Source organism: Taudactylus pleione, unplaced genomic scaffold, assembly GCF_031769625.1.
Source record: "Taudactylus pleione unplaced genomic scaffold, aTauple2 ptg000722l, whole genome shotgun sequence".
In the NCBI taxonomy this organism is placed as follows: Eukaryota; Metazoa; Chordata; class Amphibia; order Anura; family Myobatrachidae; genus Taudactylus; species Taudactylus pleione.
The window spans coordinates 963,471-1,035,559 of record NW_028285124.1 but is presented as its reverse complement, the minus strand read 5'-3'; the positions used below and the strand labels follow the sequence as shown (position 1 = coordinate 1,035,559).

General features: G+C 41.2%; 3 protein-coding genes across 3 annotated transcripts in view; all 3 read right to left on the bottom strand.

The window, feature by feature from the left end:
• Positions 1 to 18,495: 18,495 nt before the first annotated feature.
• LOC148477367 (serine/threonine-protein kinase SBK1-like) lies at positions 18,496 to 57,784 on the bottom strand. The gene is made up of 6 exons (XM_088456848.1): positions 57,686 to 57,784; positions 46,646 to 46,814; positions 45,909 to 46,111; positions 45,580 to 45,797; positions 31,479 to 31,517; positions 18,496 to 18,811 (listed from the first exon to the last, which is right to left on the bottom strand). Exons 1-6 carry the CDS (start codon positions 57,782 to 57,784, stop codon positions 18,496 to 18,498), a joined length of 1,044 nt encoding a protein of 347 aa, XP_088312974.1.
• A 186-nt stretch (positions 57,785 to 57,970) lies between these two features.
• Positions 57,971 to 67,036, bottom strand: LOC148477366 (serine/threonine-protein kinase SBK1-like). The gene is made up of 4 exons (XM_088456847.1): positions 66,824 to 67,036; positions 59,460 to 59,628; positions 58,698 to 58,897; positions 57,971 to 58,588 (listed from the first exon to the last, which is right to left on the bottom strand). The coding sequence occupies exons 1-4, from the start codon at positions 67,034 to 67,036 to the stop codon at positions 57,971 to 57,973; spliced, it is 1,200 nt and encodes a 399-aa protein (XP_088312973.1).
• A 4,399-nt stretch (positions 67,037 to 71,435) lies between these two features.
• LOC148477365 (serine/threonine-protein kinase SBK1-like) overlaps positions 71,436 to 72,089 on the bottom strand; it is an 11,899-nt gene continuing 11,245 nt past the window's right edge. The window contains 2 exon segments of the mRNA XM_088456846.1: positions 71,436 to 71,912; positions 72,021 to 72,089. The exon segment at positions 72,021 to 72,089 is cut by the window's right edge and continues 134 nt beyond it. Coding sequence (XP_088312972.1) covers positions 71,436 to 71,912; positions 72,021 to 72,089 — 546 coding nt within the window.

Here is a 72,089-nt window from a genome sequence, read left to right as displayed (position 1 = left end):
GTAAATACAGATGTGCAAAAGTATGGGCTCATAGAACAAACAGTGTAAACCCAGAGGGGATTATGCAACAATCAAACACAACAATGTCCCCGTGATTGGTACTTATCTATCCCACGTGATCCTGTTTCTGGAAAATTTTCCTTAGAAAGAGAAAGTATGCTCCTTTTGTCATTCTTTTTGTTGATCTTGATTCCTCCCAGACTGGACCTCCTCTTTCTTGTGAGTTACTTTAACCCTGTATGGTCTGGGCTATGTCCCAGCCTCTCTGCTACAGCAGCTGCTACATTTGCCTGCGTCAAAGGCTGTTCATTCACCTAGCCCCAATTTATATCCCCAATACCACATCGCTTATCTACATCATGTCCAGAATGCGGACGCTGCTTCCATATTCACAGCAATCAATGATCAAAAACTGCAGAACATAAAGTCCAGCTACCTAATTAAAGCAGCCATTATTTGCACAATAGGGTGATGTATATACAATGTTATTGAACACAAGGATGTCATTCCATATATGGGTATATTCAATGCACTATTGGGTCAATGTTATCTAAATGATCAGAAAATAACAGCCTACTGTCAGATGAAACATCCTAAATGATTGGTTTTGTTTAATCCGTAAGGACTTATTGTACTGAGGGAAAAGATCCATCGCCCTTCAAACTGTAATAGGTAATTTGCCCTATCTCCCCCTCTGATTTGTTTCGGTACACAGTCCAGGATTTTATAGTGAATGGTCACCAATGAGTGTTTCAGTGCCTTAAAAGGAGGGGCGACCGGTTGGTCTTGATCCTTACCTTCCAGTGCCAGCCAGATGGCTGACCTATGAAGGGTTATTTGCTCCTTAAACTGTCTTGTGGTCTTGCCTATGTACAGCAGACCACAAGGACAGTGAAGGCAGTAAGCTACAAACTTACTTGTGCATGTTAAAACATGCTTGATGGATATTTATTTACCCGAATAGGGGTGTAGGATGTACTGCCCGCTCTCCATGTACCGGCATGTCATGCAGCCAGTACAGGTGTAACATCCTGGTTTATGGTGTAGAAAATTACTCAGACGAACTGCACCCATATAGGAGATATCATTATGGACCAACAGATCCTTCAGGTTTTTAGATCTGGTATAACTTGGCTTCAAAGCAGTACTGTGAAGAGGTTTTAGATCAGTATCTGAAGTGATTAAAGGCCAGATGTCTTTGGCTAAACACATATGGTGCGAGCTGGATGGGCTAATACCTTAACTTTAGTATCCAATAATTGATGTACGTCGTATCCTCTTTGTACGAATTGTTGTATCATATACCATCAATTTGTTTCCCCATACTCTCTGTTGTCGGAGATCATTTGCGCCCTCAAAAATTGGGAATATGGAAGGCTGTGGATAATAGCTGACGGATGTTGACTGTTCGCATGTAAGATAGTGTTAGTCCGTGGGTTTTTTGTATAGATCCATATTAAGTATCCCATTTTCCTGCGAAATTTCGACATCCAAATATTGGACCGTGTGCTTGCTGATAGAATATGTAAATTTGATGTGTTCATCCAAGAAGTTTGCAGTAATCATGGCTTCTTAGAACTCCTGTTGTGAGCCCTGCCATATCAAAAATAAATCCTCTATGTACCTTGTTAGGAAAACAATCTTATGGTCCATAGATGAAGTGAGTAGAAACAGGTCTTTTTCCACATCGAACATGAATATGTTCATGAATGAGGGGGCCACGCATGACCCCATGGCACAAACACACTGTTGAATAAACCATTTTTTGTCAAACAAAATAATTTCTTGTGAGCGTCAGCTGTAATAATTGCAAAAAAGAATGACAAATCCGGTCCTGTATACAGTGTGTTCCCAATCAGTAACCTGCAGATAGCCTCCAAACCCCTGGAATGGGGAATGTTGGTGTAGAGGCTACACACATCAAGAGTGCAGAGAAAACACTCATCAGGTATTGGTGAAATGGATGACAGCTTATTGATGAACATGGTTGTGTCCTTGAAGAAGGTACTGCTGTATAGGTTTTTGAAAGAAGAAATCTAAATTCTGCGAAACAGTGTAGTATAGAGAGTCTCTGATGCTGATGATAGGGCATCCAGGTGGATATATTGCGTGCTTGTGGATCTTCAGGGTTGAGTACAGAATGGGTGCCACCGGCCATTTTGGAACTAAACCTTTTGCTATAGAGTTGGTGATTAATTTTTTTTCAACTCCCTCCTCTAATATACTTTCTAACTCTCTTTTTTTGAAGATGTTAGTAGGATCCACTGCAAGTTCTTTATGTTACGACATCTCTAAGTTGAGAATAGATTTCTTCCTTGTAATATGAAAGGTTGAGTACCACCACCCTGCCCCCCTTGTCAGCAGGGCAGATTACAATGTCCTGATAGGACCGGAGGTCTTTCAGAGCCTGTTGTTTATCCCATGTAAGATTAGGTCTAGAAGGATTTTTCTGTTTTCCATAAGCCATCTGCATAACGCTGGGTTTGTTCTGATCGAAATGAATAGTACACACACGTGACCATTTCAGTGAGTACAAATGAACACACTTTATTTACAAGTAACAAACAAAGTATACTGTATACTCAACTTTTGTCTATGTATTCAGACGACACCGGTAATTCACCATCTTCAACATAAGATGTACTTCATCTTCTCCTCTCTGGGGAGCCCTCATTTCAATAATGCCCAGGTAGTTCAATTTACATTGCAGGCATCTTACTGCAGCCTCAGATCCATGCACCAGCTAAGAGCCTTTGTGTACATCTTGATTTATATAGCCTAGTATGGGGTGTTGGCATTCTGGATATTAAGCCCATATTATTAAAATACTAGGTACACACTGATTTGGTAGTATGGGGGAGAAGAAGAAAACTCTCTTGTTGGGGGCACTCGAATGTAAAGGTTATAATAAGAATAATATATAAAAAATAACTTTTATTAGATATATTTTAAAATACCAAAAACAAGTCTGAGCCTGTTACTTATTGGCATTACTGTTGGAATAACAGCTATAAATTATCACAAGCAGAACACGAACATACATAGAACATAAGACAACATATAATACAATACTTATCACAATTATGTGAAGCTAAGTGAAATATTACAAATAGGTCTATAATTCTCTGTCTCATACAATATTGAGACCTATATAAAACATATACTAGTTCAATGACCTCATAATGTCGTCATAGCACAATGGCTAATCAGAATTACGGCAGAAGCATACAAGGAAATCTTCTAGAAAAGAATGTGATAATAACCATACAATATTCAATATAGGTTACGTGACATATCACAGCACAATAACACTGAACAGTAATCAGAGAAATACAATGATAAGGGGGTCAGATGAAATAATAGCTGACCCTGCAAATATCAAAATGAATATAAGTAAATCACAGGTTGTAATGAGAGGCAGATCACACGTAGGTCGCCTGTGATGCCACCCAGGTACTTGTAGACAGTAAGGTTATAGGAAAAAGTAAAGCTACTCCTTTATGTGGAGTTTACAAAATAGCAGCTGCTGCATGCCATTGTATAACCATTGAATGGCATGTGAGCATACTATAAAGGTACTCCCAGGGTAGGGAATAAGTACAATGAGTATCTGCTGTTGGACTGCGTTAAAAAGAAGGTCCTGGTGTAAACATTGCAGGAACCTCTAATAGGCGCACCCCAATGAGAGTACTCATAGAGACAATAGTTATCGTAATGAAATAACACAGCATAGGTTTGCGATCTGTGCTGCTGCCAGTCATATACCAAAGGTAGTGGTGAGAATCCCAGATCGCATATGCAGTGATAGGAAGAAAGAGTATGAGTGTAGCTGCACTATGGCTAGTACAGGACAAGTGGAGCTCTGTTGCCCTAAAGGTATTGCAGGGTCACAAACTTGTCTCTGTTAAATAAAGCCACTCAGTGCGCTAAAGAAAGTGTAGTATGAAAAGTACCTGAGCGCTCACCTCCAGGGAGCCGGTGTGTAGTATAGAAAATCTGCCACTAGAAGAGCCTGTCAGTATGCTGCCATGACGAATCCCGCCTGTACACAGCCGGATTCGCGGGTCTGAGACGCGCGTTTCACTGTCGCTTCCTCAGTCAGATGCATGTGGACTGTGATACACAGGTGATCTTTAACCTGCGTTGTGACCAATGGGAGAGCAGCTGCTGTGTGTTGCAGATGCAATACCCTTGTCAATAGGTCTAAGTGTTAACTCCCTCTATTGGTCCACAGCAACAGGAGGGAATGAGTCATAGGAGGGGGGAGTGTTTGGGTTAGATGAAGCTCATAACGATCAGGCTAACAGGCTAAGGTGGAAAACCTGACTAGTAGCTGAAGTGTCTGTCTTGCAGCAAAAATAGTTATGCAAAAATGCTAATACCAAACATACAGATATATAAATAGTAGATATAAATAAGTGTGTATAAAGTGATTAGAATAAAGAAAATGTCACTTCCTCAGTCAGATGCATGTGGACTGTGATACACAGGTGATCTTTAACCTGCGTTATAACCAATGGGAGAGCAGCTGCTGCCAACCCACTGATTGGTACAACATAGCATTGACCAAACTTATCTCTCTTGCACATGCTTTATAAGCACTAAGATGAATTCGGAGAAAGAAATACAGTAATAAACTCTATTTTTAAACTCCATTGTGTGTAGAATATGGACATCACTAACAGTTACCCATAATGCATAGCTTCTCTACACTTCTTACAATGGAATGTGGCTAACTGCTGATAACACCATGTAAGCTATGAATGGCTCATTATACTTCTCTGACAGTAATGGCAGGTACAAGTTGGGACAATTTATGTAGTATTTGACCTCAAAAGGTTATATCTGACCAGTCTATGGATAGACTGCAACTGTATGAATACAATCTCTTTTCAACCCTCAAAGGGTTGTATCCATATGAGAGGATTATATATCTCAATCTTTATACCAATATACAACTGTATTTATATGAATGAGATATTCACTTTTAATTTAAAATAACACTGGTAACTTTAAAAAAAATAAATTTTGTTGTACATCATTTACAAAGGTATAGCGTTGGGTAATCAGATTAAGAAGTGATTTATATTCGAGGGTAGATACTTCTTATACCTGAAGGTGCTTCCCACACTTGGGCATTTTATCTTGAGCATGAGGAGACCTTAATACCAACCATAATCCTTATTATTGTAGCTCATTTCTGCTTTTCAGCTCTCATCCATGAACATTAAGACATCAGTGGCTTTACTTCTCTGATTATGGTCTATGGCTAAAAGATGACTAAACATCCTCCATACTTTAGTGGGCAGTCGGTTCCATGGTGAGGAAGGATCATCAAATGGTGGGAGTTTGCCATTCAGCAAATTTACTCTGCCTCTGGGTAGTGCCATCTGCCAGGGAAACATGTGAGAAAGCAGTAAAGGACTACATGAAGAGCCCACACATCAAGTGTGGAGTCTACAAACAAGCTATCTTTGTCCGCAAGTTGGCACATCTCCAGGGCCATGTAGGAGATACTACCAAACCTGGTAGCAAAGCTCACGGGCAAAAAAAAGTGCTCATTGGTCTTGAACACAATCCCACTGCTACTGATAATATTGGGATGAGAGGAGAAAGAACATACTAAACTCCATGAGGAATTTTAGGGAGGCTGTGTGTTGCTGGGAGAACAGGATTTTTATTATAATTAAATATTCTCTTTCCTGTGCTGTAATAGTACCTTGTTTTTCATGTCTGGACAACATATTGCTATAATTATTTTCAATTCTATCATTGGAGTTACCCCTTAACAAACGAATAAGTAGTTTTGTCATTCAATTGATTTAAAATCTCTTACTTGTATTTACAGGTATCCATTACTACATACATACCACCCTAGACATGCCCAACTACTTCTGAACTTCTAAGCTAAGCCGGGTGGGCCAGACCAGTAATGAGGAGGGAGACCACTCATGAATCTCTGGTTATGTAGTTATATCATAAACAGTACCTATACTTCACAATACAGGGCAAAAAGAAAACATCCAACTAAGAACAAGACTTCAACATTCCAAATGGTTCTACAACATCAATCCAAACAAACTGAACTGAATATCCTCTACCTATCCCAAACCTCAAAAACGAATGAGGACGTAATGAGAAATCTGGATTTTACAACTAAACCTCTTTACTCTATTTCCCATTAAATACTATCATCTTACATATACATTCTATGTATGAACACAATATACCCCCTTCTTTGTCACACATACATTTAGGAGAATAACATATCATCCTATTGATATTGCAGGATAATCAGTCATTAGCATACTCAATCGATGATTGTATTTGTACGTACGCTTCTGTAGATTATTCCCTATTCCATATCTTAATTTAATTTTATTCTCCATTTAGTACTATACATTGTACAAACAAATAAACATACTTTATATCTACTGCGCTGTATGTCAGTAATATCATTGAGGAAAAACGAAGCACTTTTTATCTGAGAAGGAACATATTACTACAGACCAACCCTAGTATCATTCCAAACTATATGATTATTCAGGGGGGAGCCAATTATGCATACAGATAAAAGACCACCATACTAACCACTGAACAACACAGCCCTGATGAAGCCCACACAGTTACAAGCGGGTGAAATGCTTTGTCCACGCCCCCCCTTCTACCTGCCACACGGACTCCAGAACAAGTCACTCCAATGGTGATCAGCATGCATGCTCACCACCAGAGCACCCACCATTGTGGCCAAACACTGACCATCTGAAGCGACATCCCAAGCACTAGCAGAGGACTGAAGGTGAAGCCAGATATCAGGAGGCTCACACACTATCACAGCCACATGGACGTGTGGTGGACATAACCAGGACAAACAAGCTTACAAGCAAGATGAGGTAGGAGGTGCGTGCACCCATCCATACCCATTGCTACCTTGTATACAATAACTTCAGCTGACGAGCTGTGACCTGAGGTACTACATATTTCCATCTCTGCATTTCATGCTAGGAATAACTGGACCACACTTTTTTTTATTTTTCATTTCAAACATGTAACCTATGCATGTTTTTACCTTTCAATTCACATCTTGATACCATTTGCCACAAATTCTGACCCAATATTGTATATGTCTATTTTAATCTACACTGGTACTTTTTTATTTTCATTTATTTATCTATTTTCTTTTATTTACATTTATTGTGTATTATCAATCTGTTTTTAACACTATTTCAACTGCATTTATATCAAACAATGAATTAAATAATTGTCTATACACAACTGCATATCGATTCATAACTAGACACAAGCTCTCTACACTGTTTATTCTTACCCTGGTGACAACGGGAAAAGTCACCTGCAGCATAATCCCCACTTAATCTTCCCTATATTCTACTCCCCAGTAGCGCACTACACTATCTATACTACAACCCCCTCTCCCTCATTAGCAGGTTTGATTGTAATATATATATTACTGAGGCCGGTAATAGGGGGATGGTTTGAAAAATGCAGGTGTCTCTTACTGTTTAAAAGCCATTAAGTAGGCATACATAAATTATCCATTGTGATCACATATTCAGGATTAGAGATCTCTGCATATCAGGAGAGCCGCTGTATCTGAGACAGGTCAGACCTGCTGCATGGCTGGTCAATGTGCATCAATGTTAACAATATTTATGCTGGTATGCGACATCAGAAGCCTATGAGAAGGCAGCGGTGGGTGACCCTATGCTAGAGTAAGCTTTGAAACTATTGGCATATTTTTGCATCTGCGGTCCATGTGACATCAAAGCTGCAATCACAACTCTGACTCAGGACCTGTGTTTTAAGGCAAAACGTTAAACTCAAAAAGAAGGAAGTTATTTTTGGAGCAAGATGTCCTCCAGTGTGTTAGTAGTTCTGTAGCGGGGTTATGTGTTGTGCCACAGTTGAGCTTTGGATGCTGTTTTGTCTAGAGAAACATTAAAACTTTTGTATAAAAGGCACCAATTCAAGGTAGGACAGGGACGTTATTAGGGAGATAGTTTTAGTGAAAATGATGAATCAGTATGAAAGAGTTCAACTGTTATTGTGCATTTTAATTTGGGGGCACAAGTAAAGTTGAATCTAAAGGAAATTACTTTACGGTCACACAGCAAGAAGGCCAAACTGGAAAAACTAGAAATTGAGCAGATATGAAAATAAACAAAAGAGCGATTGTCCAACTCTGTGGCTAGGACATAAAGTTCAATGGAAGAAAGTGAACACAGAGACCGCAGCCTGCCGCTGTTATAATCCCCTTGTTTAAGACTAGTTGGTCCAATGATAGAAAATATTTTTGCCATTCAGTGAAATAGTGAAGGTAGACTGCACAGCATTTGAGCAATCAAACACAGCAACACAAAGAGCGTGGAGAGAGAAGATGGATGTTGTGAATCTCACAGGAATAAGATATGGAAAAGGTGGATTATGAGGGGTACAGTATGTCTCAGACAGTGTATCACGTAGAAAGTAGGATGTCCATTATACCACCTAGTCTGTCTCTGTGTCCAGGAGGTATATTTATTAAAGTGCAAGTTTATAGAAGTAGAGATGTTGCCCATAGTAACCTATCAGATTATAGCTATTAACTTTTTTAGAAGTTGATAGATAAACACTTTAGGTAGAATCTTATTGCTATGGCAACACCTCCACTCCTATAAACCTGCACTTTAGTAACTTTACTCTTAGGAGTGTCTGAGGGAGAGCACTACATACACACAATTCCTACCTCTTGTTGCTCCTTCACGTAGCTGCAGCAATATCTTCATATCCTCTGTAGTATTTCTTTTTCATGATGTCTTCAGATAGAATATCTGTTTCCCACGGAAAGTGACCATATATCAAAATGTCCATTGTAGAACATCTTTCAGATGCATTTAGGCTCATAAATCTAGACAACATCCATCTCACTGTAACGGAGTACTTATTTCATTTGTCTGGGGCTCGTGAATCATCCTCCTTCACTTGCCACCAAGCAAAGTCCCTGTACATGTGATCAGTAGCCACTACTCCTTGCCAAGGGAAGTACCCAGTGAGGGCTGTGTCCACTAGGACACCAAATATCCACACATCAAGGGTGGAGTGTAGTAGCAACTGGTCCCCATGTTTTAGGCTGAAAAGCTTAAATGCAGTGTTTGGTATGAACCAGGATATAGAAGATGTATATGTGCCCTGTAGTCAGGTAAGTCCAAAGTCTGACCAATGTTTTACGTGATATTCAGTGTCCATCAGAAAAACATTTTTCCAGCTTGATGTACTAATGGACCATTCCTCAGATGATAAAGTCCAGAGCACCAGCAATCTGAACAGTGCAATGGTTCACCATCTTAGTTTCATGGTTTCAATAACAAAAGACATCAGTTTTTTCAGCTATAAATGACCATCAACAAAATAAAAATAACAACTTAATTATATTAAGATACTGTACATTGGGCAGTATTTGGAGTTATACATTTTATTGTCATATTCACTGGAAAACTCACATTGTATTTGCTAATGGACTAGACTAGAGTGTCCCATCTGGTGCCATCTCCTGGACAAACAGTCACTGTTGGTATGAAAGGTGATCTCATGTGTCGTGATGTGTGGGTGGCAGCTGTGGCTGAGAGGTGCTATATTCCAGGAGGAAGTTGTCCATTGGGATCTTCTCCATTTTCAGCATCTTAAAGGCCACAGTCTGACCTGTAATAGACAAAGACATCAGAACAGGGGGGGGGCATTTAGGTGGCATCGCTCCCTCAAACACTTGAAAGGTGCCAATGTGGAGCAGTGGCCGTAGATAGACAGGGGCTGTGCTTTATAGCAATAGGATGCATGGCCCCTGCACTACACAGGGGAGGAAGCTGTTTAGCCTAGTGCTGTAAAGCACAGCCCTTGACCATCTGTGGCTGCTGCTCCAGTCTCTGCCTCCGCTGCTCCAGTCTCTGCCTCCTGCTACTCTGGCACCTATGCTCCCAACGCCCAGCAACAGGTAAGTTGGAAGGGGGGTGACAATGCAAAAACTAAATGGCACCTCTAATCAGACACACATAACATTAGTATAAAGGTTTATTTTACCAAAGTTTACAAATATTAGAGAAATCCCTAATAGATTTCAGATTTACATGAATTAATGGTTTAAAACTAATTTTATCTATATCTCTAAACCTCTGTGTGGTCAGCAGTCAAAAATTTACAATAAAAAGTGCTCAGACTAAGCAGCACTCAGATACATAGAGACATAAAATTTGATGGCAGATAAGAACCACTTGGCCCATCTAGTCTGCTCTTTTTTACCTTTTGGTAACCTCAGCCCTATGTGATCCTAAGTTCTTTGTAAGGATATTCTTATACCTATCACATGCATGTTTAAATTGTTCTACTGTATTAGCCTCTACCACCTCTGATGGGAGGATATTCCACTTATCTACTACACTTTCTGTGAAGTATTTTTTCCTCAACTTAACATCCCTCCAGTTTCAGTGCATGTCCTCGTGTTTTAATACTTCTCTTCTTTTGAAGAATGTCTCCCTACTGCACCTTGTTAAAACCCATGATAATATTTGAAAGTTCTATCATGTCCCCCCTTTCCCTTCTCTGCTCCAGACTAAACATATTGAGCTCTTAGTCTTTCCTGTTAAGTTCTGTGGTGTAGACCTTGCACCATTTTAGTTGCCCTTCAATGTATAGTCTCTAATGTATTTATATCCTCCTGTAGATGTGGCCTCCAGAACTGAACACCATATTCTAGATGAGGCCGTACCAATGACCTAGACAGTGGTATTATCGCTTCTTTCTTTCTGCTACTGATTCATCTCCCTATACAACCAATCATCTGACTTACCTTGCTCATTGCTTTGTTACGTTTGCTTGCCTTTAAGTCACCTGAAATAGTGATTCCTAGATCCCTTTCATCCTCTGTAGTTTCAATTAGAGTACCTTCAATACTTTATTTAGCTTTTGGGTTTTTGATAACCAAGTGAATAATATTGCATTAAGCTGTAGTTGCCATGTTCTTGTCCATTCCTCTAATCTACCTACAACCTCCATCATTTGTCTTACCGCCCCATGTGTGTCTACCCTGTTGTATATTTTAGTAATCTGCAAAAAGGCATATTTCCCCTTTTAATACCATTTGCAATGTCACCAACAAAGATATAAAAAGTGCTGGCCCAAGTACAGAACCTTGGGTACACCACTTGTCACAATTCCCTCCTGAGACTGAACTCCATTTACTACAACTCTCTGTTTCCTACTGTGCAACCAAGTTCTTATCCATTTAACCATCTTAGTATCCAGTTCCACTTTTTCAAGTTTATTTATCAGTCTGTGATGTGGGACAGTGTCAAAAGCCTTATTAAAGTCTAGATAAGCTACATTTATGCCCCCTCCCCCTTGATCTATTACTTTAGTCACCCAGTCAAAAATATCAATAAGATTTGTTTGGCATGATCTCCCACCAAATAAACTCATGCTGTTTGGGATCCTGTAAATTGTTGCATTTGAGATGTTCCACAAGTCTTTCTTTTAATAGTGATTCCATTACTTTCCCTACTACTGATGTCCTTGCTTCCACATTTGTGCAGTGGGGATTACAAAAGCTCTTTTCTAGTCCTCTGGAATTACTCCAGTAGCTAGTGACTGGTTGAACAATTCTGTTAATGGTGTTACCAGCACCCCTTTAATCTCTTTTAGTATCCTTGGATGTATCCCATCTGGCCCCATTGATTTGTCCACTTTCAGTTTTGTCAGTTCAGACCTATTCCTCTGTAAGTATACTTGTATCTACCTCATGTATATCCCTGCAACTTAACTGTGGCCCCTTCCCTTCTCCTTCTGTAGTAAAATAAAAAAATATATTTTTTTTAGATAATCTGTTATGGCCTTGTCTCTCTCCACAAGACTCTCACTGTTCGTTTGCATTCTTATTATTCCACCATTTGATTTTATTTCATTTATATACTTAAAAAAAAGTTTTGGTTCCATTACTTACTGACTGGCCATTTTCTCTTCAGCCTGAGCCTTTGCACATCTGATTGCCTTCTTCCTAATGATAAAATACAGCTCTTTGTCTTCATTTTTCTGAGTCTGTTTATATTTCCTAAATGCCCCCTATTTTGCTTTTACACTAGCTGATACTACTTTTGTGAACCATACTGGCTTTCTTTTCCATGTGCCTTTCCTAACCCTTTTCTATACAAAGATCTGTTGGTTTCAGTATTGCACTTTTTAATTTTCACACCTCTCCCGCACTTCTTCCAAGTTCCTCCCATCTGCCAATGAATTGCTTACACATCTCCCCATCTCTACAAAATCAGCCTTCTGAAAATCTAACACCTTTATGTTTGTGTGGCATGAGTCAGACCCTGTCGTTATACAAACCATATTGCTTGATGGTCACTGGATCCTAGGTTCTCTCCAACACTTATATCTGATATCCTATGACCATTTGTGAGTATGATGTCTAGTATAGCGTCTTTGCAAGTGGGCTCTCACCAGTTGGTTGAGGGGTGCTCCCTGTGAGGCATTTAGGAAGTCCCCACTTCTAGTGGAACTTGCAAAAGAGCCCTCCCAATTTACATCTGGTAGAGTAGCTACCTCTCCTCCAATTACTCTCTTTTCTAAAAAAAAAATATATCCCGGTATAGCTATGTCCCAGTCATGTTTTTCATTGCACCATGACTCCTTAGTAGCTACAATATCCAGATCATCCCTAATCACTATTACTATTAGATTTTATCTCCTAAGCTCCCAGCATTTGTACACATAGTTCTAAGGGTTTTGGATGTGCCTCTCTTAGTTCCAGGCATGTTCAGACTGTACATTTGTAACATTATGGCTTTTTTTATTTTACTTGTTTTAGATGATGTTCAACTGTTTTTTTTTTTAACTGTTACATAAAGTACACTTTGTTTTTATAATGCATTTAGTACTTATAATACATAGCTGCCATTGTCATCCATGACTGCCTCTAGACTGATTCTAAACTTAAACTATGTCTGAGACATTCTACAGCTGAGCAGAAATGCCCCACTAATCAAAGAATAAGCCCTGGGTTTGAGTAAACGCAAGCAGTATCCTTGAATAAATTAGGCTTCACTGAACATCATTTCCCAGCCAGGTAATACCAATTACAATCAAGTCATTACATCACAATCTTTGCAAACATATAAATTACATGAGGCAGAAATGTAGGTAACAATTTGTAGCTTGCTAGATGGAAATGGATCACATACTATTAAAAAACAGCTGATCTGAGTGAGACTGAATTGCAAAGCAGAAGTGAGAATTAGCATCTTGAGAATGGATTACATACTTGCAGGGAAGAAAATAAATTAGAAGATGTTCAGTCAGATAGTTCTATTAGTTAAAATTTTAACAGCTTTTAATAAAATACATATAAACACATAGAATTTCATAAAAACAAGACATAAAAGAGATATACCAGATAAACAATAAAAAACAATTATATTAATATACAATGTTGCCAGAGTGTAAATGCTATACATAGAGAGGAATTTAAACCAATGTGTCTCGTAGAAGGTAGACAGTCAGAAACTGGTGGTCGAAATCCCGACCGCCAGCTACCCGACCTGTCAAATTCCGGCATGGGACTGATAGGCATTGAAATCCCGATGCCTATCATTATCCACCCACCGAAATCCTGATGCCAGTCATACCAAATAAATGAAAGCCATGCATTGGGACCTCTTAGCTTCGGTAGGCAGGGGCTATGTTTAGGTACTCCTGGGGGGACTTAGGGTTAGGAACACCCCTGGGAGAGTTAGGCTAGGGGAAGGGGGGGTTAGGATTAGGCACTCCCCTGGGAGTTAGGTTTAGGGTGAGGGGAGGGGGGGTGAGGTTTAGGCACCCCAAAGGGAAGGTTAGGGGGAAGGGGTAGAGAGAGAGCCTACTTACCTTCACTGTCAGGATCTTCACCTGTGTCAGGATTTCTACCGCCGGCCTGACATTCGGCAGTCATACATATCCATTCCCAGTGTTCTATACAGTAAGTACAATGTTGGATTGAAATTAAATTACAATAGAAAGGAAATAAAATGTTTGTCACTCTGATTCTTTGGTGTTTGGCAATGATTGCTCCTATCTGATAAAAGCTAAAATCTCTCAAACATAATACTTTATATCCATTCTAAATGAGTCAGTCTTGTCCAGACTGTGTGTGTATCGAAACATTTCAGGTATACATGCACCTCTTGACATAAAAAACTGCATTGTATGAGTATACACCATGGTCCTAAATATTGGAGTACAGCACAATCCATGTAATTACATGTCACTGTGAGAGAATAGTTGGCCTGGCTAAAAACTTTGTACTGTTATGGTTACCCATAGGACGTGAACTGATTTGAAGCCACTCTGAATATTGCACTTGTATAATCAGCAAAGATGCAAAAGCAGGACAATTATACATATAATGATCTAAGTTAATTAAGACAGGGATCTACTACCATTGGGTAGAGGATCAGTTAGATTCTAACTTCTACAATTCAAGCAATTAAAACATGGATATGTTACACTTTAGCTAACATAAAATGCAATAACAGTATCAGTATCTCTAGGTAATAAAAAAACAAAAACAAATTAAGTCCTAGATTAAAGCCTCTTTTCCTACTTTGGTGCATAATTAATACTAAAGGGAATAATGGCAGAAGAAGGGAGGGGAAGGAAAGAGGGAAAACCAGTGGGGGTATAGGGAGATAAAACCCAACCTGGTATCAATAACAGTATATGGTCAACCTCATAAATCAATCTCAATATAATTGTTGAGAACCTCCAGACAGAGACCTCATCTTATGGATATAGAAGTTTTCCCTTATGCAGAGCTTGCTAAATCTATCTCCACATCTTGCTATGGGTTTGTTACTGGTAGTCCTATAGGGCTGTAATTCTCTGACATGCCTGGGGATACTATGTGTGCCTAATCCCATTTAAGATGTTTCTTCTATGTTCAAGGAACCTGATTTTAAGGCTCCTTCTGGTTCTCCTTATATATTACAGTCAGCATCTGCATTCCAGTAATAAATGATGGAAGTACTTTTGCAATTGATAAAGGATTTTATAGGGAAAATCTCTCCGGTCTTATATGGTTTAAATATATGAATAAATGAGCAAGTAATGCAGCTCCCTGAGTTACATCTATAACACCCTTCTGATCTCTGTACTAACCATTGATTGATCATAGTATTTTGAAGATTGCAGCTTTCCTCTTATTCACCAAGAAGCTAGTTGCTAATCTTTGTTGTTGATTTTTAGATTTTTTAAAAATCACGGTTTCTGCAATACAACATTTAAGCAGGTGATCAAGTAAAAGAATTGGAAAGTTCCCCTCAACTATGTGTTTGATTATGTTTGTTGCAGTGTTATATTTAGTGATATAGTGTGATTGATCTCATGGGAAATTAGAAACTACACTTTTCCTATTCCTATAATTAAAAGATCTTCTCTATTTAAGATCCTAGTCTCCCCCAAAGCCGCCTTTAGAAGGGAATCAAGTCATTTTGTCATGTTAAATACATTTATCAGCTCGCCAGCCTATCATTCAAACTGTTCCCTCTGAGAACAGTTTCTCCATAATCATTGCAGCTGCCCAAATGGTTTGTTCTTAATCCAAGATTTGAAATACGAACTTTTGTAATATAAAAAGTTTTAGTTCTCTACCTTTCCTATAACTGAGTTGTTATACATTCCCTGTTAACAGACAGAGCAATATCAAGTAAGTAGGCAGAAAGTTGACCAATACAGGTTGTAAACTTTACATTAAAATGATTGGATTTGATATAGGTGGTGAATCCCATAAAGGGCCGCACATCCCCATGGAAGATAAAGAATAAGTCATCTATGTAATGGCTGTAGAGGATGATCTCTGCACTGAGATTGCGACCACAAATGTGCGCATCCTTGGAAGCAATCATAGATATTTGCAAATCTTGGTGCAAATTTTATCCCCATGGCTGTCCCCGAGTATCTCTAGAAAATATCAGTGATTGAAAAGGAAATGGTTATGTGACCAGATGAACTTGATAGATTCAAGTAGAAATATATAGAGCCAATCTGAGATCTTTGCATAATTTGACAAACATTCTTTAGTCACTCATACTCCTTTCTCATGGGGTATATTGCAGTACAATGCCTGCACATCACAACTTCCACAGAAATATGTATCTTTCCATTTAATTTTACTAATCATATTTAGAAAGTACATTGTATCTTATGTGTGATCTAAGAGATGCTGTGTATGGTTGCAGGAATAAGTCAACAAAATGTGCAAAGGTCACCATGAGGGATCCTATCCTGGAGATAATCAGATGTCCCAAGGGTGCGTAAACCATTTAATTAATTTTAAGGAATTGTATGACCAATACACACAACTCATTTTTGTATTAAATGTATTTGCACTTTATTGCACACATCCTGGCAGGAAGATGTTCTGAGCTGCTGCTCATATTTGCCCACCCCATCAACTTGGTGGTTCAGATTTAAAAAATAAAAAATATAATTAAAAGGGGCATGCAGGAGATGCTGTCTATGACCATTACAATTTCTGGACAATCATAAAATTAAAAATGTCAGGCAGCAATGTCCCAAACAGCACATAATGAAAAGAAAAGGAGGTGCAAAATGAATTTGTCCTTGGGCCCTCCCAACCACCCTTATGTTGTATATATGAAAAAGGACATTCACAGTTTAACAAACCAATCACTTCAGCAACAGGGACTGCCACTTGTGGATGAAATGATTGGTTTGTTTGGGCCCCCACAAATCAAGCTGCCAATGTGCAGTTTGCATTGGTGGCAATGATCCCATACACAAACTGCTTTACAACATAGGTAAGATCAGATGTCATCATCATCTCCATCAGTGTGTACATCCTCTTCTTATACACAATATTAATTTGTACCCACTGGAATCCACCATTACCGGTGTTTCTATTTTTTACTTGCTGGTAAAGGTCTTCCTCATGGAATTTTCTAATTCATTTTGATTATCATCCTCCATCTTTTTCAAATTTTTGGGGAGTAACCTCCTACGCCGATCACTGACAAGGTTCCCGGCTGTGCTGAAAACTCTTTCGGAGTACACACTGGAGATTGGGCACCTTAAGTAAAGCAACACCAGTTTTATGTAATGGACTCTAAATTGCCTCTTTTTCCTGCCAGTAGTGAAATGGACTGCCTGACATTCCTATTTGGATTCTATGCCTCAAATAATCAACCCACCATTCACCATCACCAGCAGTGGGTCTCTTAGGAAAATGTAGTTGTTATTTCCTGGCAGCCACAGAAACTGAAGGAGGAGATGCTGCCATGTCACATGCCGCTTGAGCTGACAATTTTACCAACAGTTTTTTGCATCTCTTCAGATTTATGTCCATCAGAAAGAAAGACACAAGGTATGATTTAAACCTAGGATCAAGTATGGTCACCACAATATAGTGATCTGATTTCAAGAGATTGACAACCCTTGGATCCTGGCAAAGCAAATGAAGGGCTTGATCTACAAGTCTGACATACTTAGCAGAATCACTCCATTTCAGCTCCTATTTTGTTACTCCAGCTGCTTTTGCAAAAGTCTCTGATAAGGGGAATGACCTGACTCAAGCTGGCAGTGTCTGAACTAACTTCACATGTGGCAAGTTCGAAGGGTTTGAGAACCTTGCACAACACGGAAATTATTTTCCACTGCGCTTGACTAAAGTGCATTCCCATTCCTTTTCTTATGTCATAGGCCATGGTGTAGCCTTAGATTGCCTTTTGCTGCTCCTCCATCCACTGAAGCATATAGAGGGTAAAATTCCACCTAGTTACTACATTTTGCGTCAGTTGATTACAAGGCAAATTCAACAGTACTTGCTGGTGCTGCAATATTTGACATGCAGTTCCTGAATGTTGAAAATGTCCCAAAATCTTTCAGGCCATCGAGAGCATCTCCTATACGCCCCTGTATTTTTTAAAGAATTGTTGCACCAAAAAAATAATTGTGTAAGCAAATCATGGGATTTGTTTGAATAACCCCAGATGTAATGCTCGCACAATATTTGTGGCATTGTCAGAATTCACAAATACTGGAGGAGAGTCAGTCTGAATCTGGACCTCAATCCCTTCTCGTTTTTTTTACCTATATATCCACATTTTTTTTTATATATATATCCACATATGAGGACTATGCAAATCACCCAGTGCCCTGAACCCCAGAGCCCCATAGACTCATAAAGAGGGAAGAAGGTGAGTATGATGTCCTCTTAGAGCCATGACAGAATAATACAGATGAGTTTTTAGCCAATTTCCACCTCTGCTCCAACATGTAGGAATATATAGTACTCCATAAGTATCACCTGGATTTGGTGCATGTTCCTGCCTGAGGTCTGGTGTCTCCTTATGCTGTAACCCAGAACTACCAGTGGACAAATGGCATGGACTCTATGCTGTGTAATGTGTCTGTTACTATGATAGACACTTCTTTGCTGGAACTGGACGAGACCTCTTATTCCACAGGACAAGTGTCTTCTTCATCATCCATATTATTGTTGCTCCTTTCTTCTTTCCAGCTCTTATTGACGAACTTCAAGACTTCTTCTGTGGCTTTGCTTCTCTGATTACAGTTTATGGCTAAAAGATAAGTGGGCAGCTTGTTCCATGGTGAGGGAGGGTCATCAGATGGAGTGTGAGTTTGAAATCTTGCAAATCTAATGTACTCTTTGTCTCTGGGTAGTGCCACCTGCCAGGGAAACTCTCCTGTGAACAAGCAGTAAAGGACTACACCAAAAGCCCACACATCAAGGGTGGAGTCTACAAGCAAACTATCCGTGTCAATTGGCACATCTCCAGGGCCATGTAGGAGACACTACTGGACCTGGGATAAACAACTTTTCCCTTGACACGTGCCAGACCAAAATCAGTTATCTAAGTAAAATGGCATTCCTGATCAAACACCAAAACATTCTCTGGTTTGATATCCAAATGCACCAGTCATTTGCTCTCTATAAATTCTAGTGCACAGGAGATTTGTAATGCACATCTCTTCACCGCTTCTTCTGGAAGTCCAGTCTGAAAGAAGTAAATACACTGATTTTGCATCATATTAATGTCTTACAATATATAAATGTTTCTAAAGCACCGAGTTGATATAAAATCACTACAAGGACCTCAACTTACATGGGGCAGAATGAGAGAGAACAAATCACCCACTGCTGCCAGCTCCTGGGCAAAAGCAAAATGGTCACGGGTCTTGAACATAATCCCACTGATACCAATGATATTGGGATGAGAGGAGAAAGGACATACTGAACTCCATGAGGAAGCTTCTCTCAGTTGTCCTTTTCCTATCCAGGACCTTCAGTGTCATCCTCACATCTGTGATAAAAAAGAATCATAATTAGATTTGTATACAAATTAGGCCAAGTAATAGATGTGAGGGCACAAAGATGATTCTGATTAGAAGTGGGCACAGAGTGGAGATTAGGACAGTAGTGAGTGGGGATTAATGTGAGTAGTATACATGGGAGTAGGTTAAGTATAAAGGGGCATTTGAGTTAGTAGTACACATTTGAATTAGGTTTGTATGAGGGTAATATAGTGGGTGATAATGGTGTTCATGGGCATTAGTATGACCAGTATAGGTAGTAGAAGGGTATAGGTGGGAGTAGAGTAGGTGTGAGGGGGTATTAGTATGGTTAGTGAGAGTAGGGTAAGCCCTAATAAAGAGTTTGGTTTCCATAGAATGTTTAAAGGTTTGATGGCTGTGAGAGACTCCTGTTGGGCATGGTAGAGAATACCATAGGTAATTCAGTAGGATGAGTATTATTATTGTGTATTTTTGCATTATTATTTATGGTTCATACTGGCAAAATCTCCCTCTTGTTATCTTGGCAAACCCATGGGAAGATTCTGAATTTCTGATGATACTGACCTGTTTTTTTTATCCTTTACCATGAAGACTGAGGCATAACCACCTCTTCCCAGCTCCTGCAAGACATGAAAGATGTCCATTAGTTCTATCTACCTAAGGCACTTGGAAGCAAAAAAAGAGACCATTTCCTCCAGGACAAGCTCCATGTCACGTGTACTGGTGGCCATTGTATCCTGTGGAAAGTCAGAGACACTGATCTATTATAATTAGTCATTTAGTTATGGCCCCAATCTATTGCCCAGAGATCTGATGAGAAGGTGCAAAATTGTCTCATTCTCCTCAAACACAAAAAGACAGTCAGTCTGAGTCTCTGGGAGCAGAGGAGAGACATCTGGTTTATGTGAGGGGGGTGGGGCAGGTAAGTGCTGGAGCCTCCTGAGTGGCTGGCTGATCATTTGCATATGTTGTGTAAATAACTGCATTGTTCTTTAGGATTTGCATTTGCACAGATTGCTATAAGAATGTGTGAGAGACTCCCAGCTGTGCTAAAGCCCAGGTGCATCACAAAGGGTGATAGTAACCCAAACACTGTATCTCTCCAACTCACTGTCACTCAGGTGTGTTCTATGTTCAGCTTTAATATATTGGCTATGAAACATTAATATTCATGTTATTCATAACTCTGCTGTTTTATAATTAGGAACAACTATTACCACTATTTTCACATCTCTTTACTTTGTTTGTTACCTCTACTTTTATAGAATAGCTATAACCATTTATGTGACATATGACCGGTTTTCCATCCTAAATAATACTATTGTCTGTGCTGGTCTCTAGTACCAGTCTAACACCGGAGTCAGTATGATTATAGGCAGCATTTTCCCATGTACAGGTGATTGTGTGACCAGACATTGGAGGGTTTGTGCTTTGTATTATAGACATTAGTTTAGGTGAATTATACCTATTTTACACCTAAATCCAGGTCATAGCAGGTTGAACCCAGTTTACACCACAGACTGGACATGGGATATTGCCTGGGATTACCTGTGCCAATGTCGGGAATGTGAGTCTCCCTATGCAGAGAATGGGACACAGGTCAGACAATCCGAGTTACTCATTTATCTGGGTCTTCCTCAGGTAGCCGGGTTGGATTCCCAGGTACCTGAAGCTTTGTTAACCTTATTAGACTGAGCCATGACCTGGGTTATCCCGGCAGTAACCTGGGTTTTTGTGACGCTGTAAAAGGGGTATAAGAAAGCAGTGATCTGTAGTCAGCACGATGCTGAATAAGCACCATAGTATTGGGTTCATTGCATAATACGTGTTTTAGTCATAAGCCCTGATGGCGTCTGAATGCATGACAAGGAAGTTTGTTTAATGCAGGGTTACAATTTAAGCTGGGTACACTCTATACGAAGTCAATGGAACAACTCGATGTAACAATACATGGTGCCATCCATACTGTACACACTGTATGATGAGGTGTATGATGGCACATTTAGCATCATTGTATCATTCAGCCCATCTGTTATGCAGTACAGCAGATGGGATGATACGATGAACGGCTGGTATGCATGAGCGGGCGCACGCACTACTGTACGATCCATAAATGATCTTTCACAGCTCAGTCGGAACTAAATATCGTGTGACAGATTGAATAGTATGTACTCAGCTTTACTCACATAGAAAGGGAGGTCCGAGGGCCCAGAGAATGGGCGGAGATCTGAGGAGGGATAAAAATGACATTCTATAAGAATCGGTGTCTATGGTCTCACACCCTGATTAGTATATTTGCAGTTTATTTTCCTAAGCCACCAACTTCATGGAAGTGAGGAATAAAATCAGACTTTCTTCCCTCCAGATATGGTGTCATGTGGTCATTTACTATGGATAATATGTCATTGTTGGAAATACAGTATAAAGGTTTGGTGAATGGTGTAACACGGGGTGTAGCCATCATTACTTATAGAAAAGTCTGTTACACCCCTCCCAGCTATAGTATCTCCTCATTAGCACATGAATAAAAATTAGGGGTGTGCACCAGCCACTTTTCGTGTTTTGGAATTGGATCTTTCTTTGTGTTTTTGGATCTGGATTGGTTTTGCCAAAACCACCCTTCTATGTTTTGGGTTCTGGGTTTTGTGTTTTTTGGATCTGTATTTTTTTGGGAAAAAAGCATAAAAACAGCTAAAATCACAATTTGTGAGTTTTTCTGTTCCTATGCTATTATTAACCTCAATAACATTAATTTCTACTCATTTCCAGTCTATTCAGAGTAGATAGAAAACACTTTTCTGTCAAACTTAATTTGACAAGTACCACGCCCATTTCTCCTCCCCCTGCCACTCCCACTTTTCCGCCTCTTTTTGATCTCGCTTCATATAAAATTTATATGGCTTAATATAAATTTTATGTGGCGCGATATCTTTTTGATAGGGTTTTTTTTAATAAATCTAAATCAAAAGTATATAAATGCGATAGGTCTTGATATAAAATAATCTTTTTGATAGCGCTTGATAAATAAATCTAAATCAAATGTAAATAAATGCGATAGGTGTTGATATAAAATGTGTTCAATGCTTAAACAGACATTATTGTTGTTAAACTTCGTGATAGCTATAAAAGTAAATACATCTTTATCTAACAGCCAGCCATGCCTATGAACAAAAGAAACGGTGCATCGCGCCGCACCACTGATCGAATAAAGCGGATGAAAAAGGCGTATTACACGGTATTGAACCCCGGCAGTTATAGCGGCTTTGATAAGTATTATAAGGCCATTAAAGACGCATTTAAAAGAATGGAAATTAAAAAATGGATGCAAAAACAAGACGCGTATACGTTACATAAACCGGCTAGGAAATTCTATAAAAGGAACATGATCTGCGTATCCGATATAAATCAGCAATGGCAATGCGAATTGGTATCGCTGATAGACCTTGCGAAGTACCATGATGGTTTTAAGTATATATTAATAGTTATCGATATATTCAGTAAGAGAGCCTGGGCTGTAAGCCTAACGTCTAAGAGCGCAGCAACCGTCGCTAGCACTTTTGAAAAAATATTTCAGCAGGGCTACGTGCCAAAGAAGCTGCAAACTGACCATGGTAAAGAGTTTCTAAACAAGGTCCTAAAAAATCTGTTAGAAAAATACGATATACTTCATTTTACAGCCAACAACAACGTAAAGGCGGCGGTTATAGAAAGATTCAACAGGACTTTAAAATCACAGATGTGGCGCTATTTCACAGTGCAGAATACCTACAGATATATAGATGTTTTACAGGACTTCATATACAGCTATAATAACACGTATCATAGAACGATTAAGTGTACGCCGTGTGATGTGAACGCCTCTAATGCTTTGAGCATTTTTAAGATGACGTACGGCGAATACTTTAAAGCTAATAAAATACAGCCTCGATTAGCCGTAGGTGAGCACATACGCATCTCCAAATATAAGGATATATTTCAGAAAGGCTATGAACAGAATTATTCTGAGGAAATATTCGTCATACAGGCTGTGAACACTAAAGGACTTAGGCCGCTTTATACGTTGGCGGATCTGTATGGCAAAGTTATAACTGGCAGTTTTTACCCCGAAGAACTTCAAAGCATTCCCAAAAACTATAACAGAACTTACAAGGTGGAAAAGATTTTAAAAAATAAGATGGTAGGTGGTCGGAAATATGCGTTGGTCAAGTGGCGCGGTTACCCCGCAAAATTTAACAGCTGGGTTGCAGCGTCTGAGATAAAAGATATATAAAGCGCATTACACTCTAAACAGGGTGAGAAATTGATGACAAGTCGTTCTACATAACATTGCCCAGTAATGCGTCGGCGGACACATTCCAGCAAAATCAGATTTCTAACTATACAATAAAATTTGCAAAACCGATACTTAATCGGTGAATGGGAAGTTGCTCTTTCAGAAATACAATACCCGCACACGTGGAATACAATCGATATACGCGATTGTGTGTTGAAAATAACAAGGTGGGATGGACTGAACACAGATGTCACAAGGGTGTGCATTAAACCCGGTTTTTATGAAACAATCGAGGCGCTGGTCGAAGCATTCAATGCTGAAATTGAGCATCATAAGCTGGATGGAGGATTAAAATTATGGTACGATTACCTCGAACGCGCCGTATCCTTCGACAATAAGCCGATGTACCAGATCACAGCCGGTGTTAAGCTGACAAGAATGCTGGGTTTACAACCTAAAATTAGGTTTTCAAAGCCATGCGCCGACATCAACGGGGGGCAATATACGTTGTACGTGTACACAGACATTATCGAACACCAGAGGGTCGGTGATAGTTATGTACCATTGCTACGGACTGTTGAAATTAAGGGGCGTAACAATGAAATGGTCACAATTCGATACGAGAAACCAGATTACGTACCTTTGTGCAAAGAGCATTTTGACACGATTACTGTAGAGATAAGGAACGACCAGAATGAGAACATAGCATTCAAGTTTGGAAAAGCGATCGTAAAACTACACTTTAGACGTCGCAAAAATGGTTTTTATTAACCGGGCAGAATGGTCACTGTTAAAAAATATGGCGATCCGGCGCTGTATGCGCAATATTATAAAGCGCAAGCCGGTAACGGATTACCCGGTTTTCACGGCAGCGCTTACATGTACGGATGCAGTTTAGGTGGTATTTTTCAAAGCCTTATCAGAAAAGCGGTGCCTCTTTTCCGGAGAGGTCTAGAGTTAGCTAAACCGCACGTGAAGACCGCGGCGCGCAATATCGCAAAAGACGTTATTGGACACTCCACAACGGTGGTGGTGAATAAAATACACGAGGCAAACCAATCCAAACAAGATGGTTCAGGAGTAATATATTCAAGAAAAGGCGTGTCTAAAAGAAAACGGAAGCGCACAATAGCGTTTCCGCCTTGGGGCATCCCTGTTTTAAATAAAAGCAGGAGACGCCGCAGCTTAAAGAAGATGAAGAGAGAACCGAAGCGCGGTGCTGCTGATAATTTTTAAACATCATGTCTTTCATACACACCGAGTCCGTAGAATGCGCAAAATCAGAGCTGGATCTTTTTGATGTGCCCCTGACACAAACTAGCGTAGAGAAAAGTCTATACATCGAAGTTCAGCCTTTAGCGGCTTTATCCGACACAGCGCCACTTGAATATTATATAGCGGCCAGCGGTGAACACTACTATGATCTGAACAACACCCTGCTGTACGTGACATGCAAGATCGTACGAACCGATAACACGGCGATAGCCCAAGGGGCCCGGGTCGCCCTTATTAATTACCCCATAGCGACATTATTCAGCCTAGTGGATGTTACTTTGGGTGACAGACTCATATCACAATCCAACAATCTTTATGCTTACCGCGCGTACATTGAGACTATATTGAATTATAGCTCCGACACTTTGTCAACAAAGCACACCACAGGATTATTTTACAAAGATGTGGCTGGAGAACATAACAACAGGGTTCTGGACGGTCCTAACACTGGTTTCAGAAAACGAGCAGGAGCGACCGCGCAGAGTCGCACGGTTGAATTGCTAGGGCCGCTTCACTGCAACCTTTTCCACCAGCATAAACTAATTTTAAATGCCGTTGACCTGAAGATTAAACTCACCAGAAACAAAGACTCACTCTGCTTAATGTCTGCTGAAGCGGATGCCTTTAAAATACAGATCGTCGCAGCGTCCCTTTTTGTGAAAAGAGTGCAGGTCTCACCGGCCGTACGTATTGGGCACGCGCAGGCGCTGCTAATCTGCAACGCGAAATACGCGATTGACTGCGTCAGAATGAAAATCTACAGCGTACCCGCAGGCAGTAGAGTGTTTAATCTCGAAAATCTATTTTTAGGTCAAGTGCCGAAAACGGTCATAGTCGGATTTGTGGACAACGAAGCATTTTCAGGAGCCCTTGATCGGAACCCCCTTTATTTTGAACATAAAAATTTTAACTTTGCATCCCTTTATCCGGATGGAACGCTGCACCCGGCAAAACCATTTCAACCAGACTTTGAACACAGTAATGCTGTAAGAGAGTATATGTCGCTCATACATATCACAAATAAGCAGAAATCTGACGCCGGAATACTGGTCGACCGCGAAGAGTACCTCAACGGCTACACGCTATTTGCTTTTGATGTATCGCCGGAGCAGGAGTGCGGAGAGCACCTTTCCCTGATGAGGACAGGCTATCTACGCACCGAATTCCGCTTCGCGGAAGCTTTGGATCGTACAGTCAACGTGATCATTTACGCTTTATTTGATATCATTGAACTTAATCAAAGGCGTGATGTGCTGTATGATTACCTATAAGTGAAAGAAACTATTTCAATATTTTATCGAATCTTTTAATGATTATCATTACGTGATAAAAAGACAAAAAAAAAAAACACAAAAAAAGAGAAAATGAACACGCTACAGATAAATTGTATTCTCTACACTGAACCAAGCATGCGCTGTTATTTTAAAGGAACATACGTGTGCGATATGTTGCCTACCGATAAACTGGCGCATTACCCCTGTGCGTTTGTAATTAACACGCATAGTAGCGGCCAGCCCGGTGAACACTGGTTTGCCGTTTATTTTAATGAAGCAGGGATTTGTTATTTTTTGGATTCTTACGGACTCGCGCCGGACAACGTTATTTTCCCAAAGAATATCATAAAGTTTTTACATTTTAATTCAAAAAGCATTTGTCACCAAAACCGCCGTTTGCAAGGCTTTTCAAGCACTGTATGCGGTCAATATTGTATTTACTTCATATTTTTAATGTGTAAAAACTACAAATATGAGGTAATTCTGTCCCGATTTAGTAATGATACAAAGTGTAATGACCGTGTAGTTGCAATGTTTGTAAGGCGGCTGCCGAAAAGGCAATGTTTGAGCCGCTATATGGATAAATGTATACAGAAATGTGTAACTTGTAATCAACCCTGCGTTAGAAACATTTTATGTACAATGCTTCATAACTATAATAAACAACAATTTTAAACATTATGTTGTTGCGTGTTTCTTCTATAAACACCGATTAGAAACAAAGAACAAAACAAACCGTTCTAAATCATAAACATATTTTATTGTAACATAAAAAGTATATTTACAGATACAGCGCTGTTGCAATATCATAACAATTGTAATCAGAAAGGTATTTGAAGCATTTTATGCACAATGATACACCGCTATAATAAAGAAACAGTTTTAAACTTCATTACAATACATAAGCTTAAAAACAATACAAATAGGTTATAGACTCAGCCACGGGGCATCTTTAATCACTTGGAAAGATCTTTTTCTAGGCATTAAGTAACCGTGTGTCATTGTTAATCCGGGGGTGCTTAAAACATTTAAGAGTCGTTTGTAGATATGGTGGGGTTGATAAATACCCAACACCAGCGGTATGTGTTTCTGCCTTTAAATGGTCTAGGTGCAGCCTATTGGATGCGTTGCCAACCACTGTGGACGGTATATTTAATTCCGCCATGGCTTGCATAATCTCGGCCCAACCATTCAGCATTTTACGGCTCGACACGCTGTGACTTTGCGTGATGCTTCTTATTAAATCCAGCATGTTGGAGCCCTGTACAGCATTACCTTTATATAGAAACTCGCCTTTAGCATTCCAGTTTGTGATGTGTTTAGACCCGGTCATTTTATTTAAAAGTATCTCGCTGTTTTTCCTATACCGGTCATTAACACCGTCCAAAACTTCTTGATAAACAGCGTCAGAACTGTCTGACTGTCCAGTGTTAGCTGTTTGAGGAACAGTTGGCATTTTGGGCGTTAAGAGAGTTAAAGTTGACATCTCTCTATCAGACTGCTTACTCAACAGATATTTCTGCAACGCGGCTGTGTAACGTTTAGCCTTATCATACTCCGATAAATCATTACTCTGTAGTATGTTTTACGTATATCATCGTTACCCGGTTTGTTGCGCAAGTGCTCTATCTGCTGCTGAGGCACCAGATACATTTTCTCAGCGTATTCCATCAACGATTAGTCAGAGGTCCCGTTATTAACGGTATAGCAAAGCCAAGCAACGAGCCAATAAATCCGCCGGACTGTTTCACCAAACGCTTCATTTTACCAATGGTGCATTTCTTATTACATAGCGTTTTTATAAGGTTGCGCTTCTTTTTAAGGTAATTCAACTGTCGTGACAACACTATTTTACCTTTTAGCGTGTTGAGCACAATCTCACAAATGTCCGTCACCAAATCGTTGATAAAATAGCGTTTCTTTGAGTCGGTGGAGCCTTTATTAACGCTTTTAAAAGCGCCCAATTACGACGTAAGCACACCAACATACTCGCTGATGGTGTCGCTATGGCAAATGACTAAAAGTTGAAGAATTACAGCTTTTTAGAAGTATGCTTTTTATAGACGTACGCTACCGGTGTATCCGGCGGGAATAACCCGCTTCGTAAACGGTACTCATCAAGCGTGTTGTTTCTTAAAGCAACCAGTAAACACCCATAAGGAGCTCTGGTCGTGTCTTCAAAAGCCTCTAAAAAGAACATCGATTTAACGGGGTACATCTGCCTAGCCAGCATTGTCACTAGCAATTTATCCCTAGGATTTTTAAAAAGAACCATATATTTTGTATTTAACTGTATAGTTCTGTTCTTTTTACCCTGGCAAAACACATTTTGCACAAGGTACATGATGCTGAGATTTCTATGGTGTACATACTTTGTGAAAGCTTTCTCAATCTCCGAATTATTACTAGCCGACTCCATCAGATCATCAACCACTACTAAATTAATCTTATCGGGCGGGAAAAGTTGGTCGTCGTTAAGTCTCAGGTAGCCCCTCTATAAAACGCATACCGGGGTAATTCCACAGAAGATGATCGTACATTAACTGCCAGCAAGTGTAAAACCAAACAAAATTATCGGGAACGTGTGAGAGGTGTGTAGTGGAATTATGCAGCAGCATTTTCACAAAATAACATTTACCCGAGTTGGAGGGTCCTGCTAAAATACATGAAAAGGGGTGTTGCAGCCTGATATCCATCTTAATACCCAAACGGTAGCGTTGTGAAGTTATCTGTAAGCTTCCATTTAGTGTAAACGCACTTTTGCGTTTTCTGCAGCACTCGCGTTTCAATCTGCCAAAACCTTGTAAAACGCACTATACCGGGCTGGCGAATCACAATTTTTTTCTGGTCGTCACCTTCGGGGTTTAAAGGATAAATTCAGGCTGTCAAAGTTGACATGTTGTACATTATCAACATTAAGCGTGATTCCTTTAACTTTTAAACTAGTCTTTCCGTTATTTAAACGATATCCATATGACTTGGGCTCCGCTGAGACAAACTCTGTTATATGTGCACCAGCTGGGATTTTGCTAGTCAGTTCACCTAGATAATCACCCAATGGCGGATTCCAACCACCGGGCCTGCTGACAAAAATGACAGTCTGTATCATGGTAAAGACAGCGATCTTGCAACCTATCCAGCAGTTTGTACAGTTCAATACGGGCATACGCTGTTGTTATTGCGGCTATAAAAATATTACAAATACGCGAGCTGGTGTAATGATCTTTGGCATATTTCCAATTCACCATCACCACGTCGTCATCTATGAAGTCTAAAGAAGATACCTCATAGTGGGGCAAAAACGCGTATTCAAAAAGTTTGTCGGGGTCTGAGACAATCGCGGTGTTGGGTAAGTTAGACCTTTGCCCAAACTTACCCCACAATGAGTTCAAAAAGAGCTTAGACAGCTGACGCTTGGCCGGATTAATATGAATATGATCCGGCCGTAAAGACACCCCTTCATTTTTTTGATAGGCATCTATATACGCTTGGCGTTTCTCAGAGTCTGTACACCATTCGGGATAACCGGACGCCTCTTGTTTGTCCCTGAGATGTAATTTAATGTACCCTGAAAACAAATCATCGGATTGGTTATCAAAATGCCACACCTCATAGATTTTACTCACTTTGTAACCCTTGTCAACGGCTAAATTTAACTCTACGGTACACCACGTACCGACGAGGGCTCGTTCCTCATCATTATGTTCACACGACTCTGCATGCCCAGACTCACAGCATGTTCGACATAAGGGAAACATTAGTTTACCGAGCATTTTAACAGGAAGAACCGGAAAGAAAAGCCCACGCGGAGGGTACACTTTTACTTTGGCGATGCCAAAATATGTTGTGATATCGCCAAAATCTTTATAAATGATCCTGGGATGTTTTACAGGATATGATTTGGTTTTGTTGACAAATGGGTACAGACTGGTAAAATCATAGTAGTGTATGCGCTCGTCCTGTTGCGTTTGTTGATACAGCTTTATGGCGTTTGTACATCCGCCATAAAGCGCAGCGCGCGGGTCCAAGGGTTCGGGCAATTCCCTGTCCTTAAGAAATGCCTGTAGACACGCATACTCTTTTAACATTTTTTTCCACTCGCACTCCCAAATAACACGCACGTGAAACCCACACAGTTTAAGAAAGTTCATTCTCACCTGCGTCTTGTGACTCAACTGACCGTAGTTCGTTTGAGTCACTTTGTTTTCATCATCGGGGTTGTAACAAGTGCTACATCCATGATAAAAACAACCTTGGAACTCAAACGCCGTTTGTACACCATTGATAATGGCGTATCCGTCCAGGTAGTATCTACCAACTTTCTTCTCTCCCCCTTGTAACGCGTGTCTTATGTACATTAACCACTGTATGCGCTATGTACATTAACCACTGTATGGCTGGTGTTGAGTAGTGCTTCTGAGTCTTATGATAGTTATCGCCCGGTATAAGCGCCAGCGAGTTTTCCTTTAAAAATTTACATCGGTACATGGCCATACATACCGACACTAATGTGGTAAGTTGAAACGGGTCAACGTGCCTCTTAACAATGACAGGTCCCTTTTTCTTATATACAATTACATCCTCTGCCGTCATTGCTAAAACGGCATCTTGGAAGGTCTTACAAGCCATGTCATCCCCCGACACTTGTGACCGGAGGTGGTGTACAAACTGCAGCGGTCGCAGTACAATTTTTCAAGACACGGTGTTTTGGAAGACAACGCTAGAGCCTTGTGCTCTTCTAAACAATTGGTTGACCTGCAAAACACCCTACACACAGGACATCTTAGCGCCGCTTTTCCTGTATCAACACAGTCCTGTCTGAGGCAGGCCTTACAAAAGAAGAGGCAGTCGTGATTATTTTTGTGGTGGTACGCTGTGTGGCAAAACTTGCAGAAGAATCGGGCACCCACAAATGCTTTTATGTCTAATATACCGTAGTAATGGTCGTCGTGCCATAAGATACACAGTATGTTGTCTTTGTATAGACTGTCTGTACAATAATAATAATGCCAGTCCGTAGTGTAGTATCTTAATTGTTGCTTTTAAGTGATTTTCAAAACAAGCAACGTCGCTAAAGCTGATCGGCTTATAAAGGGGCTGATTCAAAGCTTTATGAAGCTCAAGAGCACGATCGTGCATAACGATATCCGAGGAATTATCATTGTCCAGAAGTTTGCAGAGACTAGCCGCCAGACACAAATTGTTACCGCTGTTATTGAAATCGTATAACAAACGCCTGCGTTTCTCAATAATAAGACTGTGTGTTATTCTCCGCAGGCTTCAGCCTGTCAGGGCTCCGCCTACGCGATTCTTGAAAACAGAGATCACAAATTTCAACTCTGTATCAATTAAAACCTCAGAATTACTTTGCAGCGTGTTTGTTATCTGATTAAAAAAACTGATGGCGTCTAATGTATCGTGCGGCCTGCGATGTGAATAAATTGCATTGTGTAAAGTACTGCCCTCCAACCTTAACTGCACACGGTCATTAGGGTCGACATTAACCATGTAACTGTCGAGCAAAGTCTGTATTGCGTTGTGTATTGCCCTCATAGCATCTACAAACGATGTAACCCTATCCAAATTGACAAACCAGAAATGGTGGTGGATTTCAGATGCCCTGAAATTGGGGTGGTTTCGCTCGTATCTGTCAATGGATTCTAAAAACACAGGGTGCATCTCCTCGTTATTACCGGGAGATTCTGGACCGACAGGTACAGGTGATGCTACGGCATGATCCATCTGTGATGATCGTCTATCTACGTGGTGCGACGCTGCGTTGTCATTCTGGCCACTAAATCTAAACATGCCATGCCGTCCTAGTCTAAGCTGTTTCTGTCTTGCATTTATTAATGTCTGAATAGCGCGCTTTACTTTTAAACGTCTATGTATTTTTACAGCGCTGCGCTCTACGTGCTGCATGGCGGTTCAATCCACGGCTCGTCATAATTAGTCATTTCTTTTTTTTACCGAACGCATGGGCCTGTATGAATGCATTAGTTTCACTACCTAATCTATCCTGCTTTGTTACACCATCCATATAATGGTTAATAAATTCAAAAAGCATGCGCTGGTCATGTTGTCCGCTGCACATTATTTCAGCGTGTCGCGTTAACAACCCCTCCGCTATGTGTTTCACGCATGTGAGCTCTCTAAAAATCATGCCTAACATAGCGTGATATTTTAATTTTGATAGCTTACTCATGCCTTCTGTCCTCGCTGCTGTACCTGTAGTGGGTTGTCGACCAACACCTCCACCTGTCAATCCTACGCCCGATGGCCCTGCGACAGCGTCGTCCAGCGTGTTCTGAGGAGCTGGATGATGTCTACCACTGTTGCCTGATGTCCCTGCGACAGCATCATCCAGCGCAGCAGAAGGCGGCTCATTCACAGGCACACTGACCCCGATGCTCAGGGTGCCTGAAACACCACCTTCCTCGTGCGATTCTGCATCTGATGCCCAGAACACCTGGGCATCTTAAAGCAGATCATCATCGCCCCATATCAAAATGGACTCTACCTGCGTGTCTGGGATGATAATTGTATCAGATTGGGTTTCTGGTACTGTAATAGGACTGACCCGTACAGATGGTAATATTATAACATTATGTTCTTTTGTATGCCTGCTCTTTCTATTTGAGGTGATATTGCTGACCTCTGCGGTAGTGTTAACGCTGGTGCAGGGCACTTGCTCATCATGCCTGTTGGTCCTCTTAACCTTTGCGCAACCTGTGCCAGTGCTTACACTAAGGCATGGTGATTGATTATTATCATCATCATCATCATCCTGACCTGTGAGTCTGTATGTCTTACCACCATCACAACTTTCTTGTACACTTCGCAACGGCATCAATCGCCTTCTTTTAGGGGCTGATTCGTCAGTATAACTCAGTCTCCTCTTTAATCGCTTTTGATTTAATGGTTCATGCACCCAATGCGTTGTGTGTGGCAAAGCTCTCACCCGTCTATGTGGCTTTATTTTATTGTACAATTGGTTCATTATCAATGGTGTAGAACCGGCAAGATGATAATGGCTGTTCAGAGGCGCCGGTGTGCGTTGGTTCTCTTTGTCAGCATCGGACAATTGCGGCGTTGTTATCCTGTCCGCTGTTGTATGGGCCTCTGGTTCTCCAGGCGATTCATCAACCGTTATTGCACTGCAATAATCCACCGGACCCGTATTATATAGCGCATCTACATCGAACACTAAAATAAAAAATAAAAAAGCATTTAGATGTGCAGCGGTGATATACATTTTGCTCTGTGGAAAAATCATCATTTTAGATGCGTGTAATGAACATATAGCGTCGATTAATTAACTTACCCTCGATAGAATGCTCTCGGGGCAGTTCTGTTGCCGGCACCAGTGGTGAACATGCTGGTGCATCGCGTATAAGTCTTTCAATGGCTGATTGCCCACATGGTACGGTAGGACTGTCTGTGGAATACAGATGCATAATTTAAAAACATATTGCATGATCTACTTACAGGCATTTTGTATTGTCGTTAAAATACCCATGGATACTTACAGCTATTTTCTGACTGCGGTGACAATGCATACCCCATGTAAAGATTCTGGAACGTTCCGATATCAGACCCAAATGCGCATTCTGCGCCGTATGGGTCGGCACTTCTCAGGTCTTGACCGGCTGTTCCTGCATAGGATTAATTCTGATTAATTATGCATGAATAAACATTTGCAAAATAAATTACAAACAAAAAAATAAATAAAAAATAAATTTTTTTTTAAATGTAAAAAATAATAATAATAATAATAAATAAATAAAAAATTCAGCACCCTTTTTTATATAAATAAATAACTTTATGTAAATGTCATTAAACAATATGACAACTTACGGGTTAGAGGCCGATATACATGATCTTCCTCATCTTGCGAAAGGCACATGATCATATCGTCAGAAATCTCAAAGATGTTCTGGCTTGTTGACTGTTTAAAACAAAATATTATATTAATATGCAAATCGTTTATATTTTTTACCGTTAACGCATATTTTTACCTGATAAAACTGTGTTGTACATATTATTATTATTTTTTCTAAGGGTGTGCCTTGGAATAAAAATTATGCTGAAAGACAAATTAAAAATATATATTTTAATTTCACATGGTCAACACCCGCTAATCATAATTACTCAACATACTTTAAAATGAATCACATGCATATTAACATGCATCAATCTGCAATGCCAAAACTCGTCACTAGATGCTGCTCAAATCATACGTAATACACTGCCTATCTTTGAAAATTTCAAATTCCATCCCACTGTTAACTGTATAGCATGAGTGGAACATTTGATTCATGAAAGAAATTTCAACGTATAATTCACGCAATATAAGTATCACTAATATATCCATATATATATATATATATATATATATATATATATATAAAATCATACATATATATATATATATATATATATAGCTTTATTTATGTAATAAAAACACAATTAAAAGAAGGTAATGTTTGTATAAACAAAATATAAATCACATGCATATTAAAATTTGCTAACACATGCATTACCAAGAGATGCTGTTAGATTAGGAATTACCACCATATATTTATAACCCGCTTGTTATGAAACACAAAAAATAGCAGTAACCGTTATAACCAAAACTATGACTTTTTAAAAAAGAGAAAAAAATGTATCACAACCATAATAATATAATCAATATATTTACCCACATATATTACAATTACCGATATATATAACAACTTTTAAGAACAATTGAAACATTTTATGAAACACAATTATTTTAATTACACATGGTCAACACCCGCTAATCATCATAATTGCACAACATACTTTAAAATGAATCACATGCATATTAACATTTGCTCATACATGCATTACCAAGAGATGCTGTTAGATTAGGAATTACCAGCATATATTTATAACCCGCTTGTTATGAAACACAAAAAATAGCAGTAACTGTTATAACCACAACTGACTTTTTAAAAATACTTATATACTTACATATGCCTGTATAAGCTTGCTCTGTCTCAGTCTTCAAAACAGATGTGAATATCAGCAGACAAACAGCTGATCTTTTAAAGGTGAAATGTATGAAGCCTCCTCTATGGGCATGGTCATAGGGGGGCGTTCACTGTCTTCTGTTCAGATTTTAACTTATTTATTAATAATCACATAATTTTTCTCTGGAAAATGATATACTAAAATTTTTTAGGTCTTTATATTGTACGGAAAATTAACTTTAATTTGAGTCTAAATAAACCATGGTTTTACTAGTTTAGCACAGATTTTGGTTAAATGTTTAATCGTCGGCATGCTGTTATAAAAATGTGTCTGTATATGTGTGTGTGTATATATATATATATATATATATATATATATATATATATATATATATATATATATACACATTTAAATAAATGAAAAAAATATAAAGTATGTGTGTGTGTATATGTATAAGTGTATATATATATATATATATATACATATTTTATATTTTTTTCATTTATTTAAATGCACGCTATTAGACATAGTGCGGCCTATAATTTAAATGCAAACACGAGATAGTTTAACAAACAGGATGCAACAATTATCTGGCTTTAACTTATATAACACAGTTTATCATTTGAGGTTAAAGACAACCTAATGCTAATATTGCACCATGTTGCTTATTTGTATTTGTATCTTACAATTGAATACATATTTATAGTGATGCTGTCATATGAATCTAAGGACCGTATTTAACAAAGCCTGATGTTAAATAAAATCAAATCTTGATGTGAGATAAATTGTGATCATGTCTGGACATGTCTGAGCCCATCCTCCAGAATGCACTGTTCTAGTTAAATCAGGTGTGAAGACAGAACATGTGCTTCACATATGTCACAATTTCATGCTTCTCCACAGGGTATAGGACTGGACAAACATATTCTCCATCTCAAACACAGAATGCTTTTCACTCCCCAGCAACAACTTTCGATGAAACCCCATTTTATATAAAATGAAATAAAACACTATCGCTGTTATATAATCCTATCGCATTTATATACATTTGATTTAGATTTATTTATCGTTTAATATGCATTTTATATGAATTTAATATTAAATTCATATAAAATGCATATTAAACGATATCAAAAAGGGGAGGAAAAGGGGGAGTAGCAGGGGGAGGAGAAATGGGCGTGGTACCTGTCAAATTAAGTTTGACGGAAAAGTGTTCTCTACTATTCTGAACACCTCAATATTGTTTTTAGGCCAAAAGGTTGCACCGAGGTAGCTGGATGACTATGCTAAGTGACACAAACACGTGGCCCATCTAGGAGTGGTACTGCAGTGGCAGACAGGATGGTAGTTTGAAAAACTAGGCCCCAAACAGTACATAATGCAAAGAAAAAAAGAGGTGCAAGATGGAATTGTCCTTGGGCCCTCCGACCCACCCTTATGTTGTATAAACAAGACATGCACACTTTAAAAAACCAATCATTTCAGCACCAGGGTCTGCCACACGACTGTGGCTGAAATGATTGGTTCATTTGGGCCCCCACAAAATAAGCTGGCAATTAATCTGGCCCTGCACAAACTGGCTCTACAGAGGCAAGATGTCGTCCTCATCCTCATCATCCACCGATTCCTCACCTTCTTCAGTGTTGTGTACATCCTCATCCTCACAGAGTATTAACTCGTCCCCTCTGGAATCCACCACCACAAGTCTCTCTGTACGTTCTGGAGGCTGGTCTCCCTGGAAGAAGTGATAAAACTAATTTTGATGAACATCATCTTCTCCACATTTTGTGGAAGCAACCTCCTACGCTTTTCGCTGACAAGGTTCCCGGCTGCACTAAACACTCTTTTGGAGTACAAACTGGAGGCGGGGCAACTTAGGTAAAATAGAGCCAGTTTGTACAAGGGCCTCCAAATTGCCTCTTTTTCCTGCCAGTACATGTACGGACTGTCTGACATGCCTACTTGGATGCTGTCACTGATGTAATCCTCCACCATTCTGTCAGTGGTGACGGTATCATATGCAGGCACTGCTACTTTGTTGATGCACGTGCAGCTGATGCGCACACAAACACAAAAAGATTTAATTTTTTTACGGCACTTTGGGTGTTATACAACCCTTCAACAGATGAGCCAGATGGCCCTTGATTTATGACACAGGCATATGCTTGGCACTGCTACTTTGTTGATGCACATGTGGCTACAGCGCACACAAATAGGAAAAAAAAAGATTTTTTTTTGCACTTTGGGGGAGCACCCCTGATGGAGAGAGCACCCCTTTATAACTACAGCCTTTATGGGACACTGCACAACACTGCCCAGCCAGCCCCTATGGACTTTGGAGTGGACACAGCCCCTATGGACAACAGCAGCACAACTCCCACCCTCTTCCTTCACTGTCCACAGCCAGAGTGAAAAATGGCGCCGACGCGGGGACCTTTTATTGAATCCAAAACCCAAAAGATCTGACAGTGGAATGATGAAGTTTTGCCTCGATTTGAGGTCCAAGTCAGGTGGGAAAACCCGGGCCTGACTCTGTTCCTGGCTCGGATCGGGGGGGGTTCTGATTTCAGAAATCCTAACCCGCTCATCCCTATTAAAAATACAATGGGCCCTCATATTCCTAGGGCTGACTCTGTAATGCCGGGTGTGATATAACAGCCTGGTCACTCACCTTCCATTACAGTATTTATATCTTTTGTATATAGTGTTTATTTATACCCAAGTGAGTGTATAGAAATTCCTGTTGCACTCAACCAGCTGCTGTATCTCTTAATTAGCATATTAATTGCAGGACAATAGAACTTATTCTCAAACCAGACTGGACCATTATGGATGTGATACTGGATGTAATGTAAAAGCTACTTATTGCACCAAGCAGGAGGTGGTATTACGGTTGGTCATGTCCAGAAAGACACTGATTTTTATGCATATTTTAATGTGTTTTTCAATATTTTAGAACAGAATAATAATAAAAAATAAAATTCCCATAATCCGTTTCCTTACTTAACAGTAGAGATGAGCCAGACATCCGAACCCACCTGAATTTAGCATAACCGAGTGGGATCCAAGCAGGCTTGGCATTTCCCACCTGGTCAGATCTCGAAACAGAGGCAAAAAAATAGTCAGAAACCTCATGGTTCGCGAGCTTTCATCTCTATGATCAATGTAGTATATAAGGGACCACGCAATGGATGCCATTTCACTCCGGCTGTGGAGACTGAACAGGGAGGGTGGGTAGTGTAGGACTGGGAGAGGTGCTGGTGCTGTCTGCTGTGTCCTGGGTGGGTGACTGCTGATCCATTCTGGTCTCTTGTCATGGTGCTGTCACTGTGCTGTCAGCCAATACATCTGGGCTGTCTGCTGTGTCCTGGGCTTGTGCTGTGTCCATCTCTGGGCCCAAGTTCTGGACTCCAAAACAAAAAAAAATTGTAAAAAAAAAAATCAGTGTCTTTTATATTTTTCTGTGTGTGCGCGTGCGTGACTGTTGGGCTGTACCATACAAGATCCAGCCAGCAATGCAAGTTGCAACCTAGTGCTGCCAGAGTTCAGTCATGATCAATCATTGCTCTGGAGCCAAGTTCATCTGGAGTTGACAAAAAATATAAATCATCATTTGTCTTTTTGTAACCGCACCTTGGCTACACTATTGGTGATTGTGACACTGCTTCAAGACTGCAGAAAATATGGAGGGCTGTCACATGACAGGAGAGCAAGGCCAAGAACCAAATGTTGTAGCTGCTGCCAACAGTGCAAGGCCGTCAACTTTCTCGTACTCTATGAAGGCCCATACCCCAGGGCTTAAGTCCCGCCATCGATATGGTAAAACAATTTTTGCTGGAGGTAAGAAAAAAATTGAAAGGATATTTGCCTTTAGATAAACAAAAAATTGGCAATATGCCATTCACTACACGAAGTGGCAAGGAATGGATATGGCCTTGGCCTTTCTTTATGAAAGCTGCTGATTCTGATATCCCTTCTGCTTGTAGTAGTTGTGGTGGTGGTCCAATTAAAAAAGTGAAATTTTTTAAGACTGCTCCAGAAAAACCAACTATGGGCCCTGAGAAATCAAAATCCCAAATCCCTGAGGAGAGTGCAAGTGTCCCGTGGTTGCAATGTGTGAGCCTGACCTAAATGCTAGTGTACTGGAGGATCCTCCAAGTTCCAAAATGTGTGTGCCCTCTGTAAATGTGGGGAAGGGCAGTCGACATCCTGCACACGTAGTCATTGAGGATGCTTCTGTGAAATTGCACATGGAGGAGGACATTTTGGTAGTTGAAGGTGCTAAGGATGATGAGGATGTTGATGATGAAGATGTAGGTGATAAGGATGTTGATGCCGAGGACGTCCTTTGTGTAAGTAAGGCAACAGCTGTTGCCCATGGTTTGAAAAAGCCAAAGCCCAATGTTGTCATGCTAGGACAAAAGACAAAAAAATCTACTTCTAACGTGTGGAATTATTTCCATCCCGATCCGGACAACAGTTGTCAAGCCATATGTGCCCATTACCATGCAAGAGTGAGTAGAGGGAGGGACCTAAACCACCTAGGAACCTCCTCCTTGTTACGTCACTAGGAGCGCATTCATCAAATATCAAAGTGTACATCACCAAGTTCCAAAACTCAAAACATAACAAGTCCAGTGTCACCTACCTGCTCCCTCTCTGTGAGATCCAAGCACCTTCGATCTCCAACACCAACACCTGCATCATCAACATTCTCATTCGTCATTGGAAGTAGTCCTTCTGCATCCAATGTTGGTATTCAAAGCATGATTGACTCCTCTCCTATCCATGATTCCTCAGAAGGATCATTGATGACTACGCCTTTTGCTGCTGTTGTTGTCAGTGGATCTTCATCCCAGAAGGGGAACAGGATGAAGACTACTTGTAGCATATCCTCCAAAAAACAATTAACTGTCAAACAAATGTTTGCAATGGCAAACAAGTATGACAGCAATCATCCATTTGCACAGCAGATTACTGATGCCATAACAGCTATGCTGGTATTAGATTAGATGTGCATCCAGTATCCACCATTACTGCAGTGGGTTTTCAATAGTTAATTAAGGTCCTGTGTCCTCGCTACCAGATCCCTTCTAGATTCTACTTCGCTAGAAGAACAATTCCAAGTCTGTACAAGGACATTAAAAAAAACCTTATTAATGACCTCAGAAATGCCGTTGTACCCACTGTCCTCTTGACCACTGATATGTGGACAAGTGGGAGAGGGCAAACTAACGATTACATGACTGTGACAGCCCACGGGGTAGGTGTATTGCCTACAACAGCAACATCTCCCAAGAGACAGCTGATACAGAGGCAGGCTACTCTTTGTATAACTGGTTTCACTAAGAGGCATACCACTGAGAACCTCTTAGAAAAACTTAGGGAAATCATTGCTAAATGGGTTATCCCACTTGGACTCTCCTCAGGATTTGTGATTTCGGACAATGCCACCAATATTGTTAGAGCATTACATGTGGGCAAATTCCAACACGTCCCATGTTTTGCTCACACAATTAATTTGGTGGTGCAACATATTTTAAAAAGTGATATGGTCATGCAGGAGATGCTCTCGGTGGCCCACAAAATATCCGGACACTTTAGACATTCGGCGACCACTTGTCGAAGATTGCATGACCAGCAGGTACTGTTAAATTCGCCCTTCCATCAGCTGAAGCCAGAGGTAGTAACTCATTGGATTTCTACCCTCTATATGCTTCAGCAGATGGAGGAACAACAAAAGGCCATCCAGGCCTATACAGCAGACTATGACATAGGCCGTGGAGGGGTAATGCACCTTACTCAAGCACAGTGGAGAATAATTTCTGTGTTGTGCAAGGTTCTCAAACCCTTAGAACTTGCCACATGTGAAGTTAGTTCAGACACTGCCAGCTTGAGTCAGGTCATTCCCCTCATCAGACTTTTGCAAAAACAGCTGGAGAAACTGAAGGAGGAGCTGAAACATAGCAATTGCGCAAAGTATGTTGGACTGGTGGATCAAGCCCTTGATTCACTTCACCAGGATCCAAGAGTCATCAATCTTTGTAATCTGAAAAATTATATTTTGGCCACCATTCTGGTTCCTAGGTTTAAGTCCTACCTTGTGAAGTTTTTTCCAACAGACCAAAATCTAAAACTATGCAAAAAGCTGTAGGTCAGAAAATTGGCAGCTACAGCTGCATGTGAAACACCATCATCTCCTCCTTCAGTTTCAACAGCTGCCAGGAAAAAAACTAAATTTTCCTTACAAAATGCCTGCTGGTCATGCAGATCGTTCAACAAAAAATGACATCTGGTCAGGCCTGAGAGAACTGCCTACTAGTGACATGTCTTCTACCGTGACTGTGTGATACGGTTTCCATTCATAGAATGGTGGAGGACTATTTCAGAGATAACATCCTAATAGACATGTCATACAGTCCCTTTCCATACTGGCAGGAAAAAGAGGCAATTTGGTGTCCCATACACAAACTGGCTTTGCATTACTGAAGTTGCCCACCCTCCAGTATGTACTCTGAAAGAGTTTTCAGTGCAGCTGTCAACCTTGTCAGTGATCGGCGTAGGTTACTTGCTTAAAATGTGGAAAAGATGATCATTAAAATCAATTACAAATTCCATGAGGAAGACCTACCAACAATTACATAAAAAAATTACAGAGGCACCTATGGTGGGTTCCACTGTGGACAAATTAATATTGTGTGAAGGAAAGGATGTACACACTGATGGGGGATGACAAGGATGAGGACAACTTGTAATGTAAAGCCAGTTTGTGTATGGGATCATTTTAATTTCCATGTCCAATGCACATTGGCAGCTTGTTTTATTGGGGTCCAAACAAAACAATAATTTCAGCCACAATTGGCAGTCCTTGTTGCTGAAATGATTGGTTTGTTAAACTGTCCTGTTTTATATACAACATAAGGGTGGGTGGGAGGGCCCAAGAACTATTCCATCTTGCACCTTTTTCCTTTCCATTATTTGCTGGTTGAGGCATTGCTGCCAGACATTTTAAATTAATGTTATGGTTGGTTTAGGAACCAATGATTTATTTTTAAATTAATTTATGATCAATTTAAAAGCCAGGGGCTGCACCCAATGAATTGTTTTTAAATTAATTTATTATCATTTTTACACCTGGCTGTCCCTGTCATTGGCGTAGCTGTGCAGGGGTGCTGTGCTCCTGTCTGTTGAGGAGCTGCTATCCAAAATAATAAACAATTTTTTTCATGTGCGTGTCAGCCACACCTGTCATCGGCATAGCTGTGCAGGGGTGCTTTGCTGCTGTCTATCTAGGGGCTGCATGAATATTGCAATTAAAACTTTTTTTTTTTTTAAGTTATTGGGTTACAAAAAGTTTTGTTTTTTTATTTTAAACATGGCAGAAATGTTATCCTAACAGCTTATAAAGTTATATGCTCTAAAATATGAAAGCCTTTATTTGTAAAAAACTAAAGCCTAATTCTGCCAAAAGAGAGATTGACACCATGGTTAAACATAAGTCACCTTCTGGATGTAATTTATCTCATTTGCATTGCGAAAACCCAACCGTCAGATGAGATGGATCTCAGCCAGTGGACAACATTGAAATCACAATTAAAAAGTCACAATGGAAGACTGCAGTGTGAGAATATATCTCCACAGTCAGGAGAGGCCTCAGAGAACATGAAAAAAAGATGCACTAGGTGCTGAACTTCAAGAGATTTCTCCATCATGTACTGCAGTGTGGAAAGGTTTCATTCTAATGTTTTCTATAAAGCAGTTCAAAGTTACAGCCTTCAAAGTGTCCGGCTGTATCATCCACATTTGCCAGGAATTACCAAAGATTATTACAAGCAAAGGATTTATCTGTCTGGAATCTGCCTGGGAATTCATGGATCGTATTTGGCCTGAATGCACTCAGACATCCAGTGATTCTGTCACTATGTTCTGTAGCCGACTTTATTCCTACCTGAATCGCAAACTGAAATACGGAATAGTAAGCACTGACAACATGGAGGCCTTTGTTATTCTACTGCCTGCATGCCAACCAATACCTCCCAGACTATACCCATTGGGGGGACCAGGTCTTGTTAATGACCCTCCCCATCTGTTGCTAGGCCTTCTTCCAAACCATCCATCCTGGACTTCCTGTCCAAAGAGGGTAAGCAGGGTAGAGAAAGAGGAGCTAGATGTCCCCAATTACATTTTTTTCTTCTGTCATAGATGATGTGGAGAGATAAGAGCTTCAGATGTTGGAACAGTGGCTCCCTCCTATTTGGCTTCCCTCCAGAGAACACAGCTCTGTTCCTCAGGAAGTGTCTATGCCTGAGCTGATCGGTAGATAGTCTCTGTCTTTTGATAAACACCCTTCAGGAGATGGCAACCCAGAGTAACAACAACTATAATAATGTGCCCACTGATCTAACATGACACCCAGTTTGCAGCCTCCTCTTCCTTACGACACTAATCCAGTCACCATGGTTGATCAATCAGCCATGTGTGGTCCACCCAATTTTTGGCCTTCTACATTCTATTAATTTCTAACATTCACATATCTAAGAGAAGTGGACATTGGGAACAATGGCAATTTGAAGGCCACTAACTAACTCTGTTTTTTCTTTTAATGTCCCTGTACAGGTTGGGAAATTCAATTACAGAACAGAAGGTTTGCAAAGGATTATTTAAGTCAATTGTCTATTTATTTTTGGAAAGCACGCTTCCTGGTCCCCTTCTGGGATGAAAAAAAATCAACTCCCAGCAAGCAGGCATGGTGCTCAAGAAAGAATTCCCAAGAAAGAGACAACATAATACTAAAACCTTAGGTCTGAAATGTTGCATTTGCTGCTGTGTTCCGCTTGTTCTCAATATATCTCATGTGGTTAAGTGGACAATAGGAACAATGGCTACTAAGTTTGAAGGCTACTAACTATGTTTTTTAATTTCCCTGTACAAGTTGAGAAATGCCTTTAATAGAAGATTTTCAAAGCATTATTTGTCAATTGTTTATTTTTGGAAAGCTCGCTTCCAGGTCCCCTTGAGAGCTGTGAGGTGGTCAAAATTGACTGGAAACGAGTGGAAATAAATGTTATTGAGTTTATTATTACTGTAGGAACAAGAAAAGGCCCATTTTATGTGATCCAGATCCAAACCAAAACATGAAAACAAAACACGGAGATGAGGTTTTGGCAACACCAATCCAGATCCAAAACCAGGGGAGATCCACATCCAAAACCAAAACACGAGGATCGGCGCACATCTCTACTTAGCAGAACATGAGGGAAAGCCACAGGGGACATACTGGAATGTTTGTTACAGACCAGAATTATATAAACCAAAATACCATTCACCCCCATGGCCACCCATGCAGTGTCTACTCTCCCTGTACTCATCCATAGGTGCCATCTTTGTGGTGAAATATTTGGAAAGATGTCTCCACACAGGAAATGGCAAAAACTCTGGTATAGAAAGAATTGATAATGACTGGGACCCGCAGAAAACACATAATCAAGGGAATTAATAGACTATTTCATACATTTCTCATCTCAATTGCAAATAATTCACCAGACATTATACTCTTTATTCAGGCCTAGAAATGATTATAATAGTTGTATTAGACACACAGACCATATCAGGGTGATCCAGCTGCGATACTGATACAAGAGATTCAGGGCCTGATGCTGATTCCCTATACTGTATTCATGCAACAAATGGAAACTAATGTCACTATACGGCCATATTCTATCTGTGATCGCCCCATCCTGGCCATCTCTCCTCTAGAGCAGCTGTCATCACTATTATCAGCACTTACACCCAACCTAGGTGCAGAGATTGGACCAAATATGCTAACTCTCCAGGGGCATATTTATAATTGGTGCAGGGTGGGCTATGCACATGGGCCTCTGGGTCCAGGGGGGTCCACACCGCACACCCTGCCCCCATATTTTCTAATATTTACTACTTTGAGGTCCCGCGTTGGATGTCTCATCCCTGCACAAAATGCCAGAGAAAGGCAGCTGCTACCATGTGCAGTGAGGAAATCGCCAAGAAAATTGAGACCGCACAACACTGATCGCAGCAGTAGAATCTGGGCACTAGTCTGAAATCAGTCTGCTGCCAGATGACGGGGAGACATGGGGGGGCCCTGGAAGGGAAAAGACTGAGATGAGACAGAATCAGACATAAGTACATAGATGTGTATGCAGCCTGTGACACCTGAAAGTCTATAGATGTGGCCACATTCAAATAAGTAAGTGACTCAGAATAAGTCCCTTAGCCTCTATAATACATTTGTACAATAATATTTCTCATTCTAGAAATAACACAGTAATATTTCAGTAGTAAATACACCATGTATCATGATCTTCTGCTGGTGTGTAATGAAATTTTGGGGAAGTCTCATCAATTGATAATTACCAAGAGCACCACCCAGTGTAGGAGACACTACCGGACCTGGTATGAATGACTCTTCCCTTGATACGTGCAAGACCAAAGTCAGTTATCTTAACACAATGGCATTCCTGATCAAACACCAAAATATTCTCTGGTTTGATGTCCAGATGCACCAGTCCTTTGCTCTCTATAAATTCTAGTGCACTGGAGATCTGCACTGCACATCTCTTCACCACATCTTCTGGAAGTCCAGTCTGAAAGAAGTAAATACACACTGATTTAGCATCATATTAATGTCTTACAATATATAAATGTTTCTAAAGCACCAAGTTGATATAAAATCAGTAAAAAGGACCTCTACTTACATGGGGCAGAATGAGAGAGAACAAATCACCCACTGCTGCCAGCTCCTGGGCAAAAGCAAAGTGGTCACGGGTCTTGAATGCAATCCCACTAATGCCAATGATATTTGGATGAGATGAAAGAAGAAAGGACATACTGAACTCCATGAGGAATCTTCTCTTAGTTGTCCGTTTCCTGTCGAGGATCTTCAGTGTCATCCTCACATCTGTGATAATAAAGAATCATAATTAGATTTGTATACGAATTAGGCCAAGTAATAGATGTGAGGGCACAAAGATGATTCTAATTGGAAGTGGGTGCAGAGTGGAGATTAGGATATTAGTGAGTGTGGATTAATATGGTTAGTATACATGGGAGTAGATTAAGTATAAAGTGGCAATTCAGTTTATAGTGCACGTTGAATTAGGCAGGTGTGATTGTACATTAGTGGGTGATATAGGTGTATTATTATGACCAGTATTGGTGGTAAAAGGGTATAGGTGGGAGTAGAGTAGGTGCGAGGGGGTAAGCCTTAATAAAGAGATTGGTTTCCAAAAAATGTTTCTAAAGGTTTGATGGCTGTGGGAGGCTCTTGTTGGGCATGGTAGAGAATATCATAGGTGATTCAGTAGGAATGAGTATTATTACTGTGTGTACTATTTCATTATTATTAATGGTTCATCCTGGGAAATTCTCCCTGTTGTAATCTTGGCTAAAATTATCCCATGGGGGAAGATACTGAATTTCTGACCATACTGACCTGTTTTTCTGTCCTTTATCATGAAGACTGAGGCATAACCACCTCCTCCCAGCTCCTTCATGACGTGATAGATGTCCTTTAGTTTTATCTCCTGGAGGCCCTTGGAAGCAAAGGAGACCATGTCTTCCAGGATAAGCTCCACATCATGTGTACCGGTAGCCATTTTATCCTGGGGAAAGTCAGAGACATGGATCTATTAGTATTAGTCAGTTATGGCCCCAATCTATTGTCCAGAGACCTGGTGAAAAGGGTGTAAAATGGTCTCATTCTCCTCACACACTTACACTTCTAGTGTCTCAAGTTCTGTATAGCTCAGTATTACCCACATATTGTCTAATTCTAAGTATTTATTGGCAGATACATAGTATTCATCATTTCCCAATATGCCTCTATGATATCACCAATACAATGAGTAGTATCACTAGTAAATCAGTATATCAGATATATAGATTATAAGTCTGAATGATATATTCAACATTTCAATGGACAAATCACAGTAATGTAATCAGTTCTACACTGTATATAAGAATTTTACCTCGGGGGAGTGTACACTTCAGTCCTGAGTGTGGTTGGTGGGATCTCAGCTCACATTGGGATCTGCTGGAAGGTTCTCACAAAATTATGCTGTAATGTCCTATCTATTCTGCAATAAAGACAGTCTATGTCTCTGGGAGCAGAGGGGAGACATCTGGTTTATGTGAGGAAGGTGGGGTGGGGCAGGTAGGTGCTGGAGCCTCCTGATTGGCTGGCTGATAATTTGCATATGTGGTGTAAATAACTGTGTATTATTCTTTAGGATTTGCATTTGCACAGATTGCTATAAGAATGTGTGAGAGACTCCCAGCTGTGCTACAGCCCAGGTGCATCACAAAGGGTGATAGTAACCCAAACACTGTATCTCCCCAACTCACTGTCACTCAGGTGTGTTCTAGGGACAGTTTTATTATATCTGCTATGAAATGTTAATAGTGTTGTTATTCATAACTCTGCTTTTTTATAATTAGCACTAACTATTACCACTATTATCAGGTCCATTTACTTGTTATTTATGTTACCTCTACTTTATATAGAATAGCTATAACCATTTATGTGACATATGACTGATTTTTCCAACCTAAATAATACTATTGTCTGTGCTGGTCTCTAGTACCAGTCTAACACTGGAGTCAGTATGATTATAGGCAGCATTTTCCCATGTACAGGTGATTGTGTGACCAGACATTGGAGGGTTTGTGCTTTGTATTATAGACATTAGTCTAGGTGAATTATACCCATTTTACAACTAAATCCTAGGTCACAGCAGGTTGAGTCCAATTTACACCACAGACTGGACACGGGATATTGCCTGGGATTACCTGTGCCAATGCCAGGAATGTGACTCTCCCTATGCAGAGAATGGGACACAGGTCAGACAATCCGAGTTACTCATTTATCTGGGTCTTCCTCAGGTAGCTGGGTTGTATTCCCAGGTAACTGAAGCTCTGTTATCCTTATTACACTGAGCCATGACCTGGGTTATCCCTGCAGTAATCTGGGTGTTTGCAGCTGTGTAAAAGGGGTATAAGAAAGCAGTGATATGTAGTAAGCATGATGCAGAATAAGCACCATAGTATTGGGTTCATTGTGTAATATGTGCTTTAGTCATAAGCCCTGATGGTGTATGAAGGCATGACAGGGAAGGTACTTTAATGCAGGTTACAATATAAGCTGGGTACACACTATACTAAGTCAATGGGACAACTCGATGTAATGATACATGGTGCCATCCATACAGTAGACACTGCATGATGAGGTGTATGATGGCACAAATAACAGCATGGCATCATTCAGCATCTGTTATGCAGTACAGCAGATGGGGCGATATGATGAATGGCTGGTATACACGAGCTGCTATGCAATCCATAAATGATCTTTCACAGCTCCGTCAGAACTATATATCGTGTGACAGATGGAATAGTATGTACTCAGCTTTACTCACATAGAAAGGGAGGTCCGAGGGCCCAGAGAATGGGCGGAGATCTGAGGAGGGATAAAATTACATTCTATAAGAATCGGTCTCTTTGGTCTCCCACCCTGATAAGTATATTTGCAATTTGTTATTTTCCTAAGCCACCAACTTCATGGAAGTGATGAATAAAATGAGGCTTTCTTCCCTCCAGATATGGTGTCGTGTGGTCATTTACTATGGATAAGATGTCATTGTTGGAAATACAGTATAAGGGTTTGGTGAATGGTGTAACATGGGGTGTAGCCATCATTACTTATAGAAAAGTCTGTTACACCCCCCCAGCTGTAGTATCTCCTCATTTGCACATGAATAAAAATTAGGGGTGTGCACCAGCCACTTTTCGTGTTTTGGATCTGGATCTTTCTTCGTGTTCTGGATCTGGATTGGTTTTGCCAAAACCACCCTTCTATGTTTTGGGTTCTGGGTTTTGTGTTTTGGATCTTTATTTTTTTGGGAAAAAAGCATAACAGCTAAAATCTCAGAATTTGTGGATTTTTCTGTTCCTATGCTATTATTAACCTCAATAACATTAATTTCCACTCATTTCCAGTCTATTCTGAACACCTCACAATATTGTTTTTAGGCCAAAAGCTTGCACCGAGGTAGCTGGATGACTATGCTAAGCGAAATGAGTGGGTGACACAAATACGTGGCCCATCTAGGAGTGGCACTGCAGTGGCAGACAGGATGGCAGTTTGAAAAACTAGGCCCCAAACAGTATATAATGCAAAGAAAAAGGTGCAAGATGGAATTGTCCTTGGGCCCTCCGACCCACCCTTATGTTGTATAAACAGGACATGCACACTTTAGCAAACCAATCATTTCAGCGCCAGGGTCTGCCACACGACTGTGGCTGAAATGATTGGTTCGTTTGGACCCCCACAAAACAAGTTGGCAATTAATCTGTCCCTGCACAAAACTGGCTCTACAGAGGCAAGATGTCATACTCATCCTACTCATCCACTGATTCCTCACCCTCTTCAGTGTTGTGTACATCCTCATCCTCAGAGTATTAATTGTCCCCGCTGGAATCCACCACCACAGGTCCCTCTGTACGTTCTGGAGGCTGGTCTCCCTGGAATAATTGATAAAAATCATTTTGATGAACATCATCTTTGTGGAAGCAACATTTTGTGGAAGCAACCTCCTACGCCTTTCACTGACAAGGTTCCCGGATGCACTAAACACTCTTTTGGAGTACACACTGGAGGGGGGGCAACTCAGGTAAAATAGAGCCAGTTTGTACAGGGGCCTCCAAATTGCCTCTTTTTCCTGCCAGTACATGTACGGACTGTCTGACATGCCTACTTGGATGCTGTCACTGATGTAATCCTACACCATTCTGTCAGTGGTGACGATATCATATGCAGGCACTGCTACTTTGTTGATGCACGTGCAGCTAATGCGCACACGAACAGAAAAATATTTAAAAATTTTTTGGCACTTTGGGGGTTATACCACCCTTCAACAGATGAGCCAGATGGCCCTTGATTTATGACACAGGCATATGCTTGGCACTGCTACTTTGTTGATGCACATGTGGCTACAGCGCACACAAATAGAAAAAAAAACTTGGGGGAGCACCCCTGATGGACAGACCACCCCTTTATAACTACAGCCTTTATGGGACACTCCACAACACAGCCCAGCCGGCCCCTATGGACTTTGGAGTGGACACAGCCCCTATGGACAACAGCAGCACAACTCCCACCCTCCCTCTTCACTGGCGGGGACCTTTTATAGAATCCAAAACCCAAAAGATCTGACAGCGGGATGATGAAGTTTTGCCTCAATTTCAAAGTCAGGGGGGAAAACCCGGGCCTGACTCTGTTCCTCGCTCGGATTTCAGAAATCCTAACCCGCTCATCCCTATTAAAAATACAATGGGCCCTCATTTTCCCTGGGCTGACTCTGCAATGCCGGGTGTGATATAACAGCCTGGTCACTCACCTTCCATTATAGTATTTATATCTATTGTATATAGTGTTTATTTATACCCAAGTGAGTGTATAGAAATTCCTGTTACACTCAACCAGCTGCTGTATCTCTTAATTAGCATATTAACAGCTACTTATTGCACCAGGCAGGATGTGGTATTATGGTTAGTCATGTTCAGAAAGACACTGATTTTTATGCATATTTAATGTTTTTCAATGTTTTAGAACAAAATAATAAATAAAATTCCCATAATTCTTTTCCTTACTTAACAGTAGAGATGAGCTGGTTCGGTTTCCAGACATCCAAACCCACCCAAATTTAGAATAACTGAGTCAGATCCAAGCAGGCTTGGTGTTTCCCGCCTGGTCGGATCTCAAAACCGAGGCAAAAGGATAGTCTGAAATCTCATGGTTCGTGAGATTTCGTCTCTATGATCAATGTAGTATATAAGGGACCACGCAATGGATGCCATTTCACTACAGCTGTGGAGACTGAACAGGGAGGGTGGGTAGTGTACAGCTGGTGCTATCTGCTGTGTCCTGGATGGGTGACTGCAGATCCATTCTGGTCTCTGGTCATGGTGCTGTCACTGTGCTGTCTTTTGATCCATTTGGGCTGTCTGCTGTGTCCTGGGCTGGTGACTGCTGATCCATTCTGGTCTCTGGTCATGGTGCTGTCACTGTGTCCTGGGCTTCTGCTGTGTCCATCTCTGGGCCCAAGTTCTGGACTCCAAAATACAATAAAAAAATAGTCAAAAAAAAGTAAAAAAAAAATAAATCAAAGTGTCCTTTAGATTTTTCTGTGTGCGCGTGCATGTAAGGCTTAACCACAGTACTGCACAAGATCCAGCCCAACTCCAGTCGTGCTAAAAACAAAAAAAATCAATGGTAGTTGAGGATGTTGATGATGAGGATGTTGATGATGAGGATGTTGATGATGAGGTTGTTGCTGATGAGGTTGTTGATGCCGTGGACATCTGTGTAAGTAAGGCAACAGCTGTTGCCCATGGGTTGAAAAAGCTAAAGCCCATTGTTGTCATGCTGGGACAAAAGACAAAAAAATCTACTTCTAACGTGTGGAATTATTTCCATCCCAATCCGGACAACAGTTGTCAAGCCATATGTGCCCATTGCCATGCAAGAGTGAGTAGACGGAGGGACCTAAACCAACTAGGAACCTCCTCCTTGTTATGTCACTTGGAGCACATTCATCAAATATCAAAGTGTACATCGCAAAGTTCCAAAACTCAAAACATAACAAGTCCAGTGTCACCATCCTGCTCCCTCTCTGTAAGATCCAAACACCTTCGATTTCCAACACCAACACTTGCATCATCAACATTCTCATTCGTCAGTGGAAATAGTCCGTCTGCATCCAATGTTGGTATTCAAAGCATGATTGACTCCTCTCCTATCCGTTATTCCTCAGAAGGATCATTGATGACTACACCTTTTGCTGCTGCTGTTGTCAGTGGATCTTCAACCCAGAAGGGGAACAGGAAGAAGACTACTTGTAGTGAATCCTCCAAAAAACAATTAACTGTCAAACAGTCGTTTGCAAGGGCAAACAAGTATAACAGCAATCATCCATTTGCACAGCAGATTACTGATACCATAACAGTTATGCTGGTTTTAGATGTGCGTTCAGTATCTGCCATTACTGCAGTGGGTTTTCAACAGTTAATTAAGGTCCTGTGTCCTCATTACCAGATCCCTTCTAGATTCCACTTTGCTAGAAGAGCAATTCCAAGTCTGTACAAGGACATTAAAAAAAACCCTTATTAATGTCCTCAGAAATGCCGTTGTACCCACTGTCCACTTGACCACTGATATGTGGACAACTGGGACAGGGCAAACTAATGTTTACATGACTGTGACAGCCCACTGGCTAGCTGCATTGCCTACAACAGCAGCAGCAACATTTCCCAAAAGACAGCTGATACAGAGGCAGGCTACTCTTTGTATAACTGGTTTCACTAAGATGCATACCACTGAGATCCTCTTCTCCTCTGGATTTGTGATTTCAGACAATGCCACCAATATTCTTACATATTACATGTGGGGGAATTCCAACACGTCCCATGTTCTGCTCACACAATTTGGTGGTGCAACGTGTTTTAAAAAGTGACATGGTCATGCAGGAGATGCTCTCGATGGCCCACAAAATATCCAGACACTTTAGACATTCATCGACCCCTTGTCGAAGATTGCATGACCAGCAGGTACTGTTAAATTCACCCTTCCATCAGCTGAAGCAAGAGGTAGTAACTGGTTGGAATTCTACCCTCTATATGCTTCTGCAGATGGAGGAACAACAAAAGGCCATCCAGGCCTATACAGCAGACTATGACATAGGCCGTGGAGGGGTAATGCACCTTACTCAAGCACAGTGGAGAATAATTTCTGCATTGTGCAAGGTTCACAAACCTTTTGACCTTGCCACACGTGAAGTTAGTTCACACACTTCCAGCTTGAGTCAGGTCATTCCCCTCATCAGACTTTTGCAAAAACAGCTGGAGAAACTGAAGGAGGAGCTGAAACATAGCAATTGCGCAAAGTATGTTGGACTGGTGGATCAAGCCCTTGATTCACTTCACCAGGATCCAAGAGTCATCAATCTATTGAAATCTGAAAAATTATATTTTGGCCACCATTCTGGATCCTAAGTTTAAGACCTACCTTGTGAGTTTTTTTCCAACAGACCAAAATCTAAAACTATGCCAAGAGCTGTTGGTCAAAAAATTGGCAGCTGCATGTGAAATGCCATCATCTCCTCCTTCAGTTTCAACAGCTGCCAGGAAAAAAACTCAATTTTCCTTACAGAATGCCTGGTGGTCATGCAGATCGTTCACCAAAAAATTACATCTGGTCGGGCCTGAGAGAACTGCCTACTAGTGACATGTCTTCTACCGTGACTATGTGTGATACGGTTTCCATTCATAGAATGGTGGAGGACTATTTCAGAGATAACATCCTAATAGACATGTCAGACAGTCCCTTTCAGTACTGACAGGAAAAAGAGGCAATTTGGTGTCCCATACACAAACTGGCTTTGCATTACTGAAGTTGCCCACCCTCCAGTATGTACTCTGAAAGAGTTTTCAGTGCAGCTGGCAACATTGTCAGTGATCGGCGTAGGAGGTTACTTCCTTAAAATGTGGAAAAGATGATGTTCATTAAAATCAATTACAAATTCCACGAGGAAGACCTACCAACAATTACATAAAAAAATTACAGAGGCACCTATGGTGGGTTCCACTGGGGACGAATTAATATTGTGTGAAGGAAAGGATGTACACACTGATGGGGATGACAAGGATTAGGACAACTTGTAATGTAAAGCCAGTTTGTGTATGGGATCATTTTAATTTCCATGTCCAATGCACATTGGCAGCTTGTTTTATTGGGGTCCAAACAAAACAATAATTTCAGCCACAATTAGCAGTCCTTGTTGCTGAAATGATTGGTTTGTTAAACTGTCCTGTTTTGTATACAACATAAGGGTGGGTGGGAGGGCCCAAGGACTATTCCATCTTGCACCTTTTTCCTTTCCATTATGTGCTGGTTGGGGCATTGCTGCCTGACATTTTTTATTAATGTTATGGTTGGTTTAGGAACCAACAAATTGTTTTTAAATGAATTTATGATCAATTTAACAGCCAGGGTCTGCACCCAATGAATTGTTTTTTAATTCATTGATTATCAATTTTACACCTGGCTGTCACTGTCATCGGTGTAGCTGTGCCGAGGGTGCTGTGCTCCTGTCTATCAAGGGGCTGCTGCCCAAAATAATAAATAAACAATTTTTTTCATGTGCGTGTCAGCCACACCTGTCATTGGCATAGCTGTGCAGGGGTGTTGTGCTCCTGTCTGTCAAGGGGCTGCATGAATATTGCAATGAAAACTTTTTTATTTTTAAGTTATTGGGTTACAAAAAGTTTTGTTTTTTTAATCTTAAACATAGCAGAATGTTATCCTAACAGCTTATAAGGTTATATGCTCTAAAAAACTAAAGCCTAATTCTGCCAAAAGAGAGACTGACACCACAGCTAAACATACTGTCTGGGAATTCATGGATCGTATTTGGCCTGAATGCACTCAGACATCCAGTGATTCTGTCACTGTGTTCTGTAGCCGACTTTATTCCTGCCTGAATCGCAAACTGAAATACGGAATAGTAAGCACTGACAACATGGAGGCCTTTGTTATTCTACTGCCTGCATGCCAACCAATACCTCCCAGACTACACCCATTGGGGGAACAGGTCTTGTTAATGACCCTCCCCATCTGTTGCTAGGCCTTATTCCAAACCATCCATCCTGGACTTCTTGTCCAAAGAGGGTAAGCAGGGTAGAGAAAGAGGAGCTAGATGTACCCAATTACATTTTTTTTCTTCTATCATAGATGTGGAGAGATAAGAGCTTCAGATGTTGGAACAGTGGCTCCCTCCTATTTGGCTTCCCTCCAGAGAACACAGCTCTGTTCCTCTGGAAGTGTCTATGCCTGAGCTGATAGGTAGGTAGTCTCTGACTGTTAATAAACACCCTTCAGGAGATGGCAACCAAGAATGACAACTACTATAATAATGTATCCACTAATAACCAGCCTGATCCCTTAACAGCAACATACCCCATATGGCCAACTCATAACATGACACCCAGTTTGGAGCCTTCTCTTCCTTATGACACTAAATCAGTCGCCATGGTTGCTCCATCCAAGACAGTGGGAACAATGGCAATATGAAGGCCATTAACTGACTTTAATGTCCCTGTACAGGTTGGGAAAATCTGTTACAGAACAGAAGGTTTGCAAAGGATTATTTAAGTCAATTGTCTATTTATTTTTGGAAAGCACGCTTCCTGGTCCCCTTCTGGGATAAAAAATATTCAACTCCCAGCAAGCAGGCATGGCGCTCAAGAAAGAATTCCCAAGAAAGATACAATGTAATACTTAAACCTTAGGTCTGAAATGTTGCATTTGCTGCTGTGTTCCGCTTGTTCACAATATATCTCATATGGTTAAGTGGACAGTGGGAACAATGGCAGTTTGAAGGCTAACTAACTGTTTTTTTATGTCCCTGTACAAGTTGAGAAATGCTTTTATAGAAGATTTTCAAAGCATTATTTAAGTCAATTGTTTATTTTTGGAAAGCTCGCTTCCAGGTCCCCTTGTGAGGTGCTCAAAATTGACTGGAAACAAGTGAAAATAAATGTTATTGAGTTTATTATCACTGTAGGAACAAAAAAGGCCCATTTTATGTGATTTTAGCTGTTTTTTTATTTATTAAGAAGAAATCCAGATCCAAACCAAAACACGAAAACTAAACACGGAGGTGAGGTTTTTTCAAAACCAATCCAGATCCAAAACCAGGGGAGATCCACATCCAAAACCAAAACACGAGGATCGGCACACATCTCTACTTAGCAGAACATGAGGGAAAGCCACAGTTTGTTGTAGACCAGAATTATATAAATCAAAATACCATTCACTGCCATGACCACCCATGCAGTGCCTACTCTCCCTGTACTCACTCGGAGTTGCCATCTTTGTGGTGAAATATTTGGAAAGATGTCTCCACACAGGAAATGGCAAAAACTCTGGTATAGAAAGAATTGATAATGACTGGGACCCGCAGAAAACACATTATTGGGGAAATTAATGGACTATTTCATACATTTCTCATCTCAATTGAAAATAATTCACCAGACAAACAACTGCAGACCATTATATTCTTTACTCAGGCCTAAAAATTATTAGAATAGTTGTATTAGACACATAGACACACAAACCATATAAGGGTGATCCAGCTGCGATACTGATACGAGAGACTCAGGGCCTGATGCTGATTCCCTATTCTGTATTCATGCAGCAAATAGAACCTAATGTGACTATACGGCCGTATTCTATCTGTGATTGCACCATCACTATAGTCAGCACTTACACCCAACCCATCCAAGGTGCAGAGATTGGACCAAATATGGCATCTCTGCAGGGGCATATTTATAATGGGTGCAGGGTGGGCTGTGCACATTGGCCTCTGGGTCCAGGGGGGCCCACACCACACACCCTGCCCCCATAATTTCTAATATATTTTCTAATATATTTTCTAATATTTACCTCTTTGAGATCCCACGTCGGATGTCTCATCCCTGCACAAAATGCCAGAAAATGGCAGCTGCTACCATGTGTAGTGAGGAAATCACCAAGAAAATGGAGACCGCACAACACTGGCCACAGCAGTAGAATTTGGGCACTAGTCTGACATCAGTCTGCTGCAAGCCACCGTGGATACAGCATGGGGGCCTCTGGATGGGAAAAGTCTGAGATGAGACAGAATTAGATATAAGTACATATACTGTAGATGTGTATGCAGCCTGTGACACCTGAGTAGTTTGCTGAAAGTTTATAGATGTGGCCACATTCAAATAAGTGAGCGACTCAGAATAAGGTCCTCAGTCTCTATAATACATGTGTACAATAAGATTTCTCATTACAGAAATAATACAATAATATTTTAGTAGTAAATACACCATGTATCATGATCTTCTGCTGGTGTTTCATGGAACTTCGGGGAAGTCTCATCAATTAATAATTACCAAGAGCACCACCCAGTGCATGGGAGGGGTAACTGCAGATAATTATACACGTCACACCCACATTCACCAGTTAGAGCTCTGATCATCTGCTGTCCAACAGCACAAATTTGTCACCTTAGGAAACACAGAAAAATGTTAGGGTAAATGACTAATAAAAGTATGGAAATAATCTGAGATTTGATGAGGTATTCAGGAACTTAATAACCATTTTACACAATATATTTTTGTAGAGAAACACTGTATAATAACTATATAGCACTAGATTTAAGCTGCTGCAGCAGAATGAGTAACATATCTCAGGGCAGACTCGTATTTACTGAGAGTCATCCTTTACTATCAATTATAAACAACACCATAGAAAGAAATTATAAATAAGTACACAAACAAGTTGGACAGCTTTATATATTATATATCTTCTGATATGGGGACTCAGCAAATGACCCAGTGCCCCAATCCCCAGAGCCCAATAGACCCATTATTCACTAAAACAGAAACTTACCTGGTAAATGGGAAGAGAGTGAGTATGATGTCCTCTCAGAGCCATGACAGAATAATACAGATGAGTATTTTCAGCCAATTTCCATCTCTGCCCCAACATGTAGGAATATATTGTCCTCCTTAAGTATCACTGGATTTGGTGCATGTTCCTGCTGGGGGTCTGGTGTCTCCTTCTGCTGTAACCCAGCACTACCAGTGGACAAATGGGATGACATGGAGCTGATCACAGATGGGATGGTCTCTCTGCTGTGTGATGGGTCTGTTGCAGTGTTAGACACTTCTCTGTTTAACTGGGCATCTCTTGAGCACATGAGAGCTCTGATTCCACAGGAAAAGTGTCTTCACCATCATCCATATTATTGTTACTCCTCTCTGCTTTCCAGATATCATCCATGAACATCAAGACATTAGTGGCTTTGATTCTCTGATTACAGTCTATGGCTAAAAGATGACTAAACATCCTCCATACTCCAGTGGTCAGCTTGTTCCATGGTGAGGGAGGGTCATCAGATGGAGTGTGGGTTTGCCATTCAGCAAATCTACTGTACTCCCTGTCTCTGGGTAGTGCCATCTGCCAGGGAAACTCTCCTGTGAGCAAGCAGTAAAGAACTACACCAAAAGCCCAAACATCAAGGGTGGAGTCTACAAGCAAACTTTCCTTGTCAACAAGTTGGCACATCTCCGGGGCCATGTAGGAGCCACTACCAGACCTGGTATGAATGACTCTTCCCTTGATATGTGCAAGACCAAAGTCAGTTATCTTAACACAATGGCATTCCTGATCAAACACCAAAATATTCTCTGGTTTGATGTCCAGATGCACCAGTCCTTTGCTCTCTATAAATTCTAGTGCCCTGGAGATCTGCACTGCACATCTCATCACCACATCTTCTGGAAGTCCAGTCTGAAAGAAGTAAATACACTGATTTAGCATCATATTAATGTCTTACAATATATAAATGTTTCTAAAGCACCAAGCTGATATAAAATCAGTAAAAAGGACCTCTACTTGCATGGGGCAGAATGAGAGACAACAAATCACCCACTGCTGCCAGCTCCTGGGCAAAAGCAAAGTGGTCACGGGTCTTGAATGCAATCCCGCTAATGCCAATGATATTAGGATGAGATGAGAGGAGAAAGGACATACTGAATTCCATGAGGAAGCTTCTCTCAGTTGTCCTTTTCCTGTCCAGGACCTTCAGTGCCATCCTCACTTTTGTGATAATGAATAATAATTAGATTTGTATACAAATTAGGCAAAGTAATAGATGTGGGGGCACAAAGATGAATCTAATTATAAATAGGCACAGAGTGGAGATTAGGATAGTAGTGAGTGGGGATTAATGTGAGTAGTATACATGGGAGTAGGTTAAGTATAAAGTGGCAATTCAATTTAAAGTACACTTTGAATTAGGTAGGTGTGATTGTATATTTGTGGGTGATATAGGTCTTCAGGGGCATTAGTATGACCAGTATTGGTGGTAAAAGGGTATAGGTGGGAGTAGAGTAGGTGCGAGGGAGTATTAATATGGTTAGAGTAGGGTAAGCACTAATAAATAGATGGGTTTCCAAAGAATGTTTAAAGGTTTGTTGGCTGTGGGAGGCTCTTGTTGGGCATGGTAGAGAATACCATAGGTGATTCAGTAGGAATGAGTATTATTACTGTGTGTACTACTGCATTATTATTAATGGTTCATCCTGGGAAATTCTCCCTGTTGTAATATTGGCTATAATTGTCCCAAGGGGAAAGATACTGAATTTCTGACCATACTGACCAGTTTTTCTGCCCTTTACCATGAAGACTAAGGCATAACCACCTCCTCCCAGCTTCTTCATGATGTGATAAATATCCTTTAGTTCTATCTCCTGGAGGCCCTTGGAAGATAAGGAGACCATTTCTTCCAGGACAAGCTCCACATCATGTGTACTGGTGGCCATTGTATCCTGCAGAAAGTCAGAGGAATGGATCTATTAGTATTAGTCAGTTATGGCCCCAATCTATTGTCCAGAGACCTGGTGACAAGGTGTAAAATGGTCTCATTCTCCTCACACATGTCAGACTAATTTACATAATTCCATATTTACATATGCTTTATGTTGTATAATGAAGTAGTTCATGAGATGTAATAGGGCATTTGTACATCCATTTTGTTTCTCTGTCCAAACTCACATTTAAATGGAAATTAGTGTGTGTCCTTAAGGCCACTCCCAAGGGAAACTCTTTATATAACACAGTGAACAAGAGCATGCCCATATATGTATGCTTGTGTTGAGAACAACACTCGGACCAAATATAGAGATAAGCCACGCAATGAGTATCTCTTAAAATGATAGCCTAGGAGGAGCTAGCAAGAACAAGCTTTGTCTATCTGATAATGTTAGTGGGTGTATAAGGGGGGCGTATTACCTGAATATTGTAATAATGTATAAGTACTGTGATAATGTCCCAGTTAAGGGGTTATTGTTTTTGCTGCATCAACCCAGGGTGAATATGTCCCAGTTAAGGGCTTGATCTATTTATTTAATTAATTAATAAAATGACAAATTCTTAAGTATACTGGATTGGAGTATATATTACTTATTATGGAACAACACCTGGTTAAAGGTTATTTAAACACACACTTATACTTCTAGTGTCTCAGGTGCTGTATAGCTCAGTATTACCCACAGATTGTCTAATTCTAAGTGTGTTTTTGCAAATACATAGTATTAATCATTTCCCAATAGTACCTCTAAGATATCAATAATACAATGAGTAGTATTACTAGTAAATCAGTATATTAGTTTAATAGATTATAAGTCTTAGTTATATATTCAACATTTCAATGGACAAATCACAGTAATGTAATCAGTTCTACACTGTATATAGGATATCACCTCGGGGGAGTGTGCACTTCAGTCCTGAGTGTGGTTGGTAGGATCTCAGCTCACGTTGGATCTGCTGGAAGGATCTCACAAAATGATGCTGGTAACATCAAATGTATTCTGCAATAAGACAGTCAGTCTGAGTCTCTGGGAGCAGAGGGGAGACATCTGGTTTATGTGAGGGAGATGGGGTGGGGCAGGTAGGTGCTGGAGCCTCCTGATTGGCTTGCTGATCATTTGCATATGTGGTGTAAATAACTGCATTGTTCTTTAGGATTGCATTTGCACAGATTGATATAAGAATGTGTGAGAGGCTCCCAGCTGTGCTACAGCCCAGGTGCATGATAAAGGGTGATAGTAACCCAAACACTGTATCTCTCCAACTCACTGTCACTCAGGTGTGTTCTAGGGACAGTTTCAATATATCTACTATAAAACGTTAATAGTGATGTTACTCATAACTCTTCTGTTTTATAATTAGCACCAACTATTACAACTATTATCAGGTCCATTTACTTGTTATTTATGTTACCTCTACTTTATATAGAATAGCTATAACCATTTGTGACATATGATTGATTTTCCAACCTAAATAATACTATTGTCTATGCTGGTCTCTAGTACCAGTTTAACATCGGAGTCAGTATGATTATAGGCAGCATTTTCCCATGTACAGGTGATTGTGTGACCAGACATTGGAGGGTTTGTGCTTTGTATTATAGACACCAGTCTAGGTGAATTATACCCATTTTACAACTAAATCCCAGGTCACAGTGGGTTGAACCCAGATTACACCACAGACTGGACAAGGGATATTGCCTGGGATTACCTGTGCCAATGCCGGAATGTGACTCTCCCTATGCAGAGAACGGGACACAGGTCAGACAATTCGAGTTACTCATTTATCTGGCTCTTCCTCCGGTAGCTGGGTTGGATTCCTGAGTAACTGAAGCTCTGTTATCCTTATTACACTGAGCCATGACCTGGGTTATCCTGGCAGTAATCTGGGTTTTTGCAGCCATGTAAAAGGGGCATAAGAAAGCAGTGATATGTACTGAGCACGATGCAGAATAAGCGCCATAGTATTGGGATAATTGTGTAATATGTGTATTAGTCATAAGCCTGTTTGTACTAGTCTCCGAGTGCTGCCTCTCATCTTCTGTGTGTTGGTGAGTCTGTGTGTGTGTATACACACACACACACACACACACACACACACACAGATAAAATGTGCATGCAGGTATCTGTAAAACCATATAATCAATGGTGGAAAATTAAAAGAGAGACACACAGGGAGAAGAGAGAGAGAGACACACAGGGAGGAGAGAGACAGACACGGTGAGGAGAGAGAGAGACAGGGAGGAGAGAGAGAGAGAGACAGGGAGGAGAGAGAGAGAGAGACGGGGAGGAGAGAGAGAGAGAGAGATGGGGAGGAGGGAGAGAGATGGGGAGGAGAGAGAGAGAGAGACGGGGAGGAGAGAGAGATGGGGAGGAGGAGGAGGAGAGAGAGACTGGGACAAGAGAGAAAGATATTGCGATTGAATGACTGACCTTTTACCCAGACACCAATCCTGTTGTGATAAATCACACAGTAACAGCCGACACAGCAGGGGCAAAGCACGAGCCTATATTAAGACTTATTCAGAATGTTAATTTAGCTGCCCCCAGAACCCAACATTAAGTGCACGTGGCTCATTCAGTGTAATTTGCAGATGGCGATAAGAATGAAAGAAAGGGGGAGGGTTTAAAAATCGGCATCTGCGGAGCTGGTCACATGATTCTCTTATATGATTCTAGTAGCTGCTATATGTTACATGCGCCATCACATTAGGTAGCCCTGTAGTCTTCTGTCCCAGCAGCTCATCAAAATAGACTGTCATCATGGCCATTTGCAGGTGGTCAGTCACTGGAATTTAGCGATACGTTGGGCGTCAGACAAAATCCTGTAACCTGTACTTAGCTACAGATGTGACCTCATACACTGTGGCTTTAGCCGTGCCAAACAGCCCCTCACATCACGTCAGGACCCTGGAGACTCACCGAGCATCTTTCTTGCTCAAAAATGTGCATCAAATAAACTACTGAAAGCGACAAAACTCCTTTGCTAGATGACACTAATCATTTTAATGTGCAACATCTGTACATCTCTGTGCGAGGGCAGCTAAATACAATGCAGCATCTGTGGCTTTATCACTCACTTCAGTCTTGATGGTAGATGTATGAGAACTAACTGTAACTGAGGAAAGTTGGTTCTTCTTCGAAGACTACAACCAATATATCTCCCTTTCTGTGATGGCAAATGTCTGTCTATACAATGTAACACATGATTCTTACACAAATAACTTTTCCTAATTATAGTATCATTACCCAACACTCCATAATGCAGCATGAGGAATATATAAATATGTATTATTGGAGCTAGAATGCCCGGCAGCTATGGAATGATGTAGCCTGGCTGTATTATGAATGCAGATTCCAGAGATGAAGTTAAATATGAACAATTATTGACAGACCTTTCCGCATTGGCATATCTATCGTGGGGCCCTGTACCCAGGACTGGCCAATTCACCACCATGGCCGCCCATGCAGTGCCTACTCTCCCTGTACTCACCCGGTGGTGCCATCTTTGTGGTGAAATATTCAGAAAGATGTCTCCGCACAGGAGATGGCAAAAACTCTGGTACAGTAAGAATTGATAATGACTGGGACACACAGAAAACACATAATTGGGGGAATTAATGGACTATTTGATACATTTCTCATCTCAAATGAAAATATATCACCAGACAGACAATTGTAGACCATTATATTCTATATTCAGGCCTAGAAATGATTATAATAGTTGTATTAGACACATAGACACACAAACCATATCAGGGTGATCCAGCTGCGATACTGATACAAGAGATTCAGGGCCTGATGCTGATTCCCTATTCTGTATTCATGCAGCAAACGGAACCTAATGTGACTATACGGCCATATTCTATCTGTGATCGCACCACCCCGGCCATCTGTCCATGAGATCAGCCATCATCACTCTTATCAGCACTTACACCCAACCCATCCCAGGTGCAGGAGATGGAACCTAATGTGACTATATGGCCGTATTCTATCTGTGATTGCACCACCGCGCCCATCTGTCCATGAGAGCAGCCGTCACCACTATTATCAGCACTTACACCCAACCCATCCTGGGTGCAGGAGATGGGACCTAATGTGACTATATGGCCGTATTCTATCTGTGATCGCACCACCGCGCCCATCTGTCCACTAGAGCAGCCGTCATCACTATTATCAGCACTTACACCCAACCCATCCTGGGTGCAGGAGATGGGACTAAATTTGGAAACTCTGGTTACATGCCCACTAAATAACCTCTTATGTGCAATTGCCCTGTTCAACCCAGTTTACCCCCAATAATGCCCACTCGACAGTCACAGAGAAAAGGACTGAGAACTCAGAATCGGACATAAGTACATAGAGATGTGTATGCAGCCTGTGACACTTTCATAGTTTGCTGAAAGTCTCTAGATGCCGCCACATTCACACTTGCAAGTGACTCAGAATAAGGCCCTCAGTCTCTATAATGCATTTGTACAATAAGATTTCTCATTACAGAAATAATACAGTAATAAATCACTAGTAACAATACACCATGTATCATGATCTTCTGCTGGTGTGTAATGGAACTACTGGGAAGTGTCATCAACTGATAATTACCAAGAGCACCACCCAGTGCATGGGAGGGGTAACTGCAGATATTTATACATGTCACACCCACATGCACCAGACAGGGCTCTAATCATCTGCTGTCTAACACCCCAAATTTTTCACCTTGGGAAACACAGAAAAATGTTAGTGTAATTTACTAATAAAAGTATGGAAATAATCTGAGCATTAATGAGGTATTTGGGAATTTTATAACCATTTCAAACTATATACTGTATTTTTGTGCAGAAACACTATAATACGAAGTATACAGCACTAGATTTAAGCTGCTGCAGAAGAATGAGTAACATATCTCAGGGCAGACTCGTATTTACTGTGAGTCATCTTTTACTATCAATTATAAACAACACCATAGAAAGAAATTCTAAATAAGGGCAAAAAACAAGTTGGACAGCCTTATATATATATTATATATCTTCTGATATGAGCACTCTGCAAATGACCCAGTGCCCCGATCCCCAGAGCCAGGGCTGGACTCGGACTAAAAATAGGCCCTGGCATTTTAAAGCACACAGGCCCATCTTGGGGGTCAATCATATTAGCCATGATGATCTCGCCGGCACGAGTCATTGAGGCAGTGGCCGCACTTTACAGCAGCCCAGATTTGCCTAATATTGCTCGCAGCCCCATAGGGCTCTGAACAAAATTATGCGAATCCTGGCTTGGGTAGCAATGGGTGCGAGCTGCGGTGCTGTTGGCGGCATTTAAATGCCATTGCAACGAAACATCGCACCTAATAGGATTGACCCCTTGGTGTCAGCAACCTGGTTCCTATCACAGACTCCTCCCCTTGGTATTCCTAACTCTTCCCACTGCTTAGTCTATGCTCGTACACATATAATTAATGTTAGAACAACATAAGTGTACATTATTCTCTGTATTTAGTGTTCACTCTAGGTCCAGCTGTAGGCAGGGTGCCGGACCCAGAGATAGGGCACTTCTGCGTGCGCTGAAGGCACGCGTGGCTGAAAGGGGGCATGGTCAAAGAAAAGGGGGGGTGTCTTTATGACGCATCACCTTTTCGTCACTCCTGGGGCGCTTAAGTGCCAGGCAGTTCCCAAGTGCTACGGTCACTGTGAATGGATGCTGGGTGCACCAGCAATGACCGCAGCGCCGCCGTTTTTACCACACGTGGTACACTGTGACCCACGGGTGAAGACAGTTCCCACAGGCTGTCTCAGCAGGCCACCATGCTGGAGGGCAGGGTGCTTTCTGCCCCTCAGAAATAGGGCAGGACGCGGCACCCCGCTGAAACAGTCTAGTGGGAACGCTAGTATTAAAACACACAGAACAGTGCACATTCTGCAAGGGATTTAAACATGTGCCACCACACAGATGAAAGCTGGGACACTGAGGGATGGTTCAGGGAGGGTGAGGATGGGGACACTGATTGGGGGTTACAGAGAGGGTGGGGGCTGAGACACTGAGGGAGGTTACAGGGGGGTGAGGGCTGGGACACTGATTTGTAAGGAAACATTGTTTCCTATACACTACTGTCAAGCAGGGATGGCATGGACACAGCACGGCAGCCGTCCTGCTCAGTGGATATTCCTGGCTGTAACATGACGACTGTGCCATGTGAAAAGAGGCACCTGTTTTCAGCCACCATTATTTTTCACACCCGGCAAAAAAACGGACGGCCTTTTGTCACCCAGTCAAAACTGGCATGTGTGAAACTGGCCTGAGGGTGAGTACAGGGAGGGTGAGGGAAGGGACACTAAGGGGGAGATATACAGGGAGGGTGGGCACTGGGACACTGACTGGGGGTTAGAGGGAGGGTGGGGACTGGGACACTGATTGGGGATACCAGGGTGGGTGAGGGCTGGGACACTGGGGGTTACAGGGAGGGGGGGGCTGGGACACTGATTGGGGTTACAGGGAGGGTGGGGGCTGGGACACTGAGGGGGGTTACAGGGAGGGTGGGGGCTGGGACACTAATTGGGGTTACAGAGAGGGTGGGGCTGGGACACTAATTTGGAGTCACAGAGAGGGTGGGGGCTGGGAAACTGAGGGGGAGATACAGTTATTATACAGTATAAAGCTTTCTGTCATTAGGGTAAAGAGCAACAGATTTAAAAAGTAAATAAAGTGCACACACTTACCTGATAGTGTTTGGTAGTGCCCCCTCCCCTCTCCTCTCCACTTCAGGGTCGCATTGGGTCTCCTCCTGCTCCTGTAGTAGCCTGCTGCTCCTCTTCGGCACTTCCAGCTCTTCACAGAAGTTCACACACAGCAGGCAGGGGGCGTGTCACACAGTACCTGTTAGAGGTCCCACTGGTCCTCTGGTGTTTGCTGGCTGACCATGGCAAGTGGACACAAGAGGACTAGCAGAGCCTCTAGTGTCATTACTGCTCTTAATGTGGAAAAAATGTCTTCTCTCCGGTGGCGGTCATTTTGGGAAAGACATTTTGTATGGCATCCAAACGGATGGCCAGACCAGCTCACTTGACCATGGGCCCTTCTGGCATTTGCCAGAAGTGCCGATGGCCAGTCTGGCCCTGCCCAGAGCCCAATAGACCCATTATTCACTAAAACAGAAACTTACCTGGTAAATGGGAAGAGAGTGAGTGTGATGTCCTTTCAGAGCCATGACAGAATAATACAGATGAGTGTTTTCAGCCAATTCCACCTCTGCTCCAACATGTAGGAATATATCGTCCTCCATACGTATCACTGGATTTGGTGCATGTTCCTGCCGGGGGTCTGGTGTCTCCTTTTGCTGTAACCCAGAACTACCAGTGGACAAGTGGGATGACATGGAACTGATCACAGATGGGATAGACTCACTGCTGTTTGATGTGTCTGTTTCTGTGTTAAGCTGGGCATCCACTATACAATTTTCTGTCAGATATCTGTCCAATCTGGCTGGTTGGAATGAAAACCTGGTAATGTATGGGAGCAAATGACAGTTGATCATATGGTTTAAACATTGAAAAAAGGACAAAAAGAATTGTTCAAATTTGGTTAAATTCGTGTGTTTTAACCAATTTGTCTGAACAACCATTTCTGGCTATTTTCCAGTGTTTGTGAGCAAATGGACGACTGTCATTTGCTCCCATACATTACCAGGTTTTCATTCCAACCAGCCAGATTGGACAGATATCTGACAGATAATTGTATAGTGGATGTCCAGCTTTAGACACTTCTTTTTTGGAACTGGACATCTCTTGAACACATGAGAGCTCTGATTCCACAGGAGAAGTGTCTTTACCATCATCCATATTATTATAGCTCCTCTGTTTTCCAGCTCTCATTCATGAACCTCCAGACATCAGTGGCATTGCTTCTTTGATTACAGTCTATGGCTAAAATATAACAAAACATCCTCCATACTCCAGCAGACAGCTTGTTCCATGGTAACAGAGGGTCATTAGAAGGTGTGTGGGTTTGCCATTCAGCAAATCTACTGTACTAAATGTCTCTGGGTAGTGCCACCTGCCAGGGAAAGCCCATACATCAAGGTTGGCATCTACAAGCAAACTATCCTTGTCAGCAAGTTGGCACATCTACGGTGCCATGTAGGAGACACTACCGGACATGACTCTTCCCTTGATACATGCAAGACCAAAGTCAGTTATCTTAATACAATGGCATTCCATATCAAACACCAAAATATTCTCTGGTTTGATGTCCAGATGCACCAGTCCTTTGCTTTCCATAAATACCAGTGCACTGGAGATCTGTACTGCACATCTCTTCACCAACACATTTCTAACATTTAACTAGCGCCCCCTAAGCTACTTCATGTGTTAAACTATTGAAGTGGAGCTGCTATATTTATCTAACCTCCATTAGTGCTGTGTTATTGACATATTTACTATGGATAAGATGTCAGTGTTGGAAATATAGAATAAGGGTTTGGTGAATTGTGTAACACGGGGTGTAGCCATCATTACTTATAGAAACATCTGATACACCCCTCCCAGCTGTAGTATCTCCTCAATAGCACATGAATAACAGGACAATGGGCCCTCACATTCCCAGGGCTGACTCTGCAATGCCAGGTGTGATATAACAGCCTGGTCACTCACCTTCCATTACAGTATTTATACCTATTGTATATAGTGTTTATACACAAGTGGGTGAATAGAAAATCCTGTTACTGCCAACCAGATGCTGTATCTCCTAATTCACATATTACTTACAGGACAATATAATTTATTTTCCATACAGATTGGACCATTATGGATGTAATGTAATAGCTACTTATTGCACCAGGCAGGAGGTGGTATTACAGTTGGTCATGTCTAGAAAGACACAGATTTTTAAGCATATTTTAATGTGTTTTTCAATGTTTTAGAATGAAATAATGAAAAGAGAAATTAAAATTCAATAATACATTTCCTTACTTAGCAGAACATGAGGGAAAGGCACAGGGGATATACTGCAATGTGTTTGATGTTACAGAATATAATTATATAAACCAAAATACCATTCACCCCCATGGCCACCCATGCTGTGCCTACTCTCCCTGTACTCACCCGGTGGCGCCATCTTTGTATTGAAATATTCAGAAAGATGTCTCCACACAGGAAATGGCAAAAACTCTGGTGTAGTAAGAATTGATAATGACTGGGACCCGTTGAAAACACATAATTGGAGGAATAAATGGGCTATTTAATACATTTCTCATCTCAATTGAAAATAAGTGACCAGACAAACAATCTGTAGACCATTATATTCTTTATTCAGGCCTAGAAATGATTAGAATAGTTGTATTAGACACATAGACACACAGCATATCAGGGTGATCCAGCTACGATACTGATACAAGAGATTCAGAGCCTGATGCTGATTCCCTGTTCTGTATTCATGCAGCAAACGGAACCTAGGCCCTCATTCAGAGCCGTACGCTCTGAGCAGAGCGCACGCTCTGAATGAGGGCCGCCCTCCATGACAATGGAGCGTCCTCCAGGGCCGCTCGTATAGCTGTGGGTCACCACCCACAGGCTATACGAGCATGCAGTTTGATGGCCGCGATGGTCTTGACCATCTCGACCATCGAAACTGCGTACAAAAGCCTGTGGTTGAGTTTTTCAACCACAAGGCTCGGAGTGATTTTGGCTCTATCAGAGCCAAAATTACTCCCACTGACATCACAAGTAATGTCAGTGGGCCGGCTTCTGACTGGAGGCGTGCTGTCAGTCAACCTCGACAGCACGCCCCCTTTGAAGAGACACTACGAGCGAAGGAAAATCCTTCGCTCGTCGCATCTGGCGCATGCGCACGACGGAGCTCCCTCCGTCGTGCGCATGCTCAGTGCAGAACATCGACCCACTTGCGAGCGGACAGCCGCTCGCGAGTGGGTCTGAATCAGGCCCTTAATGTGACTATACGGCCGTATTCTATCTGTGATCGCACCACCCCGGCCATCTGTCCATGAGAGCAGCCGTCACCACTATTATCAGCACTTACGCCCAACCCATCCCAGGTGCAGGAGATGGAACCGAATGTGACTATATGGCCATATTCTATCTGTGATCGCACCACCCCGGCCATCTTTCCACTAGAGCTGCCATCACCACTATTATCAGCACTTACATCCAACCCATCCCAGGTGCAGGAGATGGGACCTAATGTGACTATACGGCCGTATTCTGTGATCGCACCACCCCAGCCATCTGTCCATGAGAGCAGCCGTCACCACTATTATCAGCACTCACTTCCTACCCATCCTCGGTGCAGGATATGGGACCAAATATGGCAACTCTGCAGGGGCATATTTATAATGGGTGCAGGGTGGGCTGTGCACATGGGCCTCTGGGTCCAGGGTGGCCTACTCCGCACACACTGCCCCCATATGTTCTAATATTTACCTCTCTAAGGTCCCACATTGGGTGTCTCAGCCCTGCATAAAATGCCAGAAAATGGCAGCTGCTACCATGCGCAGTGAGGAAATTGCCAAGAAAATAGAGACCGCACAACACTGACCGCAGCAGTAGAATCTGGGCACTAGTCTGACATCAGTCTGCAGCCAGCTGCCGGGGAGACATGAGGGGGGCCCTGGATGGGATGAGACAGAATCAGACATAAGTACATAGATGTGTATGCAGCCCCTGACACCAGAGTAGTTTGCTGAAAGTATATAGATGCGGCCATATTCAAATGAGTGAGGTACTCAGAATAAGGCCCTTAGTCTCTATAATACATTTGTACAATAAGATTTCTCATTACAGAAATAATACAGTAATAAATCACTAGTAACAATACACCATGTATCATAATCTTCTGCTGGTGTGTAATGGAACTTCGGGGGAAGTCTCATCAATTGATAATTACCAAGAGCACCACCCAGTTAATGGGAGGGGTAACTAGATAATTATACACGTCACACCCACATGCACCAGATAGGGCTCTGATTATCTGCTAACACCCCTGGGAAAGACAAATTTTTTTTAGTGTGATAGACTAATAAAAGTATGGAAATAATAAGTTCCTGAATACCTCATCAAAGCTCAGATTAACCATTTTAAACAATATATTTTTGTAGAGAAACACTGTATAATAACTATATAGCACCAGATTTAAGCTGCTGCAGCAGAATGAGAAACATATAGCTCAGGGCAGACTGGTATCACTGAGAGTCATCCTTTACTATCGACTATAAACAACACCATAGAAAAAAGTTATAAATTAGGACAAAAACAAGTTGGACAGCTTTATATATCATATATATTCTGATATGGGGACTCTGCAAATGCCCAGAGCCTATTAGACCCATTATTCCTTAAAACAATGACTCACCTGGTAAATGGGAAGAGAGTGAGTATGATGTCCTTTAAGAGCCATGACAGAATAATACAGATGAGTGTTTTCAGCAAATTTCCACCTCTGCCCCAACATGTAGGAATATATTGTCCTACATAAGTATCACTGCATTTGGTGCATGTTCCTGCCGGGGGTCTGGTGTCTCCTTATGCTGTAACCCAGCACTACCAGTGGACAAATGGGATGACATGGAGCTGATCACAGATGTGTGTGATGTGCCTGTTGCAGTGTTAGACACTACTTTTTTGGAATTGGACATCTCTTGAACACATGAGAGCTCTGATTCCACAGGAGAAGTGTCTTTAGCATCATCCATATTATTGTTACTCCTCTCTGCTTGCCAGATCTCATCCATAAACATCAAGACATCAGTGGCTTTACTTCTCTCTTTAACAGTCTATGACTAAAAGATGACTAAACATCCTCAATACTCCAGTGGTCAGCTTGTTCCATGGTGAGGGAGGGTCATCAGATGGAGTGTGGGTTTGCCATTCAGCAAATCTACTGTACTCTTTATCTTTGGGTAGTGCCACCTGCCAGGGAAACTCTCCTGTGAGCAAGCAGTAAAGGACTACACCAAAAGCCCACACATCAAGGGTGGAGTCTACAAGCAAGCTATCCTTGTCAGCAAGTTGGCACATCTCCGGGGCCATGTAGGAGACACTACCGCACCTGGTATGAATGACTCTTCCCTTGATAAGTGCAAGACCAAAGTCAGTTATCTTAACACAATGCCATTCCTGATCAAACACCAAAATATTCTCTGGTTTGATGTCCAGATGCACCAGTCCTTTGCTTTCTATAAATTCTAGTGCACTGGAGATCTACCGTGCTCATCTCTTCACCGCATCTTCTGGAAGTCCAGTCTAAAAGAAGTAAAAACACAGATTTTGCATCATATTAATGTCTTACAATATATACATGTTTCTAAAGCACAAAGTTGATATAAAATCAGTACAAGGACCTCTACTTACATGGGGCAGAATGAGAGAGAACAAATCACCCACTGGTGCCAACTCCTGGGCAAAAGCAAAGAGGTAACA

Coding starts and splice junctions, on each gene's coding strand:
- LOC148477366 (XM_088456847.1), bottom strand. CDS start 67,036: ATGTCATCCCACTTGTCCACTGGTAGTTCTGGGTTACAGCAAAAGGAG. Junction 58,898..59,459: donor GGTAAAGGGCAGAAAAACTG/GTCAGTATGGTC, acceptor TTATCACAAAAG/TGAGGATGGCACTGAAGGTC. Junction 58,589..58,697: donor TGTCTCTCATTCTGCCCCAT/GCAAGTAGAGGT, acceptor TACTTCTTTCAG/ACTGGACTTCCAGAAGATGT.
- LOC148477367 (XM_088456848.1), bottom strand. CDS start 57,784: ATGTTGGGGCAGAGATGGAAATTGGCTGAAAATACTCATCTGTATTAT. Junction 45,798..45,908: donor TCTCTCTCATTCTGCCCCAT/GTAAGTAGAGGT, acceptor TACTTCTTTCAG/ACTGGACTTCCAGAAGATGT. Junction 31,518..45,579: donor GGTAGTGTCTCCTACACTGG/GTGGTGCTCTTG, acceptor TAATTGATACAG/AGTTGAAATTTGTGATCTCT.